A 72,089-nucleotide genomic window follows, 5' to 3' on the forward strand; every position below is an offset into this window, starting at 1 on the left:
AAAAAATATATTTTTCTACCATACAATATTAAGATCACAGTTTAAATTTCAATACAAAACATCTCAGAACTAAGACTAATATATACTATGGGTAATAAGAATCAACAAAGTACCTGAAATACTATTAAGGGGCTTCTTTTCTCCTCTCTGCTATAGCTCTAAACAGGTCAAGGTGGCAAGGCTTGATATGTGCTCAAATGCCCTTTCTCTGTGGCAGTTTAACCAGCCTCCATGGAGATCATTCATCACTTTGTAGCCTGTCCTGTAAGATTTGCACCAGCAGGATAAAAGAGTGAACAATGTGTCAAATCTGGCAAGTTCTCCTTGCATGAATAGCTTTGTTAGCAGTATCTAGTCTGTTTTGAACTGAATACAAAACAGAGAGCCCCTTTAGTAAGTTATGATTAGCCAATATATAAACTCCCATGAAATGTAGAAGACAACACTACTATTGACCAAAGTCCCACTTACCTAGAAGTCTGTATTTATGATCTGTTTCAAAAGAGCTCCTTTCACCCTTTTTTCCCCTATTCTCTTTCTAATAACTTCTGTTCGTCTCATGGTTTGCACAGTGAGGGACAAAATTATATGCCTGCCTGGTGATAACTTGAAAATGGAAATCACAATTAGTTCACAAGGTAACATTTACTTGTGATGTAAGTCATTCTCCTGTCTGCCAACACTCAATGAAAACTTAGGGAACAAAAGGATTATGTTGGTCCTTCAGACACTTATGAACTAAACATCTTCAGACACTTAAATTAAGAAAATAAACATTTCCTGTATTTTAAGATCATTCTAAATCACTGAAGTGAGATACTGTAAAGCCCAGGTTAAAGTATAACAACTACTTTTGGGGAGAAAAATGTTCACACAGTGTGACTGTTCAACTATTTTAATTTGGACATACACAGCTGTTCTACACTGACTAGCTTGAAATATTCATGCGATCAAATTTTATTGGTATCAACACTTACGGAAGGCGAATCGCGGAGTTGCATGCAGGAGCATTCATGAAAGCAGCATTTTAAAGCCACATGTTGGAGTTTACACAGTCTATCACAGTTCTCAGATAGAATCCATTAGGTTTAGATTCTTCCATTAACTTTGAGACAGCACGCTGCAGTCTGTTTACTATTACAAGATTACATTTTCCAGATGTAGTTCAACTATAAATCAAGACGGTTTGCCATTTGATTACTCAGAGCTGAACACATTGTGCTCCTGTCTCATCGATCCACTGAGTCTTTGCACTGTAAACAATTCAGGAATTATGGATTTGCAAGACTTTTTTTTTTTTACTTTACAATTCACTAAACAAGAAACAGTTGTTGACATATACACAATTTTATTTCAAGGATACAGCAATCACAATAACAAAAACAGAACCATTATTTTAATACTGTGAACTTCTCTGGAAACTGACTTGCACATAGATCTGAAAGCATTTTAAACAATATCTTGGGGGGGGACACAGCAAACCTTAAATATATTAAATTCAAACTTGATGTGCTTTTTTTCCCTCATTTTATAGCTGGCAGTAGTTAAAGCTCTTCAAAGTCGTGGCCACTTGTATTCATTGCTTCAGGGTGCATCACCCTCCCCATGAATAACACAGTACCTGTGACAAAAGAGAGGAAGGGGAGATATCAGCACAAAAAGCTGAAGTTAAATGATGATGAATACTGAGTTCTTGACCATGTGGTCAAGAATTTTTATAGGAATTTGTGTTAGATTTTGGTACCCATGAAACTGTACGGATCAATAACACTAGAGAATAAGGACTTCTTTGTATTCAGAAGTGATACAGTACACAGACAAGAACAGCAGACACTGTCTGCATTTCAGTACCCTTCAGTTTATTCTAAAGCCTTGATTCAAAACCCACCACAAATCAAAACAGATTCACTTTAAATTCCAACAGCTCTGATGAAGGTTCATGGAAATATTTCCACCAATGTAGTCAGAGCTGCCTAGACTGGAGGGGGTTCTAAGCATGCAGCTAGCCTAGCTACAAGCAGACATTAAATGAACTAGACTTTCCCAACCACTTCAGTCCCTCTCCAGCCTGAAATGGTGAATAACATTCCTCACAGAATTAAAAGTGAGCAAAAGCCACCACACTAAGACTTTTACTAGACATGGTTCAATATTTATTCCACATTGTGCAACCCACAATAAGAATCTCTATACAAATACTTCTCAGCTATTTAATCACCATTTATAGCTTTCATGCTTATACATCTCTAAACCAGTTTAGAAGTAGTTACCAAGCACAAGCACTTCAGATATTCTAGTGAATAAGGGTAACCATTACAGTTTTCTTGCACTGTAGAACAGTTAAGATGCTCAAGCACAGACACATCTGACAGTTTGTGGCTGAACGTTTTGCATCCCCGCCACATCCACATCATTAAGATAAATACCAAACTAAGGAATTACTTAATCATTGCCCATTTTACAAGTGCTGTTCTCATCTCTTGCCTGCCACAGAACACTTCGAGAGTACAACAGAATTGTAACTAATATCTGTCCATTATGCAAATCACTTGGTACTGGGAACACAGCTTATTGGTCTCAAACAAGTGCCAAGTGCTCATGGAGTACAATAATTGCAGTCATTCAGGGAGAACACTACATTTTGATGAAAAAGGTTAGGTTTTCCTTCATAGTCTTTAATCATAGAATGAGTACTATTCAGGATTACATCAGATTTCGTTGTCTTCCTTGAAGAAACACTAGGGGGACACAGAAGGAGCCAGCCTTTCAATTTTTATTTCAAGACAAATCAAGGAAAGTTTATAAGCATGAGCATTTGTTAGAAATAGGCAATTTTCTTTCATACCCAACAAGGCACTGTGCAAAGTGTGGAGGAGTGAAAGTCTCACCTGTTCTTCTGTTTCTGACCAGGAAGAAAAAAGGATGATCAACTATAACTTGGGGATACAGTACTGCCATTCTGCTAATGGCAATCATACCTGAAGGATAAAGAACAAGAAATTTAAGAATTATTACACATTCTCTTCTGCTCTTAATGAAACATCATTGCAGCTCATGAACAGTGAAGTTCTGCACTCCGGCACTTAACATAACCAAGAAATAGCACAAATAATTTAACCAAAAATAAAGGAGACCTTTAGAGTAATGGCATGTTTATTTATCCTTTAAGAAAAATTAAAAATAGAACTGAATTAGAAATGGAGTGATACAATTTCCCAGGCTGAGGAAGCAACTTCTAAAATGAAGACACTTAAAAGGAATGATGAACTGTGCCTCCCTGTAAGAATAAGACGTACTGTGTTGGACAGTGCTACTGGCCTCTTTTAACAGCTTCAAGCTGATAATTGATAGAAAAGGTAACTTAACAGATACAGAAAATGCAGCAATTAAATAGGCTGATGTAGCAGCTTTCAGCTTCGCTTCAATCTTCAAAAAAGCGGAGGGAAAGGGTAAAATTAAATAGGAGTCAGGGGAGATTTGGCTTTTCATTATTTTTATTTGGCAAGACATGGATTTCTCCAGGGCATTATTTCCCAGAGTTTCATTTAGCTTTACAGTTTCACTGCGCTGACAATAAAAACTCACGCACGCAACAATCCCTGTCCATGTTAATGTTACAACCCAAGCTAGTTACTGGTATTTATGATCAAGGAAGTCATCTATCTTTTCCCCCAGTACAAGCAGAAATCAGCTGATGATAGAAAACAATTTCAGGAAAAGCATGTGATAATCAGGTAAATAAACTACCCAGCCTCCTAACATCAGTACTCTTAACTTAGGTTTTTCCATTTATCACTTCCGATCTTGTTTCTTTAAATGAGTTTATTAAAATGCAACTGCAGCAACTCTGTCTTAACTGTTCTGGATCAAATGCTTTTGACCATTTTTAATTAGTATATCAAAATGAGGAGTGCTTAAGTTGTATGAAGAGCAAACAGTTCATACCTGCCTGACATTCAGAAGCAAAATAAGGATGACTTTCCACAGGGGGAAACCTCACCCTCTCAACTGTGAAACACACCATATATAAGCGTTACAAAAGTTTCCCCTAATTCTGTTCTGAAAACCAGTGTAGTCGTGTTGCCTTGACACTACATACTGGTTAGCTTCCTGGTATTTCAGCAAAACAGTTAAAATACTAATTAACATAGAACAACATTTGATTTCATTCTGCTTTTCAGTCAGGTACCTGAGGCAGCAGCAGCTTCTGATCCTTCCTCGTTAACTTCTAGGAAAGCCTTATGAAATGCCTTTGCAAGGTAGAGTTCTTTATTATCTGGAGAGGAAAGAAAAAAATACCTATTTCAAGCAGTTCTACAGTAAGAGTGGAAAAATTTAAGAAAACAGCCGAGCACCTTAGCACTACTATCCACCTTCTATATCAAGCCAGAAAAATGAAGAGCTTTGTGCATAAGACTGGCACGAAGCATGTTCAGCCAATGCCTCTAACAGCAGTTACCACTTCAAGATTGTGCTGCTCTTCTGTATATACACACACACTATATGCATTAGAATGCCATGGCACTATCTAGAGCATCAGTACAGTAGCCATTATCTACCTTCAGTTTCTTTTAAGTGCATTTACTTCAATAAAAAGCACCACGGAACCGAGTTATTTTCAGTCTTGTTTTCCATTTTTCTTCCCCCGTTTTCTAATTTAGCTGCAATCCTACGCTTATTTAAGTGAGCAAATGCTCCACTATTTTTCTTCATCATCTAAACGATCAGACCTTGATCAGACCTACTGGAGTAGTCAGCACCTTGCAGGAAGCAATACATAACAACATTTAATCAGTTGGACTAAGTTTCATCAGTAAGACGTAATGAGGATTAGACATACATTTATTGTACCTGCATAAAATCCACAGTAATGGCAGAGCACAACAGTTAGAGAGGAAGAAAAGCTCTCAACAGGAACTTACCCATGAAAATCTCATCTAACCACCCCACTGAGACAGCTATGCTTTTTTGCATTTCTGAACCTTAACAAACTGTTCAAAGCCAAATCTCCAGCTGAAGGCTGAGTAAGGAAGGAAAGCTTAGGATTTTTTTTAAATTGTTATCCACAAGTGCAGCCAGCATTCTAACACTAACAAACCAAATCCACAAGAGACAGTAGTTTAAGATGCCTCTCCCCAGACCTCATTACTGCTACATGCACTCAGAACCAAACTAGATCTGCTAGTTCAAACTAGTTCCTCTGTTGACCTTAAATCTCACCAGAAGCCCTAAATGATTACCTTTGGAACCAACCATAACAGACTGGTAAATACTAGAAATCCTAGGCATCAGAACCAAGCTTTCAGCAACGCTACTTTGAGAGCTAAGACAAAATTTCCACTGCTGCCTTTGAATGTGGGACATGCAGAATCTATCCTGAAAACTAAGCACAATTCCCCCCTCAGCTTTTGCATCCCTTGCAAAAATTAACAAAATGCCACCAGAAAACACAACAACATTAACAGCACTTTTAAACCTTGAGTGTTGTCTATTAAAAATAGCTGGATAAACAATAATAAGTGTTAAATGGTCATCCTGCAAAGCTCTCATTCTTACAAACACATTAAGGCTCATGTTTCCAAAAAGTGTTTTGCTACAAACCTAGGACATACCAGATCATTTACAGAAGTGATAGTGTACAGAAGATAACAGCGGCCAGAAAAGCCAATCCCAATTGCATGCCTAGCATCACATGTGCTGACTTTGTAAACATGTCAGGTTACCAGGGTTCCTGGTAAGTTTATTGGTCAATTCAGCACATTTCTTTTTTCTAGGGTAGCTGTGCTTTGCTATTTTTGCTTGAGAACATTTCAAAGCTCTACTGAGCACTTAAGTTAAATATGACATAACAGAAAACAAAACAAGAACTCTGCAACCTTCACAGAGAAATGCTGTTTCAGAGCTTCTTTTCTTAAACACAATTAAATATTTAATAATAAAACTTTCCACTTACCCTAATCAGGCCCTTGAATCATGATTTTTTATCACAGTACTTCACCCTGTTCCTGTGACCTGTAATACTCACAGCAATGTTCCCTATTTTAATCCTGTATGTTCAATTCTGCATAGTGTGGCATTATGTTACTCCAAAGTATATTTCTAACCAGAACACTCAGCACCTTAACAGATCAGTCTCCATCTAATGAGCTTACTGACTATTATGAAATTGAGCCCTAACTCAGCCGACACAAATATTACTAACATTTACCATCAGCTATAAAAATGAGATAGGTTGTAAATGTACTCTGGTTCCAAGTATAGAAAATACATTGTTGACAAGAATGCAAGTAGTGCATGGCTAGTGAACAGATGAAAAACCTCCAGTTACATTAATAGCATTTATTCAGTACAAAATAAGTCTCACAGATGAAAACTACAGTGTAACTTACTCCTAAGAGTAAAACATCCTCTCATTCAGCACATACCTTATGTCCTAAAACAAGTGTCTGATCCACAGAAGGTATAAGTAGTCTTCAGTCAATGTAGCGTGGACAGTTAATTGTGCTGAAGCCATTTATTTTTTTTTAATCCCAATCTCATAACCTCAAACCATATCCAAATATCTGTGGTTAAGTTTTCCATAAGAGTACCTTTATTTGGTTCCAATTCCTTGCCTTTCACTCTGATGGATATATTTGTCCTTGGATGGTGAAAATAGCAATTTCATATACCAGTTTCCTTCTTTCAGACTATTTGTCTTACACTGCTGCTATTACAGCCCTCCTTGAGTTCATTTCCATATGGGAGCAGGGACAACACTAGGTGAAAACCTCTTTGCTGTGTTTTGCCATTGTCAAGTGGCTGAATAAGTTCAGTATCATACACAACACGTCTTTCCCTTCAAAAGAGGAAGAGATGAAATTTACCTGAGCATTTCCTGTCACGTTTTTTTTTTTTTTATTAGCTTCTCTGAAACAAGACTTCCTAGAGTGTGCTCTGTTAACTATTACTCACACAATCCCCATGAAGATTTGGCATCGCAAAGTTTAGGCTTTCTGCAAGCCCCTTGCCTAGATAGCCATTAATACATAGGTACGATCTGGGGCTTATTTCTAATGTACATGACTCTGTTAGCATCACATTTCATTTGTCACTACACTCCATATGCTTGTGAACTCCTACTCAAAGCTGCCAAATGGTTGCTCCACAAGTCTCATTTTAAAGAACAGCATGCAGGTTTATTGGCTTTCCCAGCTCAGGATGCCCCAGAAAAATTACATCTACCTCAGTCACGACTGTGAAGATGAGAGCACCACTGAGATGGTGCTGCTCCTATTATTTAATACTGTGAAATCAGTCATTAAGAACACTTCACGGGTCACTGAAACATAGGTCATCTTGAGCTTACAAGCAGTTGCCAGTTAAGGCATTCTACAACAGCAAAAAATATTACAATCATTTGAAAGAGAAGTTGACCTTTAGCACAGCAGTCTGAAACTTGCTGAAATTCTTAGTGTCAAGATACTCAAACTGCAAGTCTGGGTAAGTTATAACATTCCAAACATTGGAAGTTCTTTCAAAGTTTGTTTCTTACTATGTTTCAACTCTGAATATTATGACCACAAGATAGAATCAGAGATGGAAATAACATCTGTTCAAGTTTGTTTTTTTCTGAAAGTGAGTCAAATACTCACAACCAGGTAGTCAAACAGGAACATCCTCCTACTCACCTGCACAAATTGACAAGCTCTGCAAGAAAGCTACATCTAAAGCAAGGACCTAGATGAATACTTAATCTGTGGTTGCTCACAATCCAGATATCCTGAGAGGTAAACCTGACTCATCCAGATCCATTTTTCCATTTGAGTGTAAAAATTAAAAAACTAAACATGGAAAATTCTGCAATCCTCCAGTTTCATTTGTATCCACTGAACTCACAGAATTTCACTGAAGTTAACAGTCTGTGCCTTGATCTGATTACAGGATTAGGGCTGTTGAAATCACAGATGCCTTGACAACAATCCAAAGGCAACAGCAACAGAAGAAGGGGAAAAGTTATTTTAAACAACAGAATTTCTCTTAAGTCTCCTTATTTTCTCCTTAAAATTAGTGGAGTTCTCATTCAAATACCTGCATTTAGGCTTTCCAAAGCACTAACACTGACCTGCACGTAAACTAACAGCCTCAGCTTCCTTGTTACCTGACACACCATTCAGCTATTTGCAAAAGCAAGTTCTTAATATCCCTTTATGGTTTTTTGTTCCTTCTTCTCCCCTCATTTTTAGAAGGAGAAAAAGACTGTGTTTTAATTACCTGAAACATCATCTCCATAGCATCAATAGTGTTTTTCAGTGAAGACAGTACTTCAATAATATTTTCTTACTCTTAATTTATGACATACCTGCTTCCTGGCAACACATGCTCTCTTAAAAGTAAACAGAATGCTACAGTAAGACTATTGAGTTTTCTATATACACCACTTCATTTTAAAAACAATCTCTTCTTTAAATGGCAGAGTTAATTCACTCATGCAAAACATGACATTTTGATTTTATACAGTGCAATTGTCAACAATATGAAACTTCAGTCACATGGATTAAAACAAGTTCCAATCTTCCTGTTAATCTCAACTACAGAATTACTCACCAATGTTTAGGCATACTTCAGATACAACGAAATAAGAACCAAACGCTGCCTTGGAGTTCAACCTGCTCTGTGCATTTTCCATTCTCCCTGGTATTTCTCCTCAAGCAAATATTTTACTGTACATAGAGAAGCTATTGTAAAGCTCATTTTTCTTTGGAGCAGTAGAGAAATCGGAAATATTTTTCTTCAGAAAATTTACTTAGGAAGCACTATTCATTTATGCAAATTCTTTTCACATTAGCTAATTCCAGCTTTCCTTACAATTTCACAGGAAAAAGGAAAAGCAGCAAAATAGCAGAATAGGCTACATGTAACCTATGAATGATGTTTCTAACTTGCAAAAATGAAAAGCATGTAATTCCAAATGCTTCAACTGCACATTTCATACTTCATTACTACCTTGAACAAGATACACCAGCATGATTGCTTCCACAAACAGACAGTTAGGAATTACTTCCCATCAGCTATGCAAATCTCTGGCTGCTTAGACAGTAACCCACAGAGCAGAAATGTACAGAGCATATATAAGCAAGCATAAGTTACATGAACATCAGTCATCCCACACTGGTAATGTGTTTTTAGATAGAGAACATCCTGGTCTGTCACACCACAGGTGTAGACAGACCATGCCTAAATATACTGCTCATAAGGAGGCTTTTCTTACACACAAGAACTTGAGCAACAGCAACACAGCTACCTTTTGTGACACTCCTATATATTTCAGTAAGTATTAAAAACTTGAATATCTGCTTTCCACCTGAAGTATTAGATATTTCAATGAAACTGTTCATAGTGCACTGAAATAGACAAGCAGCATGCATACTTCCATCTCAGAACTCTTCCCTGTTACACTTTGTCATGGTTCTATGTTTTTATGGTTTCAGTATTCCACATCAAAACATCATTACTGGGGGAGCCAGGAGTCAGTGCAGCCTGGGCAGTGGCTTCTCCAGATGCTGATGTTCCCCATCCAGAGCCGCTGGAGCTCAGTGCTGACCTCTGGCGCCCAACGTGGGGCAGTGACACTTTAATACCCCGTACACTACATGATGTTTTGATGTGGAATACTGAAACCATAAAAACATAGAACCATGACACACTTACAGAAGGTACTCGTGGGGATAACTAATCAGACAAGTATTTAAAGCCCTTGATTCCACGAAGAAATAGCCTCTGGAGAAAGATGACAACTACCATGGTGCATAGAACTCACTGCTATGAAGGCACTGAAGCCACACATTGCTCTAACGTGGATCTGCATCTTGCACATTTTTAAGATTCAGTTTGATATCTCAGAATGACTTCTCCCAGATCAAAAACACTCCCTCCCACTCCAATGCTCACCACTTCAGACGCTCCTATAGAGAACAACCCTGCATCACACAAAACATCCCAGAAGATCTGAAGTTTGCTAGCAGGTTTTTTGTTTTTTTTTTTTTAAATGAAAACACACTGGAGATCTTACTGGTTATCCTGAAATGGATGATTTCAGCACTCACATCTCCTCTTACCAGACATCGCAGTGAGGTCGGCATTACGGCTGAACACTTCTGTAATTCCAAGACCTTTCAATACATCTTTCAGATCAATTTCTTGCTCTACTGTGAACCTGAAAAATGAAAGAAAAATGCAAAAAACTAATAAGAACTGCTTACATTGGTTAGAGTATTAAAATTTCTAGGCAATGACAACTGAAATACTGAGACAACATGAAATAAGAGCTTCAGTAATAGTCGTATAGCATAGCAACGCTTCCTGTAAAAATGCTTACACTAATTAGTTTACTTTCACAGCTGCAATGTTTTCTTCACAGAATAAATTAAAGGCTGCTAGTATGATGTACAATCCCTGACCATAACTCTGCACGTACAAACCTCAGCAGCTTGAAAAAGGGTAATCTGAACATCAAAAGACAACTGGATTGTCTTATACAAACCACATTCCTGATGACATATCTATTCCATCACAAATCATTTCCCAGAGAAGAATTTTATGTAAGTTAAAATAAGATCTGGAGAGAGCTGGAGACGGACAAATCACTGGCAGCATCAGAATCGGTCACATACCCTGTCTAGATGGATTCTGGCCTATGCCTGGAGTAAAGCAGGAGAACTGATTCTTGCCATTTTACTGTTTAGGCAGTTCTCAAAAGTATCTGAAGAGGTTGAAGAGTCACACACTCGAGGAAGTTTCTCACATTCTGGTATGAAATGCATCAGCATTCTTAGAAACATAGGCTTTAGAAAATCCTAGCTTTCTCACAGTTGGAAGAAACATTTCAAGGCCATCTCACCCAACTCCCCTGCAATGAACAGAGGCATCCACAGCTAGACCAGGTTGCTCAGAGCCCCATCCAATCTGGCCTTGAAAGCCTCCAGCAACTGAGCATCCATGTTTCTGGGCAACCAGTTACAGTTGCTCACCATCTTTACTGTGTAAGACCTTTCCCTTGCATTCAACCTAAATCTATCCTGTTATCCTTTACCTTAATGAATGATTGTTCACAATTACAACAGTCCAGAACTTTAGGTTTTGTGTAAAGCTTCAAGTGTATTAAGTCATCTTCTAGCTAGACTTTTAAGACAAGAAAAATAAAGATGGCTTCATCTTGCATGAGGCCATGCAACTCTTCTGAAATGCTGAGTTTTCAGTAGAGTCCCTAGGTGCTCAGGATCTACAAAAGAGGATTTGAGCACACTTTCCAGCTATATAGTAGAAGTATAACTACAGCCTAGTGTGACTCATCCCAAAGGCTATAATTTCAAGGCTTGCTAGCAGTCCTGAGAAAAAGCAAAAAATGCCTGATTCCCAGTTTGGTTCTAATATATTACATTCTGCAGAACAAGAAGCAAAGCAATGGCTCCATCTGACAAACCAACAATTTCTTGCTTAGAAGACAGGCCTTAAGGATCTGAATTGCAATTTCAGCCCAACAAGCAACTTTGTATTATAATACCAAGCTGCCAGCTGACATCAATTCCAACTTTTCAGATGGAATTTCAACAAGGTTGTCCCGAGGTGCTAGAACTAGCTTGCATAATTCAATAGCCTGAAAATAAAACAAGAAAACGCCACAGTACTGTTGTTCTGACCAGGCAGATCAAGGCAGGTTATGGTTCTCTCTGGCAAGGTCCTTCTGTGAGGGCTAAATATAGGCTGCAGATGTTGGCTACATGTACTGCAACAGCACACAGCTTTGTTTCTCTTCTGTGACCATCTCAAGAACCATGAGATCTGACCTCATCAGAACAGGTCTCAAAAGAATGTAAAAAAAAAAAAAAAAAAAAAAAAGGTTTGTTTTCTTGAGAGAAAGAAAACTTTCAGATAAACAAAGACCTTTCAAAGTGGGAAGGCCAGTGAAGAAAGCCAAGCATACTGGGACAGACTTCAAGGGGTGATCTGGTGCAATGTCATTAGGTAGTAGCTCTTCCTGTGTTCATCAAATACATTACTAGAGAGTTCTGTATATTAGATTCATGGTCTGTTTCAATTCCATGAATAAATAGGATTAGACTGTTGATCGTTTTTGTCTGAGTTAAACTGCAAACAGATCTGAAAATGAAAAAGTAGTATAACTTAACACTTCTGTTCAAATTCCTCCTTCGCTATTAAGAAAAGTAATTTGCACACAGATAATGCAAACAGAAATTACAATGTTGTGATTAACTGTGCTTTCAGCTAGTGTTCAGGCCCTAGGACAGCTTCAAAATTTTCACTGTATAATTTGATAGCATCTTCCAGGATATAAAAAATTAATTTTATTCCACTGCTGTTTTCAGTTTCTCAGTGGACAGAGCCTGCAGGCCACATTTCATAACATGCCTTCCTGAGTCAGAGCATAAAATATTTATGAAGTTTTTATTCTGAGCATTGATAAAATCCTGCAGATCCCCTCTGAATCTCTAATGGAAATCCAACACCTTGGGAGTGTGCAATTAATCTAATTTTTATAGGAAATTGCACTGTTACTGTGTGGTATTTCAACTTCATGAGTTCTCTCATAACTGGAAAACGCTGAAGGTAATCAGAACCCAGTTGTATCTGTTTTGCCTTTGCTTAACCTTAATTCAAAAAGCATTTAACAATTTTCTGGAGGCTCTTAGATGAGAGTGACGGGCATGAAGACTAGCCTGAGGTAAGAATTGTTGGGTACAGAATAAACAGTTTATATGACCACACAAAAACACAGCCTCAACTCAGGCACAAACTCGTGTCTGAAGTTCTGGCTACAAAGAACCCTGAACTCCCTGCTTTAGGTTAAGAATAAGCAAAAACTAGAACTGCCAACAAAAAAGTTAAGGCCAGAATCATTAACACAATTTAAACAGTACTTATGTATTTGAGATACTTCAACTTCCTAAATTCAGAAGCTTAGTTTTGATAGACCTCTGGATTCTGTGCATCTCATACATGGGAGAAACAGAGATAAAGCATCAGCACCTGATACAGAGGCAGCAAAATACTTCAGTTATAAAAAAGAAGCTTAAGGGATGGAAGACTCCCCATTTAATTTGTTGGTAACGTACCATTTCATTGGGAAAGGATAAACAGCTTAACAAAAGTAGTTTCCCCACCCTGTAAAGGATTTTGCCCTGTTCCTTGCATGTGCAGTATAACCCCAATTTCCAAGTCACATGAAAACAAGAATCATTTCTGTGACTACAAGGCTTCACTATGGTTTATTTTTTTTCTGCTGCCTCGAGCTGTAGCAGCAAAGCTCAGTAAGTACAAAAGCATGTACCATATTGTTATATAGACAGTTTAATATAATTAATGAAATCATTATGAATCCTTTGAAGACCGTTATGATGGAACCACACGTTGACTTTCAGTAACAAACAAGTATGAGGTACACAGACATTTAGAGGCAGATGAAAATTCTTGGAAAGGTAGCAGTGCATTTGAGTAAATACACCTCTGAGCATATACAGGTTATGTCTACAAACAAACCAAGTTCACTGGTCCTCTAATGAAAATGGGTTCAACCCCTCTAACATCTAAGGAAGACATTGATTGAAATTACCTCTCAATACTCAACTATTTGTATCTACATATACCATTAAAACTTCTTGAATTAGCAGCAAATAGTAATCTAATTAGCACCAAATGAAACATTTGTTAATTCAAGCTTAAAATATTTGTATGGTTCCCATCTTAAATGGAACTTAACCATAATGAGTTCTGCAATAAAAAGAGAGCCATCACTCTGAGTAGATACACTTAATGAAATTCTCCTTCCTGGAGCTTATACCTGGAAGGGACACAAATGCAGCATCGGGCTGTTGCTCAAACAACTACTGCTAAGCACTGCACACCCCCAGATCTTCTTGTCACAGCCACCTTTGTGTGGGTGCTCCATAACTACAGTCTTGGTCAAGAGCCCCGTTTTTACCTACGCTGCTATTCCAACCCAACTGAACACAGCAGCCTCCCCCCTTTTACTGACACAGCAGCATATTCTCACCTTGGTAAATATACTTCAACTTTTTGCTTTTTTACTGAGTTAGCCCACTCATTAATCAATGAGGCTTTGACAAGTGGCTCCAATGTGACCAGTGGAACTTCTTGTCTGGTAAGAACAATCATCATACTAATTTCATCTCCTTCATATGGTATTTCTAGAACTTGGTAGATACCACCTGCTTCATTAGAGCCATCACTGAACTCTCCTACAAGAGAAACAGGGAAATTCCATTAGAAGTACATTCTTTCATTTTTAGTGGAGATATGAGAAAGATAAGAGGTAGGTAATGCTGACTAGGTACAGGAGTTAATTGACCCTCTACTCTGTAAAAAAAAGTTGTAGTTCTTTCATCGTATGATTTAAGTCTTATACCTCCTTTCCTAAGGAAGGTAATCTTACACAATCAGTCTGTAGGTAACCATACTTCCAAACATGTCACCTAATTTCCACCTAACTTCCATTCAGTGAGCAAAGTCTAGAAGTTGTTAAAGCTAAGATCTTCATGGAAGCAGGCAGAGTTTTTCTTTCAGAAAGACAGCTTATTAATGAAGAGACAGTAAAATATTGCCAACAGTAGACACCATAGAATCCATTTGGAGTTCAAGCTCAAAGGAAAAACCACTATTAGCTCTGTTTGAAGAATTCATTTCATCCAGGACTACTAGGGCAGTAATGGATAAGTGTCCTTATATTAAGCATTATTTAGAATAGTTAGAAGAGATCTAGAAAAAAAAAATCACAGCAAAACTACCCAGGTTACCAATTGGAAATTATCATTGAGGACATTATGCAAATACCTCTTGAACACTGAGGGGCATGGGAGCAACCATTTCTCTAGCAAGTCTGCTCCAGTGTTTAGCCACCCTCCCAGTAAGGAAATCCTCCCTAATATCCAGCCTATTAATTTCAGTACTTAACACAGTACAAGACTAATATTTCACCAAAAAGCAGATATAGCTCTATAATTGTAAAAAAAAATTTAGAAAATAGTGAACAAACATTCTGAAATTCATCTTATGGCACTAAAACATACCTAAACAGGAATCATGAAGTCATTAAATATATTGCTGCTGGTACAATACACAAGCACATACTATAAAAACACATCAAATAAGCATCCCTCCACTAGATTTAAACTGTTGCATTTCCAACTCACCATAATAAAACTCTCCCTGCTGGTACATCATTGGAATCTGCACTTCAGTTTCATCATCCTTAGTGAAAGAAAAAGTTCTTGTATTTTCAGGTCTGAACTGTGATTTCCAATTGCCTTTAAAGTAGATTGCGTTGATGAGAACCAAGTGAGTTAGAGCACCAAAGTCTCTTGATGACACAAAATCTTTGATCATATCTAAGAAAAAAAACAACTGTCAGTCTTCATGTCAAATGGAGCATTACATCAAATCTCAAGGCAGCTCAAAAAAATGCAACAAAATAAAAAGCTACACTAACATGTAATTTCCAATTCAAATGTTTCATTAAATCTCAGATTAAACTCCAGTGGTTTGTAAACCGAGAGTCACAGTGTAGGTGCACAAATCTTCCTATCACACGTTAGCTGTTACTGTATTGCTACTTACATATACCCCATAATTAAATCAAGGGAGAAACAAAGTCAAACCATTTACACTGGTGCTGTAATACATTTCAGCATTTTTCTCTTCATGTCAGATCTACACATTCTGGTTCTGATCCAAAGAAGAATTAAAAGTGGATGTTTGAAACATATATGCATATCCATTGAAACTTCACCTGGGCTAGTGTTTAAGTGCTCAGTTTCTAATCAAGTAGTGTCTCACTGATTAGTAAAGGCTAATCTATATAGATTCTCAGCATTTGTTCTGCTCACATTAGCACTTGAAAAGCACAAGCGAAAGACACAGTGTCTGCTCTACACAAGGGAGGTATGTCAGCTAAGCATGGCAGCTGCTTCACTCCTCTTCCTAAGTCATTCACCTGAGAATACAGTCTAACCTGCTTTAGCTCATCTTAAACAGCTGCCTTTCCAACAAAACAATTTTGAGATCACTAAATGTGACAGGCTGACCACATTAGTGGGTGTTCTTGACAAATTTCAGCCTACTTCAGATGGCTTTCTTGTTCATTTATTTTAACTGACACCACATACAAAGTGTTAAACACATTCCTCAATCTGGTTATGACTCCCTTAATGCCTTGTTTATAATACAAATTATGCTCTCTGGAGTATATGACACCTACCAACTGGTGCAAAATTTGTGTATTATACAGTAAAATTTGTTATGGGTCACTGTTGATTCCTCATCCCAACTAGAACATCTCCAGAAATGAGATGTGACCCATACTTACTCTATAATAGGAAAAAAGAAAAACTAAGGAATATGCTTGTCTTTTATTACTTAGTACATCATTTTCTCTTGAGCTTTTCAGTCACATCTGAATATACTGATATACATTAAGAATCACCTCTGGCCAGAGAAACCTTGACAGTTGTTTTCTACTCTGAGCTTCCCATCATTTTCAACATGCTGGAACTGGAAAGCTGACTGTCTTGTACTCCTTAACTAATGGGAAAATGAGCCCTCTGTCAGAACTGGCAGGCAGGAGGGAATGAGATCGAGTGCTTGGAGATTAGGCTGAGGGACTGTTACTATCACAACCTGATGCTAAGAGACCAACAGCTGCCTTTGTTAGCTCAGTTATTTTCAAGGTGATGGGTACAAACTTGGTCAGCAGATGTGGCAGGCATTAAGCATGAGATCTGGGTGCCCCTTTAAAAAAGAAACAATTTGGCTTTTCCCTCAGAGATAATGTGTTCCTAGAACACTGTGCTAGCTGCTGCATTACTTCCATTGCCTCTATTTTTGCAACTTGAGATAAAGGGCAGAATTCACCACAGTAGGTTCCATTTTCCCCACAGAAAAAGCTAGATGCTTTTTAAAAATGAACTAAACACATTACGCAAGATGTCTTTCAGGTTTAGTGCTGCAAGCTTCCTGTAAAGCACTATGATTCTTAAATGCACGTACAACACAGCAATCTACTAATTCCTTAAAAGAATCCTAAAGTCTGCATCAACCAGATCTAAACAGGCATATTTATACCAGTCATTCTGTGCTTACTCCTTTCCTTCCACTGCATTTTTTGTTATAGAAATACTGTCAGAGTTCTACAACCAAATACTCTCTAAACATGTTATCTCATAACCACACATTGTAAAGATTAGATCACGGGGTCTCATTTTGTGCTTGAAGTAACCTCCAGTATTTATTAGCATTCCATTTCTCCATAACTTGTACCTATCAGTTCCTCAGTCCTCCACACAGACAAAGCACAGGCCAATAATCCCTCTGTAGATAAGAGTTTAGCATTTAACAATAGCACTTATCTACACTTGTTTGTAACTTAATATAGAAATCAGTATTAAAAATTTAAAGAGACTTTAAATGAAAACTTGCTCCTTCAGTAGATGTTACAAGTATTTCACTGGAAAACATTCAGACAGATCCCACCATATGATTTAGTGGTTAATGCTACTTAGAACATTACTTCTCTTCAGACAGCTACATATTTTTTCTGTGGCAGGATTCACGCTACAATTCTCTTTATGAGTGGAGAAACAAAAGAGATGAAAAGGTAAAAACTCAATGTCCTAACTCCAGAAATAAAGACGCTTACTGCAGGAAATAGAAACCACGTAAACTTACTGTTGGTATGATTCTCTACCCACTTATTGATGTGGGTAGCTACAGCTGCACTCTGGCTGAAATCTATATTCTCTACTTGAGCTTTAAAGTATTTTTTCACCAACTGCAAAAATTTTTCACTAACATGGAATCCATTTTGAACATAGAGAGAGTTGGCCATATTCAAAACGTAATGACTTTCTTCCGTAGCTGCCATATCAGACAGGTCCTTCAGAAAGGCAAACTCTTCACCTGAGGGAAGAAATACAAGTTCAGTGAGATCACTTCAGAAAAGAATCCATCGTTTTGCAAGAGAAATACAGTCATTTTATGAAGTCCAATTTGTGTTCTTACATCCAGCAGTTAAACACATGCAGTCTGACTGAAACCTGAACACCTTCAGATCTGAGAAGACAATCTGCAAAGCAGAACACATTTAGAGCTCATTCTTTCAACTCCTTACAATTATCATTAACAAGCCATTTGAACCCCACCAGACACTGTGATAATCAGTGACAATCCTCTCTACATCAAGGAACTAAAAATTCTTATGAGTCATACTTCCATGCTTTGCCACCACAAGCCAACAGATTTCCCTTATGTTCTAAAAAACAGTTATTCAGGAGCTTGGCAAAGAGAAATCAGTGCTCAGTTCTGATTGTTAGGGCCCACACGGAGTTTCCCTCACTAAGACAGGCCTAGAATTTCCCAGGATATAGCATGGATCATTTGCTTGGGTAATGAGGAGTTCTGGCAGTGACAGCATCAGGTTTCTGTGGCTTTTAATCTAACTGCCCTCACAGCCAAAAGGATTCCAAAAAGCCTGCCTGAAGACAGAAAGCTCACACTGCTGCATTGACTACCTGAAGCTGAACATTCTGATCTCTTCACGATGTAACTTAAAAATTGAACACAAATATTTCAAGCTCAAGTTGTCAGAATGCTTCCAACTCGCACTGTGTCAAGAACAGTGAATGGCCCAGCTCAAATGTGCTGCATTAACTTCTTAAGTTACAGATAAGGGGTTAATTTATCAACCATCAGAAACCTGAGTTAAATGTGCACCATAATCTCTACAGAAAGCTATTGACTGCATACAGGTACAGCACACAAAGCTTGACAAACTTTTTTCTGAACTGTATTCAGAACTCCTTCCTCAACACCCATTCACAGAAGACTTAGCATCCAATGAGTTCTATGAACAAGGAATTCCATTCAAGTTTTCATTATTCCAACATCAAAATTAGTAAAAATTCACTTCAAAATATTTTCCCCCATTCATTGATCTTCTCCATTTGGAGACAAATCAGAATGGTTGGCACTGAATGAATATGCATTCTGTGGCACTACATCCAGATGTGACTTTTTTGCTTATCCCACACTATAGCAGTACCATTGCTCTGTTAAATAATGCCTCTTGTTTCTCAGCAAGAATGACAGGAACACATGAATCACAAAAACACTTGGAAGGGACCTTGAAGATCACCTAGTTCCAACCCTTGGAGTGCATGAAGTATCATGCAGAAACAACCAAGACATTGCTATTTCCTAAACTAGCTCGCACACTATATTGTGTAGTGCAAACAGAACACTGCAGACATGTTAGGCTAAAACCTGCATGTCCTATCTACAAGAACAAGTTCCATCAAAGTAAGAGATGATGCTTCTGGTCTTACTACTGAGTTCTCCTACTTCTAAGCAATATTGCCTAAAACAATCCTTTCCTTTTCAGGTTTCATTATAAGTCATCTTGCAACTCCAGAGGCAAGAGCATCCTTAACTTTACAGAGAGAAACCAAGATCAACAGTATGCTGCAATCATTCAGCTGCCCAAGCCAGGATTGTCCATTAGCATTGCTGCTCACACAGAATCCACTCAAGCATGCTCCAGCACGCTCAGGCCATCACACAGAATGTCAAGAAGTCCCCTGATTAATAACCTCTGGACATCATCAGGCCATTTCCATGGTTGCTGAAGCATTGCCAGCTGTTTCTTTAAGTCTAAAAATCTGTTGTAAAGCACGATTATAAAAGTCCTTACCATTTTTTAAGCTGTCAAAACCCAACGTATGTCGAATTTCTTTCAAGGTGGTTCCATGGGCTCCAAGCTCTATCATTCCCATTGCTATTGCAATGCTCAGGGGACAGAAAAGAATATTCTCATCTTCTCTTGCAGCTCGTAGCTGATTGTAAACATTCACAGAAAGCTCAGCAATAGTTTCATCAGGAAAATTTGTCTTGAAGGCTTTACTTGGCAGAACAAGCAAAGATAATAATCCAAGGAAATACATGTCGTGAGATATTAAGACCTGCAAGACAATTTTAGAGGAAATAAGTTAACTCCACATAACAACAGATTAAACTCAAACACAGTGGTAAGCTCAGCAAATTTCAAATTTTAGTGGGAAAAAATCTAGGCAAGGAGTTAAGGGCATACTTGAGATTCCTGGAGGAGGCACATACACCCTTCAAAACGAAGCAATGAACCATTTCCTCCCTGAAAATTAGATATTGAATGACTTTATGCTTCTGTAAACTTTCAATGGAATAATAAAATTCAACTCCTACAAAAAAAAACATCAAACACAGCCATACCTTTCCTACTTCTCCTTGTCAAGTTTGGTATCGTTAAGCAATGCTGGTGTAGAAATGATATATATTTCTGCACTTTTTTCCCCACCAAGGAGACTTACAAACATGTTTCTTTCATTTGATCTTCCAAGTAAGAAATAACTTATTCATCTAAGTCACACTACTCCAGGAACTGGTAAGACTACTTCAGGAACAGAAAAAGCTTGCAGACACCAGTGACAAAGGAAATGTACCACGATGCTGCTTGGTTGCAAAACTCACAGCAAGCAGCCAAGATGTCTGTTAGTAAACAGCAATAAGTTGACTAGCTTTGACTAGTTACATTTGCTAACAGACAATAACTTTCCTACGCAGGCCCCTGGAGCAGGTCAAATTACTTTATGTAACAGCAGGAAAGATTCAGCAGTGGAAACAGGAAACTAGTAAGAAATCAAGAGGATTAATAACCTAACTTACCCCCAGGCTTTGCTAAAAGGCGTCAAACAACAGTTCTCACTCTACCCCAGTTTGGCTTGTCACACAACTACTAGCTTAATTAAAACTGCACATTCTGGGGCTGCATACACATCTCCATTTCATTTCTCCCTTTCACTTCACACTACATTGGCACTTGACCAATTGGTCAGTCACGGGAGCCAACACAGCTTGTGCTTAGCTTCTTCTCCTGGATGCTTACAGCTTCAAATACCATGAAGCAAACAGATTTAGTCCAGAAGAAGCATTTGTATGTTTCTGTGCCAGGTTGCAGGGCTTGTCAGCATGGGATAAATTCATGTGAATGCGCTACCCTGCTGTTCAACTGAAGTCAATTTACATGCTGCTAAAGTGCCTCTGCCTTATGCTTCCCAGCTGTGTGCCTGCAGTTACTGTGGGCCTCTTTATACCTGACAGAGACCCTCGATAAGCTTTGTACGCCATTTGTATCACACATTTCATCTTCAAAGGACTACGTATCTGTGATACAATTATCTTGCAAAACACTGAATGATGCATAATATAAACATCACTTACATTTCACAGATGAGAAAAAAATATGAAAAGCAACAAGGTACATGCTTTGGCAGCAAGCAATGTGGTCACTGTTTAAGATTCTGTTTCCTGGCCACAGCTCAGCCTTCTGTTTATTTTTCATTGAGGAAATGGAACAGATTAATTAACACAGCAAACATACATGTTTCAGGGAAAAATGGCAGGTTCTTAGAGAGAGATGAACCACAGCCCAGCTTCTCCCTCTCTCTACCTCCCTTCTATGGTCTGCTTACATGTATGAAATATGCTCTGTTTATCCATGTCTAATGATCCCTCCCCATGTCAACAGTTCATCTTCCTGGATGAACTCATGCATTTTTCTGATTCTCTGCAAGATATCAGAAATCCCCCCCATAGTTTCCTATTCTACTTAACAGCACACACACACACAAAATCACATGAGCCCACATCAGCAGCTTCATATTGTGCAAACACTCAACACTGCACTGCCTTTCCAATGGAAACCATTTCAGTCCGAGGCATAACCATCATTTCATGAACACAAATTTCATGGACCAAAAAGGTATCAATACAGCACAAATTTCTCCAACCCTCTTATTAATAGCACTGTTTTTAAACCTGTTTATTAGTTACTTAAAGATATTACAATTCCTACTGTAGTGAAACAAATGAATTTTGGGGGGGCAGAGGGGAGAGGGTGGGATGTACTGATCTCAACTTGAAAGCCATACAAGGTAAGAAATGCTAATAAACTTGCCATGGAGGACATCCATAGCAGTAGCAAAAAGCACACCAAGACCAGCTCAGCTAAGCACAAGGCAGTATTGGGGCTTTTTAATAGGCCTGTAAGCAAGTTTGCAGAGTTCAACAGGATTTTAATTATGCAGACAACTTGATACAACTGTCGTATCAAGACCACGGTATTGAATTGCTCAAACACTGAGACAAATGAATTCTCAGTTTAAAAAAAGGAAAATGCCCCAGCTTTCTCATTGCAGAGGGAGCTATTCAGCACTCCATCACTGATCTCTGCCATACGCCTGACCGTGAGAAACTCTTCAATAATTGCAGGAGGTGGGTATGGGTAGAAGATGCAGCACAGCCCTGCAGTGGCAGTGCTCTCAGGCTGTTTGTGAGGACTGGGCTCTCTCAACATACAAGTATAAAACAAGGGATGATGTTTTAATGCAAGCAAGGTCTGTGGGAGAAGCCTGCAGAACAGAACAGACACTTGGTCAAGCTGCTTGTCTCTGTGAAAATCATTTCCTAGTTATGTTTTCCTCTCAGTCTAATCCAAGGAATTGGGGATAAATTCCCCAGATCCCTTTTCCTTGTACTGACAGCACATGTATGCACTTCTAACAATGGGAATCTAGCTCAATTATCATTCTAGTCAGAACAGTTACTGCCTCCAATTCCACCTTGCTTTAGGCAGTATTACACTTGATTTCTTACTTTCACATGCCTCTTCAAGCAGCAGGTCTTGGTCCAACAAACAGCTGAGCACTTAAAGTACAGCACATTCTCAGCATCTTTCTTCAGTAAGCTAAGGGCAATCGTTTCCACAACAACACAGAATCAGAGAGCATTTTTAAAATACCTGTACTCTACTTTAAGTGAAGGGAGCAATGCTGAACATTGTGCAATTTCTGCTTGGGAAGTTGAACAGGCCCTGAATACCATCAGAATTTTGACAGTCTTTTCAGACTCAGTCATGAACAACACTGTCGTAGCCTTTCTTATCAGTGAAAGCTAGTTAAATACTGCACCAGCTAAATAGCAATTCTTTTAACTACTGTTCTATGTGGACTTAGACATTAATTTCAAAAGTTACAGGACACATTTTGCACTGGTTGACACATAAACAAAAAACCTGTTGAAGCTGCTTTCAGCCCTTACGTAAACAAATATTAAGGGCTGAGACATGAATTTCATTTGAGCTCCAATCAGTGACAGAAACTAAAGCAGCAAGACAGAATAACTGAAACACAAATCACATTCCAGGTAAAGCAGCAGCAGCCCCAACTCCTCCAGCAGTAGCATCTTCTTGAAAAAGAAGATTGTGCATCACAAATGATCTACAGACACAGAGGTCTGTAAGCATGTTTTACCCTTGCTTGCATCAGTCCCATTAAAAAAAAGCAGCAGCAAACTAAAGAACGCAGCACTACTCCAAAACAAACACTTGTAACTGCACAGAATATATTATAACAGCTAAAGGGGTTATTTAGCAACTTCAACCTCCTGGCATTTGTTTTCAGTAGAGAAATGCCCATCTCACACCCCAGGCCTTCTTTAGGTTTTGGACACTGCTCTGTAGAGGGTTTAAGAGTTTATGGAAATGGTCTTAATGAACAATATTACTCATTTTTGTCACTTCTCACAAACAAAAACAGTGAAAAAGCTTTGGGATCTACATTATCCAGCAAGTCTAGTTCAATTCCTTGGAAGTTTTTTCTGTTCAAAATTGCTGAAACCTTTCATAAAGCTTTTACCACTCCCAGAATTCTGTTTGATGCTTTCCCACAGCAGGTCCCAAACAGCTCAGTGGGCAGCACTTCTTTCTGCTTTAGCCAGCATAGATGTACCCCTATACACGAGCAGAAAGAAAACCCATTTCATAATGTGTGAAGAAAAAAGAGCCATAGGCTAGAATACTGGGCTGATTAACTATAGCTCTTGCCTTCCTCCAAGCATAAGGCTGCAGTGACTAAGAGGAAGTAGAACAACATCACCCCCTCACACCCACAAACTGTGAACTATTCAGATCACTGCATATGCTTTCAGAAAAAAAAAATGGAAGGGGGCAAGCATCCTCTGTAAGCCAAGATATTTTAAGACGTACCAACAAACTCAAATGGTTCACAGAAATTAAGTACTTTGAATTTTGAAACAGCACGAATTGAACTCACAGTAGGAAGGTGCCAAAAAATTCAATTAAGGATTGAATTCTAGTGCCTTGTGCATGCCAGACAGGTTGGAAAGAAAAAAGGTTATCATTTGCTTGTCTCTTACACCTTCAGACTGCGGGTTTTTATAAAGAAACTCCTTTACAGCTTTAGAAGCCTAGCAACTTCACAAAATAGAACTGTGATATATTGCCTTAATTCCTCAGCAGAGACTGAACTAAGATTAGTTGCCTTGAAGATTACTCTTGGCTACATGCAAGCTAAACACTAAAAGTGTGGGAAGTATATATGAAAAAAGAAACTGCTGGTTCCTTCCAAGCAGCGTATGAAGAAAAGCTTGGGGAGAAAAGAACACCACCATTTCCACCAGCATACCTGCTTTGCTGTAGGGAGGAATATCCATGGGTGCAGATGAGTCCAGCAAAACAGTCCCACAGAGCAAGAGATGAGATTGCTACCAAGCCAGCTGCCTTAAGAGCATGCTTACCCACTCTATTAGGTCACGTTTGCACCTGGAACTGCAACAAGAGCCTTCCTGAAAGCCACAGAGGGTAACAAATGTATCAGTGCTCCCTAACTATGATCTGTTGTTCTGAGGTCCTACTGCCTAGAAGTCAGGATGATACAAGGAAACAGGAGAATAAGGAGATGTCTGCAAGATGCTTCAACAAACAGCCATGGTGGACAGCATAAGCAATACCTGACAAAGTATTTCTGTTATTAAAATTAGTTTGGTTGTTAGAATTAGTGATCATCTGCCTAGCATCTGGAGACATTGGGTAAATTGACATCTGTGCTACCTCCAGCAGGTGTTACCTGCAGCTAGAATATTAACTCCTTCATATGAGGACGCACATTGTCATGAAGAAGTCTGATTTTTATTCAGAAGACATTTATTTTAGACTTGTGTGAGCATACGACCTTGTCAAATGGAGATTCTACAGACAGATGTGGCATCATTAAGCTTGTTTGACTCTGTTTCAGAGATGTGCAATTACATTCATATTTCAATCTGCACAAACATTAGTAATAAAGTCGTGGGATTTTGTCACCATCTGTTAGTTACAGAGTCATTGCCTTCTGGAGAAAGAAACCTGGAAATCAGTTTCATTAGAAAGCAGCATAATAGTTCCGTATCAAAAACCTCTCCTACTCAAACCAGAATTATACAGGTGCTAGAAAAGAAATGTCTGGGCAGTACTAAGATTTCTTCTCCAAACCACAGCTAGGCAAGCCCTGCTGGAGCTATTTTGTAAAGCCCCATAACATCAACAGCTTCTGGAAAACCTCTGAGAACATACACTGAACGCTTTCATGTTGAAAATTTCTACCATTAAATCCCAAATGTTTTTAAGCTTCCATGGAGCTTGGCACCAAGTCATTAACCTGCTGGGACAATTATGCAAGCCAAAGTTGTCTTAATTGAGCTTCCTCAAGCAAAATCCCTCAGCTCCAATTAAAAAATAGTGGAAGATTGAGAAACTGCCCAAAATACTTTTGAATAGCCTAAATCAAATATATACATCCACATCTAGACAATCGAGGTGATCTTTCTTCCCCAGTAACTGCAAGGCCTACAATTCTGAGGACCCATTTTCAACTTCTATACTTGTTTTGTCTAAGAGAAATACATTTGAGAAATTCTTGGGTAACAGTGTTTGTTTGTAATCTGCAACAGATACAACATCACCCACAAAGAATGACCTATAAATAAGAAAGAATTAAGAACTCTGATGTAGATAATTGTGCAGTACAGCATTTGGGCACTTTGAAGGTTCAGGACTGGAGGTCTGAGGAAGACAAAGACTAAGGGTGAAAGCTACAAAGCTACAGGCTCAACTCACCTTTACTTTCAACAGATCAAAACTGCCTACCATTCAAGCCCCATAGAAACACCTTAATGAGACACAGATTTTTAATAGATAATGCATCTCTCAGTGAGGGCTGTCAGTACCGAGCACCAGTCAGGATGAGACTGCTCCCAAGCACATTGGTCTCACAGCAAACATTTTGATCTCAACCCACTGACTGACGAGTAGAAAGAACCAGTAACTCATTTCTGAAGCATCAGTTATACCTTAGGCAATTTTCTGCATGCAACTTTCTTTGTATAGAATTTAAGTAATAGACGTGGGCACTACATGAATTCTAACACAACCATCTAGGAAAGATAACCCAGATTAGATCAACTTTTCCTTCCTCGGATTTCCTTCGTGTGGCTTGGGAAAGAAAGGAAGAAAGGTTCTGACCTAATTCCATAGGAACTTCCTATCAGAAACAGCAGACAGCGCAATAATGAGGTATTTTAGATACAGGAACAACTTCTTGTCTGCTCTTGCATGTACTGCAAATTCTTTTACAGTAAGTCACATCTCTGCTATTTCACAATGAAATCCAGTTGATCAGCAAGCTCCCAGAAGCAAGCTCCCAACCACAATTTAATTAAAAGGGCAGTAGCTGAGTCCCCCCATATGCAGCTGCCAGGTGCAATCTCTGCAGTTTAAGTCTACAGGCGACGTTGCTGCATGTACTGGAGCATAGTCTTATATGTGATGAAAGCTGTCACTTATGTCAAAGACATTCCTGTAATGCATTATGATATTAGGTTCAGCAGAATGAAAAATTATGCTTTGTGAAAGCATTTACAGCCTGCATGTCTGCAAACACAATGTTTCCAGTGCCAGACACTTGCTTGAAACTCTGTATTTTTACACAAAGCAATTAAGATATGTTACATTAAAGAACATACTGAGTCCAGCATGGTAGGAACTCTTGTAGCCACTACTGGACTCCTGAGAACAAAGGACTAAAGAACGCAGGAGTAAAAGACACAACAGTAAGACATTCACTGCCCACAGTGATGAATACCATGTTAATACTACATTAAAATTGTTTCTCCTTTAAAATGCATCAAAACATCTCCAAAACTTACCAAGGAAAAGCTCTTAGTCTCCAATAAAATGCAGTCAAGAACTAAAGATAGCCTTTAATTCACCTTAAAATCTCTAAATAGACAAGCCATGCACTAGCTGTGAGCTTGTTTTGAAAGTTCAGTGTACTGAAGGATCCATTTCTACTTTATTCAGCTTCTTTCAACGGGAATTCAGAAAAAGATTATCAGACTATGGATACAGTGATAATGAGAACAAAGTTAATTAAAACATCACAATTTCAGAAAAGGAGTCTCATTTCATTAACTGAATGAAAACATGACATACCAAACAGCTTTTTAATCTACAATACAGTATTGGCTTCAAACTCATAAATGGAACCCAGTGTAGATAGCATTTGTGTAACATCACTACTGCAAAGAGTGGTTATTCACACATTAACAGCACTTAGATCAGAATTAGTTTCTCATCACAAAGGAATAAGATACACAGATGGCCTCAGGAAAGAATGGCATTTAACACTAGCACTGGAAGTAGACATTATGCCCCAATTACAAAATGGAAATTATCATTAGAAATATTATTTGATGCACTCGCATTGTTTCTTCAGCACTTTGCCACTCCAGGGTCTGTTCCTACACCCAAGGCAAGCTCCCAGCCATGGGTGAGATTCCAGTCAGCTATAGTTGCTCCAGTGCAAAAATGCATACATCAGACCCATCAGGACAGCCAAGACCTGACAGGCAGCACAACTCGATTAACCATTGTACCACGATAACTCAAGCACAGCAGTGTGCCAGCCAGCCTCCCTGGGCCACCAGCAGCTCTGGCACCTCCTGTGCTGGCAGCTGCTCTGTACGCAGTCAGGGAGCTGGGCTGGCAGAGCTGGCCGAGCCATTGCCACCCACTAACAGAGCTGTGCTGGCAGAGCTGCTGCAGTCATACAGGACAAATGAAGGACTGTTTTTGAAACCAGTAGAGTTGTTCTGGCAAGCATGATGAGACTGACAGAGCCATCATCAGTACAGAATTCAAGTGAAAGCAGCTGTAAAGCTGATCCTGTGCAGAAACTTGAGAAAAAAAAACACAAGCAAACTATTAATGAAAGGTAGCTTAGTTTTGAACCAGCAAAACAGAAGTGATGAAGAGCACATTTAACAAAAGACAGCAATCATTAAGATTTAATACTGTTACTATGAAACATTCACAGCTTCATGTATTTCTTTAAGATACCATCACAAAATCCATTAAAAAATAGACTTTGTAAACAACTAAATAATCCAGATGCAAAACTCAGGTAGCAGGAGCATGCCTTACTACTTGGCATGAGGGGAAGCTCCAAGCAAGGCACCCCACGGTACTTCTGTTCTAAAAGTTAGAGATGCTGATGACTGATCATCCTAAAGCTATGAGAAACCTGAAAAGTGCACCTGTAAATCAAAGTTCAAGTCACCCTTCTGCCTAAGGTCAGTTCCAATTCTTAACTCTAAGGCTTCAGCATTATTGTTACTTGCAATGCTAGTGCTTATCTACATGCACATACTCACTTTTGAGTTATTTCCAGGATTTCTTTGACTGAAAGCTACCAAGCTGATATCCCCCCTACTTGAGACCAGTTTTGCAAGCATGTAGAAAGGGAGCAAACAGGACACCAGTACAGACAATTTTTCAATTTGTGGTACATGGTCAAGGAGAAAAAGCAGCTAGCTTGAGATAGTGGATGGAATTGCCACTGAAATGCTCACTTCTTTCTCCACAATAGTCAGTTCCTCCATCCCTCTCACTTCTCTGCAGCCATGCATTTACTACATTAAAACAAGACCAGATAATAACCTCACACTGTTCAAACTGGATAGTTGAGCAAGATATGAAGAAAATTCAACATCCCACATCTCTAGAATTGTTTGGGGAATACCTGAAACATCAAGGGATCAGTGAGGAAATGGAAAGGAAAAGGCAAAGGAAAACCCCTCCTTTGCAGGTATCCTATCCACAGGAGACAAGATGCCCTAACCAAAGAAAAAAGCTTCAGTTAAAAGCAAAAAAACAAAAAACCAACAAAAAAACAAAAACAAACAACAAAAAAACCACTCACTTAAGTACAAAGAAAATATTCACATTCTCATTCTAACAGTGCTGTTTATCCTGGCCTTTGAGACCTATAGCTGATGATAGATCACTCCTGGCTCACCATGGACCAAACAGCTCAGCTTAGAGTCCAGTATTCAAGCTGTCCCTAGAAGGTGGAATTTGGCTGTGAAGATCACTATTCAAGCCTCAGTGATTCGTGTTTATGAGAACTGATGCTGTTCCAAGTACCCTCCCTATGATGGGCCATTTAAACAAAACACAAAGAGCTGAATTGGATTTAATCTTGCTCCCTCAGAGCTTGCCACACAGAAGCCTGGCTCACATTAGATCCAAATACAAATGCTGAAGCCATTCACAAGACTAAAAGCAAACATGAAGCACCCAAGAATTCACTGGTTCACATCTGTATGATCTCCCCAGGGCAGTATGAACTTTGTTACAGAAAGATTTCTGTACTTTGACAAATCCAGTCCCTTACAAAGTTATCAACATGTTCCCAACACACATAGTGAAAAGTGAGGGTTGATATCTTACTCTCCACTCTGCTAGAAACAACTGCTCAATTTTCAGCAAGTCATAAGTATTCCGTTCCAGACATCCTATGGCAAGTAACATTCAGTTCTGGTCTGCTATGAAGTATAATAACAGTCTATAATAGAAAACATGGGGCTATGATTCATGCGTATCTACTTTTTTTTTTTTTTCCATTGGTGGGTAAAAGCACAAAACCCTCATGAAAAAAAATCAGGTTCATCATAATTAGCTTGGCTTTGAAAAATTAACAGGCTATCCAAAGTTCTTGTGCCTGGCGGTATCTCAGTTTTCAAGCTCTCCTCAGTTTAGGTCTAAATTAAGGTGTTAAATAGCTGAGGTGGGCAGCAGCACCTCCAAACAGGGGATTTTGACCCATTTGTGCCATCAGTTCCATTAACAGACACAGAAGATAGTAATCTTCAATCAATATATTTTCAGCAAACTCATTAGCCAACAATCAGCTAGAACACATTGCCTCATACAGACCCCCTGCAGTCAGTGCAGCTGTTGCAAAGCATTGCTGGAAACAGATTTTAGTTACTCACTGCAGAACAGCCATCTATGGGTTCCCAATACATCCCACAGTGTGAATGGTCTCATCCCTACCCACACGAAGTCTCTTAACCCTTCAAGAAACAAATCGTTGCACATAGAGCTGTAATAGTTCCATACTCGCTGTACCTACTAAATACAACATTAATGATACAGGTGTGAGCACACATTTGTCAAGGTAAGACTTGCATCCCCATCCAGAAATTAACAGCTTAAAAACTTGCCTTCCATGATTCACTGAGTTTTGGCAACTGTTACCATTATTATTGTGCACTAAGAAGGCCAAGAAAGGCCTAGTAAGGTAATGGATTAAGAAAAACACTTTTGTTTCTAGAAGACCTATCACTGAAACACAGCATAAAGACTTCATTTGATGGCTAAATTTCAGACCACTATTTTTAAATATTAAACGCCATTAAATGCTGCTTGCCTCTGAAATTTCTTCCATCAGCTTAAATGAACTCATTGTTTATGAAAAAAATCTTTACCAAGATTTACAAAAGTAAAAGGTATAAATACCATTAGGAGAACACATACACAAAACACCAAGTTCTTAAGATTACTCCTTTCATCACAAAAGCAGGCTATTTGAAGTGAAATTCAAGCATTTTCTACCAACAATAATGCAACAGTTCAAAGAAAGAGTCTAACCATCCTTGGTTGCTGAAGCAGGAGAAAACTAAGATCTGAAGTGGATATTTTCAAATATAAGAGACCAGCAAGTGAAAGAAATACTGAAACAAACTGCCTTATCTGTAATAATATAAAAAACCTGCTTGCAGCTTGATGCTTGTACCTCACCAACACAATGCCTTTATGTGCTACTGAGGTTGTTCTTCTGAACTGTTACTGAAACACCACTAAGTTACTTCTACTAAAATACTGACAGTCTCATCTTCCTTGTTCTGAACGTAAAAAATCATAAACTGGGACAAAGTTGTAGACTGGCAAATCATAGAGATGGTAAAATCCTAGCATTTCATTTATAGGAAGAAATTCCACAAAGAAATTCCATACCTCCCTTGACATAAGTATAATGGCTATACATTGGTTGCTCCAAAAGTAATGACTCCTATTGATTTTATGGGAACTTCGGATGCAGGTCTTCCAGTAAAATAAACACACAGCCTTTGACATGCTTTTATCAGTGCAGCAGTTAGTCACAGGTGAACCTGGTTCAGGAGCTACAGCACAGCACTGCTCAGGCCAGAAAACACACTGAACCAAATTAAAAATGTACCATGAAGAAAAATAAGTCATTTCCCTAAGTATTTTCATAGCTTGTATTAAGACATCAATTACCATAGCCTGTCTTTTAAATTAATGATTCACAGTGATGGATTATTCATGCAAGTCAGCTAGCTGAACATTATACTTTGACTCCAGGGAGAAGGTATAGCATGTCTTAATTAACTTTCTTTTGAGTAAGTTAGAAAACAGTCAAACTTTTTATTTCTGTAGTCAACCAACTAAAATGTAAGAATACAAAAGCAGCACAGCAGCTGAACATTCTCAGTAGTCTTAACAACTCACATATGAAGCAAACTATAGAGCTCAGAGGTAAGGTGCTTGTAAGGTAGTTATACAGGGCTGTCTAGTTGAAAGAACTGACTTCAGATCTACCCTGTTAAGCACAGAGATGATGGACATCTCATGTCAGTGTCTCCTGTCATAGGCACAGCCCTGCAAGACTTCAAGGCTGGAACAATTTATTCCAGAAGATTAAAGTGTTTCCACTATTGACTGGAATGGTTCTCAACATTGGATTTTTCCTAACAAATGATAATACCGTGTTCTCTTAAGCTGATAATCTAACTACCTCCTTGAACATAACCAATATATTATAGACTTGAACAATGCATCAATACCTAGCAAAACAACTCTACTTCAAGCAATCTCTTGGGCTTCCAATTTGTACATTTCAGACAGTGTTATTCAACCTCTGTACCAAAAGACTTGCAAATTAAAAATGGAAAACAGATGACGCCATTTGCCCTTAAAGTAACATGAATCACCTAACATCAAGATCTACAGCAAGATGCTCCAGAATGGTAAAAATAGTCATACTTGATGAATATCAAGGCCACTTAGTTGCTCACACAGCTTACAGATAACACAGTGTTGTCTGAAATATTAAATCCATTCAAATATACCTTTAAAAAATTAATACTTAATGCCTGACAGTAAGTACTTATTTTGTTAGGAAGTGCCTGTTTTCATTTTATACTGGAGAAATACACATTGTTAGACTGAATGACTTGTTTTCAAATCCCTTTGTTATGGGCAAGAAAAGTTTTTATTTCTTTAGAACCAGGTTATCTATTGATAAGTAATTGAGTAGTAACTCACGGGTGAGATAAACACAGGATTATTCCCATTAAAAAGAAACTCCTTTAGGAAACAAGGAGTAAATATCAGTCCATTTCTACCAATCCTGAAGCAAAAAAACCCAGCAATGGATACAACACAACTTCCTCTTCAGGGCTTTCACTACAGGTAGAGATGAATCCATATAAAATAGACACAGCTCCAAGTAACCACTGCTATATACAGGCTTGAATTTATGTTGGTTGATTCTCCTTGCAAATATGAATATTTTCTTGTTGAAAAATATCCATCTCAGAATGACCTCAGTTGGAAAGGACCTTGAAAATCCACTGGATCAGGTTCCGAGAAAAAGTCAAATTAAACTACCACCACATGGGCTGAGGAATCAAGGGGGGCATAGAGAGTACTCAGCATAACTATGAAGTGTTGGACATCTGCTTGCCAGTCTGATACACACCTATCACTTCAATAACTTATTTCCTATGACCAAGGGCTTGTCTTCTCAAAACAAAACGGTATTTCACACTCACTCTATGAAAATGCAAACTCAGAAGCACACCATGTATTGATATTACACATACATTTTGCTCCTTCACACATGAAAAAACAATGACATTGATTCCTGCATGTAAATGCCCCAAATATACTTACAGCCACCTTGTTCCTGACTCACTCCCATGGATAACTTTTCTACCTGCCCTAATTAGACACATGCTTGCTTGTTTTTCCTTAGCATCTCTTCATAAAACTAATATTCTGCTTTCTTCAGTATTTCAGTGCATGCACTACAGGGAGAGCAGACTGAAATTGCCAGCTACAGATGATGCTAAGTAGCTTCTGTGCAAGCAGAGACCCAAAAGGTTCCAAATCCACATGCTTATTTGTGCTATTATGACATTTTCTTTGCCTCAGAGATACTGGGGAGGACTAATGAAAGGCTCTCCTATGGCAAGGAGAGAACAAGCATAGTTGCAGCATGCAGTGAACTGAGGAGCTGCTTTCAGACATCAGTGACATGTGCCTGTCCCCAGGACAAACAGGAACACCCACAGCCCTGAAGCACCACAATGGCTCCATGCTGCTCACTCCTTCAGACATGCTTTTATTAGCAATGTTTCCTCACGCCCTGCTGAATTTCAAGCAGCCATTTAAGGATGCTCTTCACATACCTGTCCCATACCCTGGGAGCTGCGGAGCAGAGGAAGTTAGATATCAGCCATTCTCATTCCTGAGATTTTAAACACTTTTTCAGGGGAAGCTCATCAGGCGGTATATTTCAGAAACTATTTTCTGTTTATGCCATTAGCAACAAAATCCTTCCTATTAACTCTGAAAGTCAATTTCATTACATTAGTATGGCAACAGAAGATCAAAACTGTTCATTTAAGATCTCAGCTCTGACTCTCCTACAATTACATTACAATTGATAGATGTATGCTCTTTTAACACTGCCTTATCCAATTCTCATACACTATGATTTCTGTATTCTCAAATCCTTAATTATGTGGCCTTCAGGAATAACTTCTCTCAGGGCAGATGGAAATGGTAGAACATGGAATACGTGTTCATGACTTCTGACTGGGAAAATCACTGCTGGCATCACAGGACAAGAAGCTAAAGAGGTATAGAAGCACGTATGGTGTTCAAACAAGGTCCTCTTCCACATTAAGCTGCAAGCATGAGAGGTTTATAAAGTGTTAAACTAAAAGGCTATTCTGCGATCTTCAATTCAAATGTCACTTTTGTCAAATATTATCTGAGGCTATTTTAGAGGCACTGAGTCAGCTTTGTTTCATTATAAAACCAGTTGCTGCCTGTAAAGTTATTGTGAACAAACAATGCTACTTAATAAAGAGGTTCTCAGTTACCATATGCATGTACGCATGCTTTACAAAACAATTACTACACTACAGCGTCTTAGAATTTAGTTAGAGAAGTTTATTTCTCTTGAGTTCTTGTAAGAATCATTAGACACCTTTTGGTTCCCACTAATAACTTGCGCTTTTGCAGACATCAGCATTTCCTCCTCCTGCTTTTTGAGTAAACTGAAATTAACAAGTCAACAAGCTGACATATCTACAGCAAAAGCGACTCGGCTTTCCTGTCTCCTCCCCACTTCTCTTTCCCCTTGGCTGATACAGATATCACTCACCTGTGGGCTTCACCACTACTCACAACTCTTTCCTCTTTCCTTCACACCCAAAGGATCTCCAGTTGAAAACCTAGTATTACAACAAGCTCACTGTCTGGGCATAGGCTTTGATTAATATTTTTAAATAGTTTAGAAACCAGATTAAATGCTTTTTGGAAAGAAGTGAGAAAGAAAACATGAGTTGGTTCAGTAAGTTCAAATTGTGATGTGAAACACCCGATCATTAAATGCTCAAAGAGCTGCTTTAGATTTAGAAGTAGAAAGAAAAGTATTCCAAAAAGGCAGTTTTAGTTTGCCAATTAAAAAAAGAAAAAAAAGAAATCTTCAATCTTTAAACCTATTTTCTTTGTAGCTGTAACTTATATAACCAAGATGCACACAGGGAAAACTGGGGCAGCGAGCATTACCTCAGACAGGAATGGTTGTTACTGAAAAAACAGCATTTTGCTCTATTATCAAGGCAGGAGGCAGTCTCCAGTGCCTCAGTGATCATGAGGTATTCAGACAGGCTGACTTCAGTAAAGTACCCATGCTTCCAACATTACTCTGACATGCCAAGATCAGTTAAAAGATAACATTATGAAGTGGATGTCCAAGCTCTCTAGCTTACTCTAAAGTTCCTTAGCAAGCCAAGGGCTGCAGTGGTATCTCTGCTCAAGAAGCTCACTAGGTAAAGTTCACATCTGGTACAAGCATTTGAGCACATTTTATTGTGAAGCTAATTAGGGCTTTTAAAATCTGAGCAAAATTCAGTCAATTCCAGAATTAAAACAAAATCTTAAATACGTTGTCACAAGAAGTTGGAAAGCAGGTGATGAGAAGGCACCCTTCTCATGCAAGGGAAACCCCAAGCCCACTCCACAGACAAATGCTCAGATAACAAAATACATGAAAACAAATGAGCTCAGGAACTGAAGGACTCGGGAGATCACTCTTAGCTAAGAAACATTTCTGTTTGTATAAGCAGGAAACCTCACTGAGCACATTTTCTATTTGGATAGAAGTGATTTTTCTAGAAGCCTGCAGCCCACCAGTCTCAAGGCATCACGAGGTCAAACTTTTCCTCAGACACGCACAGCAGATTAGATATCCTTCACATTATTAAGCAATTATTAGTTTAGCAGTAACAGTAATGATGAAAAACTGCAAGGCTGGAGAACAACCAAATCAACAGGAAGGTATCTCTGATTAATAGGCAGCTATTTGGTTAAAACTGAGCACAACCATACTGCTCAAATTCCTTCCAGCAGGAATACACATGTAACTATCAGTCGTCCCTCCCAAAAAAACAACAGTCTCAAGATCTGAGAAAATATTCTTGAAGAATTACCATATTTAAACACTCGACAAAACCAAAAATTCTTCACAGTACAGAAGGTCAAATCTTATTAACCAAAAGCAAGGTGCATATTTAACTAATTAGCTTATATCAACAAAACATTCTCTTTTCCCATCTCATAGCTAGAGCTGCTTTGCAATGACTCTAGAAGACCAAGAAGAACGTGGGTAACTCACACAGCTTTTATCACATTAGCCACACTCTGCTGTTCTCATAATCATTAGCTTTGAAATGTATTAAACAAAGCAAAATGTGACCTTAGAGTTGATATTTTTATCACACCACATAAGAGCAATTTCTTGTCAGACATTTCAGGTCACCAGAGGAGATGCAGCTCAGAATTACCCACAACACAAACAGACAAAAGAACACCACTGCTGCCCTGCCAAGCAATGCCAGGCAGTGAGCACCCTACCAGGGAGGGCTGGCTGCTATTAAAGGCTGTGCTACAGACACCCAACATTGGCTTGGCTGAAGGAGCAACAAGAAGCGGATTGTGTGTGTGAGATGAACAGGAAAAATGGAGGCTCATTAACAGGATGCACAGGTTATCTTACCTACACTTACATTTAGTTCTACCCAATCGCTAACAAAATCCACAAGCCTTCTCACATGCACATGACTAAAAACACTCAAAAGAAATTGAACCCAACTATTTTGAAGATGCTTCCAAATTTAAATCAACTACTCTGGTCTTTAAAGGTACAAAGTTACCACTAAACAGCTTACTTCATAGATGTCCTACCCCTAATATCTGCCCATCACTTTAAGTATTAAGGGTTATCTCCTATGTCAAAGAGAAGCAACTGTATAAAACAAAGAAAACTAGGCAATTTTAAACCCATGTTCCTATGCCAGTTTTAAAAATACTTTTAACCACAGAGAATCACAGAGTCCTGAAGTCCTGAACATAGGACTTAAGACTGTTAATTCATGTTCAAACAGTGACTTTACAAAGACAGAATAAAGTACTGTCTGCACAAACATGTCAAGTTACTTTAAAAGATACTCAAGCACATCAGAGATGCGTCTTCATAGACCAAGAGCAGCACAAACTCCAGTTGGAGAAACCAGTAAGACAGTGCAACAATCAGAAAGGTCAACACAGTGGAACAGCAATATAGGAACACAGTAGCAAAGAGACTAATGCAAATGAACGGCGTTACAAAGGAAGAGTGCTCACCCCTCTCTAAAGGCTTAGGTTCACAGGGAAAACTCCACAAGGGAGGAATCTCCAAACTGAGATCCTCCCCCAGTGGCACGCAGCCCTTCAATGAAGTCTAAAAGAGGGGCAGTCAGACTCGACCCCCTCTGGTCACACAGCTGAATTGCCTTCACCTGTGCACCAAGGGCTGACCAGGTCCTTTCTCTAGGTGCTCAGTGCTTCAGGCCATGACTCAACAGATACCATGCAGATACATTGGTTGGACAACATTCTGAAGACCTTGAAATAGCAAGAGCTTGATGCAAAGAATCCTACCAGCACCAGCTCCTCTTCACTGCTACATTTAGTCATACAACAGAAGCTGAATTAAGAGACAGGTAAACATATGACATTTACACCTACAGAATAAGTGGGGGGAGATTACAATGACAGAATGCTCAGACACTCCTGGAGCTCTGCTGAACGGTCTGAACATGTTCTTTTATGACTGGAAGAGAAGGTAACAGAAGACCTACATCTTAAGAAGCACACCAAAGCCATAGGTTCCAACAGAATCAAAGACACTTAACAGGTGCATTAATTGCAGGCCATTTTCAGAATCAACTTAAGTCAGCAGCACAGTAACTCAGGATTTCAATAGACCAACGCATACACAAGATAACTCATAGTTTCAGAAAAATGTGAGTAGACAAATAGCAGCTTCATAAATGCTTTTGTATACACATGATGAAACTACTTACTAAAAATAATGAGTGAGGTGAGCGAGTCAAAACAAATTTTAAAACCTAAACCAGATTAACCTCACCACATGACATCATGTTTTGTTACCTCATAGCTGCTCCATGCAATTCCATAGACAAAACACATCTCAAAGTAAAAGCCTTTCCTCCCTACTCTCACCTCCTGAACAGCCATTCCTCACCACACTCAACCAAGCTACCACTCTGAAAAATAAAAAAGCTGAAAAAATAATGAAGTGGGAAATAGCTTATTGCTAAAATAAAATCTAGAAAAGCATTATAAAGTATTATTAACTCTATGATTTCAAATAAAATATTAGCACCAGTAGGACTGCAGCTTTGTAACTTGGCTTCAAAGCCACCAAGAAGTGAAAATATCATAGGCATACCTATACCTCAACCCACACTATGACATTTTGGTGTCTCTCACCTAAACAAACCAGCAAGGCTTGCTGTTGGACTGAAGCACTGATCGCATCGGAAACAGAAAGAAAATAACTGAGGAATCCAAACAAACACTCCATGCACGTAATAAAGCACTGCAAATCCAGCACTCGTTTTTCAGCATCCTTCCCTACCTTCGTGCAGATGGTGGGCACTGGTACCATGCATGGGCAGCGCACACAAGGCTCCGCTCCCACACACAGATGTCAGTGCCTTCCCACTTCAACACCTCGGTGCTGCAAGGAGATGCAGCCGGCATTCGGGAGCACCGCGATTTACCCATTTATCACCTGCTCGCACTAAAACCCATACGCCTCGTTAAAGTCAAACGGAATATGGAAAAGTTGCACACCGATACATCAGGAATAGAGAAGCAATCCCAGAACCGAGCTGCGTTTTGACCAGAATTCATTTTCAGAGCTTCCCAATAGCGCAGTTAACAGAAAGCACAGAAAGTAAGGCGACCGCTCTCAAACAGCCCACATCGGGGACGCGCGCAGAGCAGCACCGAGCCAAGCACCTCAGCACAGGGCTGGGGCAGCAGCCGCGTTCCATTACGCTCACCCCACAGCCGGGACAGAGCGTCAGGATACCGCAGCGTGGCGGATGGCACACGCAGGTGGACAGGCAGCAGGTGCTGGGACAGCGGGAGGCTGCGTTACCGCTCCTCTCTCCCACCTCCGTTCGCTCCCCACACAGCCCCGCACCGCCCGCCGCCTCCCCTCAGGCGCTAACGGTCAGCGCGGCGCGAGCGTTCCTGTCCTCCCCTCACAACCCAGAGACCCTAGGCGCCTCACACAGCTTCACGCTACGCAAACAACGAACCGCAACCCACCCCCCCCACAGCACCAACCGCAACGCCGGTACCGACAACAACAGGCTAACAGCGCTTACCCTGCTCAGCAAAGAAGCTCAGCACCACCCCCCTCAACGCTCCACCGTGAGAAGTACTGCCACCGCCGCTGCCTGCGCCGGGATATGCCCGCCGCGCCCCGCCCCGCCCCGCCGAGGCCCCGCCCACTCATTCAGATCTGAGCTCTGATTGGATGCCCTCTGCTCCTCCTCTTTCCTTCTCCACCCGCCCATTTTGCTGCCGTGTTGCATTGTGGGCTTTGTAGTTGAGTGGAGCGGACTACGAATCCCAGGGGCCTGCGGGGCTGCCGGTTAGTTCCGGACAACGCCTGGTGTGTGGTAACACGGCGGACGCTTCCTTCTCGTAGGGCTTCCGGTACAGTGGAGAAGCCCCTCGGAGCTCTGTGGGCTTTGCGGGGCGGAGGGGAGCTGAGGTAAGGGGGTGAGGTGAGCTCTTCGTCTTCTCTTTTGGACTGGGTGTTGCGAGGATAAGGGCACGTAGAGGAAGGGAGAGGACGGGGGTCACTGGGCGTGTTTGCGTAGGGCCCGGCTTTTCCTTTGGGGCTGTGCTACGTTAGGAGCGTAAAACTCTTTCGGGCATGGGGGCCGGGTAGAGGCGTAAGAAGCGCCTGCCGCAGGTGAGCGTGGTGTGGGCCTCGGCCTTTTCCTCTCTATTGCGGGAGCGGCCCATCAGCGGCGTGACCCAGACCGAGGGCTCGTCCTTGTCCCCGTCCTTCCTGCTCGGGGCCCTCCTGGAAGGGCAGGGCGGCAATCTCCGCCTGCAGCCCCTCGGCCGTTCCTGGTAGCGCTAGGCCCGCCGTGTATTTGTAGCCCGGCCTCGTATTGCTGAACGGCGCTGATAGGGCCGGGCCCGGCTCGCTCTAGGTTGGGCCTTCTGCCTACCCAGAAGGCAGAGGGAGAAGAGAAAGTGCCTGTGAGCACCGAGCTTTGGGCAGGTGTTGGTGCTATTATGTGATTAATGAGCGATGAGTGTCCGGCCTTCCTGAGGCTTGCCCATGTAGGGGGCACGAGTATGCTGCTGAAGCCTTGGGGCAGGTGGATGTGTGCTTGTTATCAGGCTGACTGATTGCTGAGCGCTGGTTGTTTACCCATGCCGATGTGTTATTGTGTTTGGAACTGTTTGTGGCTTATCTGTCAGTGGTTGATAGGGCAATAGCAACTGAATGGTTTTACTTTCAACTTCCCAAGGAGAAGAAAAAGAGCTTGAAAGAGAAGCAAGGATGCGTTGTCTTATTCTGTGTTGTATTGGAGAAGAGAAGGCTTAGGGAAATCTCTTTGTAGCCTCCTAGTACTTAAGGAGAGCATATTAATAGGAGAGAAACCACCTTTGTATGTGGGTCAGTAGTGATAGGACTAGGGGGAAGGGCTTTTAAAACATAAAAGAGAGATTCTGGTTAGGACTTTGGGGGAAATTCTTGGCTCAGAGTGGTGGGGCCCTGGCACTGCTGTCTGCAGTTGTGAGTGCCCCATCCCTGGAGGTGCCCAAGGCCGTGGATGGGCCCTGGGCAGCCTGAGCTAGTGGCCCACATCGGGGCTTAGGACTGAGTGGGCTTTAAGGTCCCTTCCAACCTAAGCCGTTCTATGGAAGCCAAATATTATTCGTTGGGCTAACAAATGAAATTAGAGCCTGGTCGGGGCAGCTGTCGTTTCTCATGCAATAGGCAGACTCAAAAACAAAGTATTTATATTAGAGCATATTAAACAACTTCCATTCTGAATTTCAGACTGTGAATGTACTGTAAGCCTGATTTCAGAATGGGTTTGGATTTTTTTTAAAGTAACTGTCTAAAAATAGGCATCTTGGGTTTGAGTTTGTGCAACTTGAATTAGTCACACAAATTGGCCTCACAATAATAAAATGCACAAGCAGTTATGCTTTGTCAGAGTGCATTCACCTGGAAGTGGCTGCAATAAATGTGCATGCAGGTATTTGAGAAGTGAATGTTTGCTCTTGGCAAATTGAAGATGCTTATTAAACTGCAGTGCTATTTTCTGATAATACTCATTTTGCATCTCTTTAGTGAAGCTGCTGAATATGAGAGTCAGCAGAACACAGAACCTGTACAGTAGGCAGCCTGTTTTAAGTTTCTTGTTGTCTTCACTGGTTTTAGAATGCGCAGGTTGTTATCATCACGGCTGCTCTAGATACCAATTTCAGTGAATTCAACCACCCTGTCCACAAGTCTCCCAGGCTCTAAAAAAGATAAGTAGCTCATTATCTGAGGCACAAAGGCTTCAAGCTTTGTACTGAACAGTCAAAGTTGTACAGGGGGAGTGATTATGATCTATAATTGGAAATACTGTGCAGGTAACTTCTCTCCTGACAGGGAAAACTTGTGTGTTGATTTTTTTTTTTAGTTACTTTTAAATAACTGTTAATAAGAGAAACTTGAAGGTACCAAGCTATGCACCAGGTACATACATTGTTAAAACAGCATATTGGCCATGCACAGTGCTTTTACAAGTGGAGGCGAAGATCTTTGCCTCTGAATTTGGGACAGACCTCAAGTTAAGTGTTTGTTTTTACCTCCATATTTCTTACTGAGCTTAAGTAAGTTTTTCTGATAACTCAAATCTTGGAGGATTTTTTTCTTAACACAACCTTCTTGAATCCTCATTACGAGAAGTGGAGCAGAACTTCTTGGTAATGGGGATAATCTCTTTCTATAGGAGCAGAGCAGTGACTTCTGGTTCTGTCCTAAAAGCCAGCCATTGAATTAATCATGCAGGTACATCAGTGCCTCAGGCCTTCTTCCTCTTAGTAGTTGGCTTAAAAACAAATAGCATGAATACTTTAAGATTTTCTACATCTGAGATAAATGGAGCCTTGAGAATGGAATAGAGACAGCACCAGTGGTGTGGGTAGGTGACATAGCTGAGGAGTGAATTCAATTTCTCTTCAATTCTGCTACTTGATTTTCAGTGCCTGTCAGAAAACAGCACAGATGAGAGAAGCAAGCTTATATCTTGGGCACTGATAACAGTAGCTGTACATTTTTGGAAAATGTGGAGTTTCTTGCTTTTTGTCCTTTTTGCTTTACAGGAAGTTTGTGTGAGTGTGGGGTGTTGTGTGGCTTTTTTCCTCCACGGTTCAATTGAATGATTGAAAACCTCATTGAGTGGAAATGGAGGGATAAGTCTGTAACAGAATTCATTGAAATTTATCTAAAAATGTGCTGGTTTTGCGACTGCTGAATAGTTGGGATAGTCTTTTGGTGCTGAAACATTAAAGGTTATAACATAAGTTTTGTATTGACAGTGAAATTAGATTCTGTATTAGTTATTCTCTGGGAATAGGGCTCGATGCGTTTGGCTTAATGCTGAACAGACAGGATTGGATTAGCTTGCATCTTAGTGTTGTTTTCAAATTTAAATTCGCTTGACACTCACTATATCCATCTTGTTCTTTCTCTCTGATGATTGATTTCATCTGATAGGGGTGAGGCATGGCTTGTAATTACACATGCTGGTGAACAGGCTACATTTGAATCTGTGGGATTGCTGCGTAAAGAAAAAAATCTCCTATGCAGATGATATTTAGCAGTCTGTCTTTTCCCATAGCTCTTACAGTGTATCCTGATTTCTCCTTGTCTTTTCCCTCAGACCAATTAACAGATTGGCCAGTTGAGTAACACCTTTTTTGCATCTAACAGCAATTTGCCAGGGCTCTCCATACCATGTGACAGCGTGGTATTAGAATGGGTCACCTATTAATAGGATCTTATTCCAGCTTTTTTGAATGTCAGAAAAGCCCCACACAGCAACAGCATTTGAGGGCTGCTGATCTATCTAATAATTCAGCTGAATAATGGGGTTAATTACTGTTTTGATGGTCTAAATTGTATTTGAGACTTATTTCTGATGCTGCCAACAAAAGTCTTTGATTCTCTTGCCTGTTTTTTGTGTGCACATGTATTTAAAAGCACCTCTTGTCCTCAGTCTCAAAAAACACCTCTTGTCTTCAATCCCTTGAGTCCTCTGTGATAAAGTGAATCCAGGGTTGATTTACCTTGTTTGAGGAATGTCTTTGCCTGCTAAAGAGGTAATGGATGGTGTATAATTGTTTTTATATGGGGTGTTTAATGGTACCATAGATTAGTAACAGTAGCTTATAGCTCTTCAGAAAATGAGTCTTTCATGGTAGTCCACAGTGCAATAGGTTTTCATTGTCATAAAAATCTATCATTTCAGTTAGTCTTTTATTTTCTACCTGGATACTGCTAACCCATAAAAACACTGTAACTATGTCTAATGCTTGCTTTGTCCTTTTTTGCCCTTCTGCTTCTGATCAAAAATCTTTGGGTAATGTTCAGTGATGTTCAGTTACCTGCTTGAAAAGCTTGCTCTGACAGCACAATACTTTAGATAAACACTTGCAGGCAATTTCTGAATGCTGTCTTCTGTGATGCTCCTTTGTGTGCTGTCTTGCTTGAGTGTTTATCTTACTGAGCTTCCAGAGACACAGAATTAAAGAGGAAAGCAAACAGCTCTCTCTCCACCCTGCCCATGACATGGCAGAGTTGCTGGTGCCAGCAGTACGCATGTGTAAGAAATGGGACAGCTTGTACTTGCACTGGTGGAGGAAACTTGTTCAGACCAGTCCCCCCCCCTCCTTATGGGTGTAGACTTGGCATCAATTTGTGTAACTTGGAAACACATGGTTTAAAGATGTTCCCATTTGGGGGAAATGATGAATATTCACTTGTGTTCTTCCATGTTGTTGATAAATGTATGTAAAATAGCTGCTGGTAGGTAGTAAACAGAAAAATAAGTGAGTCTTGATCTGGAATACCATTCATGCCAACATAGCTGTACATTCCTTTATAAGGACCCAGTGAGTCTGCTTATGTGTCGCACTGAAGGTTTGAATCAAGAAGAGGAAAGATAGGAGTTTTTGCAGTAGATAATCCATGTCACAGTTTGTATGAAGAACTGTCACTTGTTTCTATATTTACATTTGATTTCTTCTTCTTAATGTTCCTGCCCAGCTGCTGGCTATTCCTGTGATGTGACCTGCTCCTGAGTGCGATGGCACTGGGCTGTATCCAACCCAGTCACATGCACACGTGAGGCATGCGTGGCATTTGTAGCCATCCGAGTTCCTCATGTGCTTACTTGGATCAATAACTAATTTCACTTCTATGTACTTGCCCTGGGCAAAAAGATTAAATGTTTTGTTATTTAAATAGTTGTGAAGGGGAAATTTCTAGCCAGTGCAGAGCAGAATGGGGAATACAGCTTGAAGTGTCTTAGCATGTTTTGTCCCGTTCAAAATATTGCCAAGTGATATTGATTGTTGCTGTAGTTTTTACTGTTGCTTATAAATGTCACTCTATTCGCTTGCTAAAATATCAGTAAAATCTGGTACTTGGGCATACAGATGCTCGATGTCTGAAGGTTCCTGGGAGAGAAAAACCTCCCATAGCACATTAAATACAGAGAAAATCAAAGAAATAAAAACATTTGCATCTTTATTCCTAAATTGGACATTAGGTTCTTCAACTCAGTTATGGTGTGTGAAATATTCTCAAAGTCTTAACTTGTTGAACACCAAATCTAGCTGTCTGCCATAAGGATTTCTTATGAACCATGGGGCAGCCATCTTCCTTTTTTGCCCCTCTTAATTTCTGTGTCTGAGCAATGATTGCACTATCTTGGGCACGATGAGCTGGACTGGGTGGAGAACTTCCAAAACCAAGGTTCAGTGACTGGAACAATAATTTTCCATTCAGTTAACATAACTGTTGACACACCCTGAGTGGAAAGATGACTTAAGACTTGTGCTTATATAAGAACAAAGATACAGCATTCACAATTTTTGTATTGTGTATTGAGTGAAATCACTTGTAGGGAAATGAACTACATAGGAACTTGCAGTGAAGATTTTGTGGCAGCATGTTCCTATAAAATACCTGCTTGTTTGATAAATCAGAATTGGGAGTTTAAAATGGCATGAGGCAGCCATTCTATACTTGCTTAAACTCATAATTCCCACACTCTGGGCAGGAACTGATGTTGTTCTGTGTTTGTTTTTTTTCTATTTGAGCACTAATCAGTCATTAGCATTTATAATTACTTGTTGGTTTTTTTTCCCTCTCAACACAAGGACAACTTTTCTCAAGTTCTTCAAATATTCCTGCACGACGAGGAGAAAGAAGAAACATTTCAGTGAATGAGGAGTCTTTTGCTTCTATAGCATTTTTCTTGAGAAGTGGGACTTTGAATGAGGATGACAATGGAAGAGATGAAGAATGAAGCAGAGACCACTTCTATGGTTTCCATGCCACTCTATGCTGTTATGTACCCTGTCTTTAATGAGGTAAGCTGTGTGCTTTTGCTTTAGAATCCCTTCGTGTTAGGACATCTGATGGCAGTAACAGGTTGCTTACCTTGACAGAGAGAACTTCTTAGCACCACTTCATTTCTGTGCATTGTTTCACCCTTCTTTCAAATAAATGCAGTTTCAAGCTTCTCAAAAGTTACTATGTATGTTGGCCCTGATATTATTTTAATTAGGTTTTGCTGAGGATATTAGCAAAAATGCAGGTAAGAAAGACTTTACTTGACCATGCGGTTCCTTATGAAAGGGTCGTTTTGGTGTTCTTTTTTCCCTTCATCCCTGTAAATGCACACCCAGATTTTTGGGAGGCTGCTTTCAGAGCTGTTTCAGCTCTAATGTTCCCAGATCTGACGTAGCTTTATGTGACAAGAAGTGAGGCACGGTGTAGCACGTAGCTGTGAACAGCCTGATACATTTATATTTCTACTGCTAATGGCTGTAATTGACTGGAATATTTCCATCTCGGCAAGTATCAGAGATGGACGAGATGTTCTCAAAAGTCTTCTGTCAGATTTCTGCTGCTAGCTGAATAAAAACAAAGCATATCCAGTGCTGTTTGTTTGGATCATACTTGATATTGTTTATCCCTCAGATGAGATCAGTCTTTTTTTCCTCTGTCAGTACCTTTCTTTCACTGGGACTCATAAGGCAAGGCTTACGTATTTTGCTTGATCTGTTCTGGTAACATTGAAATTGCTAATAATTCTAAACTTCTATTGCAGCTAGAAAGAGTAAATCTATCTGCAGCTCAGACACTGAGAGCAGCTTTTATTAAGGTGAGAAGTAATTTGTATTGAAGAATGGGCATTTAAAAGTTAAACAACATATGTTGAAACTTTAAAGAACTTCCTTGTATTACCGTGTTTGAGGGATGCATCCTTTATGATCAGTAATATTCAATAGCAATGAGTGTACAATTGCATGGACTGCAAGTCTGGAACATGTGCACATGTTAGTGATCAGAATGATTTAAGTATGCTGAGCAATTTTAAACTATCTTGCTTTGTCTACATTGCATGAAAGCTTTAAGGTGGCATAAATCATTGAGGATGGAACAATAGTGGTAACAAATCCAGTGATAATAGGACAAGATAATGTATGATAAGTGCTCAGAAGAGCTAGGAATGTATCAGGCTTGGAAAACTTTATAAGATCAATAGGGGATTTTTTTTTGTGGATGAAAGATAAGTTTGGTATTTGGTATTTCCATTTACTTAGATCTAGCAGGAAATTGAAGAAATGCTTCTTTTAATTTAATATATTCTTAAAGAATGAAGATTTAAGTATGATTCCATAATACATTTAGTAGTTATCTTTTGGGCTTTTAGCAAAAGCAACAATAAGCATACATGCAAGATACACTGAGCTTTACAACCAAGCTGTGCTTTTCTGTTTCTCTACTGAGTGTGCCTGAGCAGTCTCAGTTCTCAATTAGAGCTCTTCCAAATTAAATGTTCTTTGTAGATAGTGCTGAGGAGCTAAGCTGAATACAAATAACAGAGAAATTGAGATTGGTGGAAGTGGTAGTTCTACCTCAAAACACACACACTCTCGTTCTTGTTCAGCATAGCGTACTTCTGTGATAGCAAAACAGGTACTGTGAATACTGCTATGTTACAGTACAGGAGTACAACAGCATAAAGTAGTTTCTGTCAACTTGAGTAAGAAGAGTTTTGTAATGAGAAGAAGGGTTTGTTGATAAAGTCATTAATATCAAACCACTGATGTAACCTAAGAAAAATATAGAAAATTTTCTAGCAAACTGTCTGGTGTATGAAGCGAGTTGCATTAAAATCTGCTTTTGTGCTTGCAATTATGGTTGCATTTCCAGAGCATTTTTAAGAGTGTTTTCTTACAATGCAGGCTGAAAAAGAAAATCCAGGCCTCACACAGGACATTATTATGAAAATTCTGGAGAAAAAAAGTGTGGATGTGAACTTTACAGAGTCTCTCCTACGTATGGCAGCAGATGATGTAGAAGGTAATACCTTGTCTCATGTTGCATAAGGGGTTTCTTCATTGTACTCCAAACAAGAACATGCATTGCCTGCCTCTTTTCAGGACAGGTTTACTTTGTCTTAGTAGATTCTTTTTCAGCCATGCTGAAGAGTAGGAACAGTCCCACCACCTCAACTCCCCAGACATGTTCTTGACTAAGAGGAAAAAAAAAAATGCATGCTTTGAACTGTTTGTGTGGGAAGTTCACCTTTTGCAGCTCCATTCAAATTGAAAGCATCAGTTATGCTGACAGGAGAGCAACATACAATAGGCTTAAAGTTCTTTTAATACTGTTTGGTTATCAGCAGTTGTAAGAACGTTGTCAGCATTATTTGGAAATAAAAATGGGGCTCTATTCTTTCTCCAGTTTTCAGTAAGAAAAGTTATTGTTCAGCTGCTTCTGTTGATACCTTGAAATCCATCATAGCAATGCCAGTGCATATTGTGAAGTGATGTTTTACTTAAGATGTCAGTGGGAACTTTGGGATGAAGAACTAATGGCATTTTTCATATATCTACCTTATTAGAGTATATGATTGAAAGACCAGAACCAGAATTCCAAGATCTGAATGAAAAGGCACGAGCACTTAAACAGATTCTTAGTAAGATTCCAGATGAGATCAATGACAGAGTGAGGTTTCTTCAGACAATCAAGTAAGTACAATATTTTACATCTTTATGGAGTTTGAGGCCTGACTTTGCATTGAGAACTGAATGCTCAAATCCTGTGGGAGATGCTGGCAAAATTGTTCCCAGTGGAAGAGTTTCTCATAAGTAGAAGTGAGAACAGAACTGAACATTCTTTAAGAGATCCTCATGTCAGTAGATGGTAGTTCAAATTACTAATTAGCAAGTTAAGTTCATGTCACTTTTTTTAGTGTTTGATTTCTCTAAATCCTATCTGAAATTCCTTCTGTGCCACTGTTAAGAGGATTAAATTTCTCCGAGTTGAATAGCTTGTGGATATTACAGTGCTTTTCATTGTCAAACAGGGACATCGCCAGTGCAATAAAGGAACTTCTTGACACAGTAAACAATGTCTTCAAGAAATACCAATACCAGAACCGGAGGGTATGTGGAATAACTTTTTGATACAATATTTCTGATAAGAGAAGAGGAAGTATGTTGTTTTGATCAGAGGCTGAATAGGAGAGCATAACTGGTCAGTGACAGTGGTAATTCTCTACAGTTTTGAAGGAAGGCTAGTTGAGAAAAGAAAACGCACAGAAAAAGAACAACCCATCACCACAGTAAACCTGTTCCTTTCTCTACATAATACTCACATACTTCTCTCTTCAATAGAATGTACTCAGCAGCATCTCAGCTTAGACTTGTTGGTGTTTTTCTTTTCTTAGGCACTTGAGCACCAAAAGAAAGAGTTTGTAAAATACTCCAAAAGTTTCAGCGATACTCTGAAAACCTATTTTAAAGATGGAAAGTAAGTGTCTTTTTGTACTAAGCTTATACACAGTGAGAAGGTCTTGTTTGCCTAACTGGTGTGCCTGGGGGGAAAGTAGGACAAAATGGGGCAAGAATTGTGTTATGCATTTACCCCATACATGCTGAGAAAGACCAGCTTTGTTCAGCCTGATGTGGAGCAAACGCTGTGCTGCCTGTGTTGTAGATATAAGCTTTACAGTGCCTCAGGTCTTATCAGTATTGCAGAAAATCTCAGGTAATGTCTGTGTTCCTTGTGGAATAAAAAGTAATTTACATCTGTTTGAACAATGTGTGGGCTAAGATTAAGATACCCTGTTCGTGTGAGGAAGGAAGAGCACTGCATAAAATAGCCACTCTTACAGGTGTCATCGAGTTGGAATGCTCAGTGACCCCATGTGTTTGAAATAAGTTGCTTCCATGTGCCTGCATGCTCAGTACTCGAGTAAAACGTTTCTAATTCTGAAATTATCATGTTCACCTATGAAAAGAACAGATGTAATGATGTCTGCTCTGCACTTCCTTTGTTACTTAAAACCCTAGAACTATGTAATCAAGGACTGAGGTTTTTTCAAGTTCCTGCCAATGGACTTCTTAGAAATAGCTATGCACATAAGTGCTTGCCAGTTGTAAGCTGCAAGTACGTCATAGTATGCTAATACATCAAGATGCTTGCACTTTCCCTAGATGCTAATATGTTTAGTTATCCAGATTTAACTCTGTATTTATTATGGCATTCTTTGAGAAGTGACTAAAACACGATCTTTGTTTTTCTAACAGGGCAATAAATGTGTTCATTAGTGCCAACCGACTAATTCATCAAACCAACTTGATACTCCAGACCTTCAAAACTGTGGCCTGAAAACTGTATATGTTGAGAGTTGTACTTTTCAATGGTGGATAGGGTACCTTTTATGTAAATTTTAAAGTTTTGACTGTATAAATTATCAGCCTCTCTTGAGGGGCCTAATGCAGGATTTTGAATGGGATTATTGCCATCTTACACCATATTTTTGTAAAACATTGTAGCTTAATCATAATCTCACGATGAAGATTTTGCATCACTTTTTGCTATTATCATTCTTTTCAGAATTATAAGCCAAAAGAATTTACGCCTTAATGTGTCATTATGTAACATTCCTTATAAGAATTGTAAATATTTGGTGTTCTGTTTCTGACATTTTAACTTGAAAGCGGAAAACTGCGAGATGATGTATTTAACAATATTGGTGGCAAATATTCAATAAATAGTTTACATCTATTAGACTGTCTTTTTGTACGTGAACAGAAAAGCGTAACTCATCTTAGAACTGCAGTGTTCATTAAGCTGAAAAATTGAAGCCAGTTGGCAGTCCAAATCAGTACAAAATGAGGGGTTTTCCTTGCAAGGGAGGTTTTTGGCTGGGTTCGGACGCTAGATCAGAATACCAGAATAACTCTATTAAAATGTCTTTGACAAAGTAATAAAGAACCTCAGAAGTGAGGTGTGTTTTGTTTTTTCATAGAAACAAAATCCAACTTCTTAATCTTTTTGTTGATGGTAAGTTAATACTATTCATTACTATTCTGTGGTTTCGAGGAGATTACTCTTAACTTCACCCATCACTGCATATATTTACATTTAAGTATTGACAGGTTTTTTTTTTTATATTGGGTACCCTTTTGGGAAGGAGCAGGAGAAAAAAGTCTTCCAAAAGTGATGTTATTCTTATGCCATAAGGCAGCTTTTGCCAGGGGCTTAAGTCATGTGGGGCCTGAATTGAAACATGTTGCTGTATTGATGATAAAGAACTACTGATTGACAGAGTGAAATCTTGTCTGTGTGATTTCATGGGTGTGTTTGGCAATTTCTAACAGTATTGTGCATTTCCCTTTGAAGTGCATCTTCATTTTGTTTTGAAATACGTGAAGTCTTTATGGAGTGAATTCCTAGATGAATTCCCAATTTGTAAAGCTGCAGAAGCCTGTTGCAAGAGGATCGCTTGGCACTGAAGCAGCACAATTACTGCAGGATTAATTTTTCATCTATGAAGAAATGTGGTCAGGCTTTCTTCCACTGTAATTTGGTGCATTTTAGCTCATCTGGGGTTACTGCTTTAAGCAGAGTACATCAGGTGGGTCTTGGAAACTGTTTGCTTGTTTAAATGATCTAGAAAAGGAGAACATTAGATACCTGCTGTCCTTTAAAATAGCCCTGCGTACTGGAAGTGTTCTTTGATTGAAGTACTGATTATAATGAAATAATACAAAAGCATGAGGGAGAGTATTAAGTAAAAATGAATTCTATGGAATGTATGTTAATTTCATGATTGCATAAAGCTGTAAGCAGGACAAGGTCCTTAATCCTGCTGTGCAGGATGGTTTTGTTTGAGACACTGTGTGCTTACTCGCAAGCTGAGCACAGTAACATGATAAAACTGTTCTTTACAACTCATTTAACAAGTAACAAGAGTTTCTAACTATAGTGTGCTAAACTGGATGGCAGAAGAGAGCAGTGAGGAAGGAGGCAGGCTGCCTCACTGGATGTAGTGATTTGATTTGCATCTTGGAATTAAAATGAATGCTGTAAGCTTAAGTCCTTGTTCCAAAGGGCATAATGAGAAATAATTAGATAAAAGGCAGGAAAAAGTCACAGCTTTTAGTGCTTGGTTTGAAAGTAGCGTTTGGTACTGGGGAGAACTGTACAGTGGCTGTAAGGAGAGACATATTAAGCTTGGTTTACTTTCTGTGAACTGGAACTAGTTAATAAAACTGAGGGTTTTTATTGTTTTGGAGTGATGAACAGCTGGCAGTCTTATCAGCTGAATGATGGCACTGTTTATGTACTTGTTCTGCAGGTACAGGTAAAAATATATGCATTTAGTATGACTTGGATCCCAAACGTGTCCTGCTAACTGACACCTTGACATTAAAATCAAAGAAGCTGTGAAATGAGCATTTGTCTTCATCAGTTTGTCCTGAAACCTTTATTGGGTAAAGATACCTGGTGTAGTGCTGCACTTCAGGCATTGCAGTCAAAGCTCTGTTTTATTTGTAAACTCTGTGTTGGTTTGGTTTTTATTTTAACCTTTAAAGTAGTGTGGAGTTATTCATTGTCACCCATGCCTGGTAGTGGGAAAACCTGGAAACCTAGATCAGGTCACTCTTCTATCATGTGCAATGAATACATATCTGGTAGTTGTAAGAACTCAGCTTTATCTTTCACCAGTTAGGGCACATCTGTCAGAATTGCATTGTGGTTTTGCACTTTATCTTCAAGTTTCCTGAGCAGCTCAGATAAGTTGCTTTCCTTAGGATTTCCAATACAGCAGCTGGTGTTGCAGATTCCTGTCAGAAAATTTATACTGTGAACGTGGGTTATAATTGATACGATACTGTTAACGTGCAGAATAAAATGTTGTATATTAACGATGTAAAGAAGCATGTCTTAAGTGCTTGTTTAATCTATGCAGAAATGTTGAAAGGCCTGGGTTGATTTATGTCTGCTTTAGAAGTCTGTAAGGCATGTCAGGTGCCTGGCTTCCGTATGAGCTTCACCTTGAGCTGGAGTACAGATGTGGGTGTGATATTCATGGAAGAACTGGTTGAGGCCTCACGTCAGAACATTGTCTGATGTAAGTAAGATGGTGGGATAGAATCAGCTTTGATTAACCACTATCTTTTCATACAACCTTAGCTAGGTTATCACCAAAGTGTTTTGTTTTCGTGTTCTTTTCAAAGCTTTCACTGTATGACAAAGGAAAACATGTCTTGTTTGTTCCGCGGGTGTTATCTGATCTTTGTGTTTTGCAGAGACTGCATATGATTCTCTGAGTTGGGTGGGGAGTGAAAAGGGTGTCTAGACAAGCTCCCACAAATTTCTTTTCAGATGATTCCATTATTAAAAGAATGAGAGGGAGATAAATGTAAGTGAACGTGTGAGATAGCAACCCTCACATTTGGCACAGCAGTGATTATCACTTAGCTGGAGATGAGGCACTGGCTGTTCCATTTGAGAATACTGCTGTGCCATGCTCAGTCTGGCTGTCTGCAGGACTAAGCAGTGCCTTCTGAAAACAGGTGCTGCAGGCAAATTCTGCTTGTGAGCTGTGGGAACTTTGCTAGCTTCATGTAATGATTCAGTGCATTTGTTCACTCTTGTCTTTTTTTCACTCCAGGGTTTTGGTTTTCTCTCTTCTGGGCAGATTTTGCTTTCAAAAGAAACCAGTAGGAAGCACATTTTGGGAAACGAAACAGAAATGAGCTGTAACCTTGGTGCTACAGCTGAAAAGATGCTCCTGGGTCATGGCCTTGACATCTCGTTACAGAAATTCAGAAGCAGCTACCGTATGACGTTGGTCATAAATCTATCAAGTTCTGTTCTAAAGCCATTTTCCTTGTCCTTATTCCTCTCGTTAGATAGCATTTTGAAACAGTATGAAAGGGGTAGAGAGCCTTCAAAGATTGAAATTAAATACCTACTACAAATTTAATTTATGATGCAGAATTCACTAATCTTGCTCACAACCAATTGTTCTCGTTCCCTTTGCTCGGCCTTTCAGTGTGTGATGAGGTACCAGTTTTATGTCACCCTAGGCTTCACTGCTTAAAAATAGCCAGTCACAAGGTTTTGGCCTTATCTAGGGAGAGCAGAGGTGCAGGGAATGCTAAACTGATCCCTTTGAGGCTGAGATGAAGCAACTTTTCTTCATGCTGTAGCACAGACTTGAAGTTTACACCAGAGGAGCTGTTGCCTCCAAGGTGGAGAAGGAAGGCTTGGCTTATTTGAAGGGTTTCCATCAAAGTGCTGTCCCTCCTCAGTGTCTCTGTCTTGCTCTTCTTCCCTACAGCTTTCATGTGACTTTATACACGTAGTACTTAATTTCTGAGCCAGTGCAAAATGGTCCTCATGAGCTGTAATGCTTGCCCAGCTATGGCTGAGGCACAGCATGTGTGCTGTGGGACCTGCGGGTGGCCCCAGGTCCCAGCAAGGGTTTGGGCAGCGTGGAGGGGGAGTCTGCTTCACAACTACTGCCACCAGCTTTGGTTCCTGAATGCTTGTATGCGACTGGCTTGTCTCAGCACATATTGCAGATCTCCACAATAGTTTGCAAAATCTGTGCAAGCATATGGTTCTGCTTAATGCCTGTTTGCAAGGATGAGGAGCACAGTTTGCCAGCTTTCAAAGTGTGAGCCTGCATTGCACTCATAAAAAGCTCAGGCTGTGATAACGATACCTGGACACTATCAGAGTACACGATTACAGGATAAGGGGCATCATCTCTTCCCTTCTGCCACCTTGCAGTGCTTCTTACTGCAGCTCAGGTGGTGTTAAGATGAGTAAGATCTGACCTGGCAGCACGCGTAGTGAGAATCTGCGATGTTAGGAATCTGCTGTTCCCAAAAATGTGTGTTGTGTGGTGATGGTTAGGTTGGTCTAAAAACTCCAGTTTAAAATTTGTATTTGTTTAGACATCACCATTGGTATTCTTGTAGAATTTCTCAATGAAAGGTGGATTTTTCACCCAATAACTGAAGGTGGACGTGAAGGGAGGTTGGGGTGTTGGTGTGGGGACCACGAGGAGCTGTGACACTTGTCCATCAGCCTCAATGCTCACAAACTGACTGCTCTCTGGAGATATTCAAGTCTCGCCTGGACGCCTACCTGTGCAACCTGGTTTAGGAAACCTGCTTTGGCAGGGGGGTTGGTCTCGATGATCTCTAGAGGTCCCTTCCAACCCCTACAGTTCTGTGATTCTCAAATGTTATGCTTTCTTTTTTTTACCCTAGAGACAGAAGTTTTCCTGCTTGTGAAGTGTATTCAAAAAAGGGAATGGAACTGGAGTGCTAAGCAATGCATTATTGGTGACACAGTGAGCAAAATAGGTTATCAATTTCTAATGCACTCTCAGCAGGGCTATAAGAAAGCTGTGCAAATTTGCTTTCTGTGCCGGCCAAAAGCATCATTGTTTTGTGTGGGTGCAATGATGGGAGAGAATAGTTTGCAGTTCGCTAAACGAAGTTTAAACCACTATATCTAAATTAGGCGTTTTCCTTTGACATCTTATTATTTCATAATTGTAACTAGGAGGCTTTTCAGAGTGGGTAATTGCCTTTTTTTTTTCCCCCTCCCAAAGCTGCATTAGTCTTCAAGGGCAAGTGATGGTAAAATAGAAGCCTGAATGCCTGAAGTTGTAAAATAAAGAGAATCAAGCACGAGCTAAGAGTATAACTCACATTGAAACTCCCCTTCAGCTGCTGGGTCCCTCGGAGCTGGTGGAAAATGCTGCAGAGGGATGGGATGGGTAGAACCCTGACAAAAATTCAGGACAGTTTCATGGTAAGTGAATTTTCTAATTAAAATGTTAATTGGAAAGATTTTGCATCGCTTATGGAGAAAATGCGGCAGCCATTTTTCACTGCTGTTTGCGTAACTGTGTGGTATTAATAATTCTGTGTGCTTTTCTGCATCTGCTTAATGAGAGTGACAAACTGCCCCTGCAGTGCTTTGTAATGGGAGATCAGAAATCCTAGTTAAGGATGTTATGCAGGGGAGATGCGTTATCTTCTCAAAGGTGGTGATGGGCTGAAGTTGGAGCCATGGATGCATGTGGAACTTCCCAAAGAGCTGTGTGGTTGTAGCACAACAATCCCATCTCTTCCCTTGTGGGATGTGGAGTTAAGGAAGCCATCCAAGTCAGAGCATCAGAAGCCAAAAAATAAGATATAAAAATGGGGTAGCACAATGCACCAGCTGGAGTTCCCACTCAGAGCTATTTAACATGCTCCTCTCATTCCAGCATAAGGAAAGCCCTTTCTATTGTAGGAACTACACACAGCAGCAACTGCTGATGATGCCAAAATGAGGGAGGTTCAATCTGTTGACCTCTTAAGGTCTGGAGCTGTTTCTCATGGGCAGGCAATAATGTTTCTGTAATTCTCTGCCGATATATAGAAGCAACTTGCTTTAGCAAAATAATGTATAAGGCTAATACAGCTGAGGTGCCAAAAAAGCCCAAAACACCTGTTGTAATCATGTCTTTGCTAAATGCAAATAAAACTGCAAGGCTCACATGCCAGAATAGTTAGAGAGAAAAACTGTCATTTGTCCAGTTTGCATTTACTGAGGTGTCGGGGTGACGTGGGACCTTCCTCTGTGCTTCAGCCACAAGGGCACCATGGGATGAGCTGTTCGTGCCCCCTCCTTATGGGGGAGGAAACCTGCAGCACCTGAGCTTGCGTGGATTTTGTTCACTCAACTCATGGGATGTTCAGAGGGAGCAGCCAGCACTTCTTCCTCTGCCAGCTTTATCTATACGTGTTATTAAATATAAGTGCAACATACATCTTGCAATTTCAAAATGCAGGAGGGACCAGGTGCAAACCCTACTGACTTTTCCAGTCACTTCTGCAACGATTTGAGCACGAACCTCATTCTTTATTTCTACAGATCTGCCTCTCAGCACAGCTCATGGGTTTAGGGCAGGCCTTGTAGCCTCTGGGTCTGCTGCAGAGGGGCATTCCCCTGCCCTCAGCCACGCTGTTACTCGTTATTTATTTCCAGGCTCTTCTGCCCCTGTGGTCCTGGAGCTGCTTAAAATGGATGGGAGCTGATTTGCTGGAGGTGTTCCTACACAGAGCCATTTGTTTTCATAGCAGCAATCATTCGGTTTCCCTTTGGGTGCTCAGCCTGCAAGCTCCAATTTCTGTTCTCCAGGCTATTAGCCACTGGTGTAGCTTTAAAACAACTGGAAATTTTCATCAAAAATGCCTAAAATAAATGGATTTCACCAGGGGAATGGTCCAGCTGCAAGCTGCTGTCATTTCTGCTCATCTTGAGACAGGCTGTCATTCTGATTCGAGTACACAGAATTACAGAGTTGGCAGCTTTGTGGGTTCTCCAATTTTTAAAAGCTGGATTTTAAACCTGTGTCACTTCCATGCCTCACAGGCAGAGCTTGTGGTCACTGCTCTACTTTCAGAAAATTGCACAGAGAGCAGAGTGGTAGGAGCAAGCTTTTGAGTCATTTCTGACATTTGTTTCCTTGGCCTCAGGAAGTTAACCAGTGCTTAACGTTAGCCTCTTCTGCCACGATGGAGTCACAGCTGGGATGGAGACAGGAAAAACAGGGATGTGGGGCCACATGTGTCAAGTCCATACTGCTCTCTTACATGTGCTCATCTCTGCTTCTCCCATTTTTGCTGTATTTCTATTTCCTTAGACCAATTGCCGTGACTTTATTATTTCTGCATCTTTGACATCTTGCAGAAGACCGGCAGGTAATGAGGATGGACACGATTCCAACTGTGGTCACACATCCAGTGAGATCACACTGTGTGACCTCAACCAACGTGCTTCATTTCTGCGTGCCTCAGTGCCCTGTTCATTATTTAAGGAGCACGCACAGTGGGGACCCTCATCTCTGCTGCCTTACTGTAATAATCATCAAGTTTCCCAAGCATAAAGGAAAGCTTTGCAAGCTGATGAATCTGTTGCAATTTAAAGTGCTGCGTAGTCTTTAGAATGAGAAGCATTTAAATGTGAGCAGAGGCAAATCACTTACGGTATGGGAGAATTCAAAAGCTAAATGGGACCTTCTAAATATTTTAGTATTGAGATTAAAAAAAAAATAGATGTCTTTCTGGTAAAGAGCTGAGATCATTTTCTGCATGGATTATGTTGCCAGAGCAAATACTGGAGGGGAATGGTCAGAGCTCGCAGAAAGTGGTGATGTGAAAGGTGAAAATCTTTGCTACCTCATTAAAATGCCTATGCATGGTTATCTGAGAGCTTCAACAGTGTCTTGAGCTGAAATTTTCTTAACATTTCCCTATTTCTTTTTTTATTCTAAGAGTGCAGTAGGAGCTTTCAATCTTTATGAAAAATTATTCCTAGGTGGTCTCTCTTCTAGACTGATTCTAAAAATACAGCATAATTGATTGTATTGTAATACTGAAAGTTGTCAGTTCAGAGTGAGGTCCTGCTACGCTTCGTTCTGTGCAGGGACACGAGACAAATGAGGGGTGAAAGAGCTTGGAGTTCAAAACAGGCTGACTCACAGAGTCAGAAACAAGAGAGTTTTGCCAAGGATCGCTGATACAATGTGTATAGAAACCATGGTTCCTTTGCCTTTTGTCCTAGCTATTGAATTAAGTCATTTCTTTATAGACCGACTTGCCTCTCTAAGGGGAAGAAGTCCTATTGTTTGACTTCAGAAAGAAAGGCTGCTGCCAAGATGGAATGTCACAGAAAATCATGCAGAAGTAGTATAATCTGTGATATATATATAAAAAAGAAATACCTCTACACGATGCTGGTGGCAGGGAATGGACACATGGCTGACTGCAGGCTGCAGCTGCAGCTCCATCATCCTTGATTGGCGTTGCCTGTTGATGACAGGGTGCAGATTGCAGAGTAGGACAAACTGGCTGTGTTAAAAAGATGTATCCAATCTTCTGCTTTGGAGCCTATTGGCAGGGGCTGGCAGTGGTTCTGCTGTGTGTATTCATTTTCAAATTGAACTTTGTAATTGAGCTGGTTGAGGGGAGAAAAGAAAAAAGGATGGGATCAAGAAAGGAGAAAGTAAGAGTGTCAGAAAGACCAGAAGGAAGTGATCTTAAGCATCCTTATAGGTTAGAACAGCCCCAAATATGAACACATTTAGCTCGTACAGTCTTTGTGGTAAATCATGTGCTAAGAAGACACCAAATTGTTTATGTGTGTTTTGACTTCTAAAGTCTCAGATAGTGAGTGTAATGGAAATAAAAAGTGAAACTCTGGTGGAATCTTGTGTATTCGTTGTCCTGACACCTCCTTCGTGCTGTTGTAACCAACAGCCACTATAATGCTCTTGCCTACAGAGCAAGGTTTCTAAGCAGCCTATTTGTATTCAAGATGATGACATTTTTAGGGTCTCATGCTGAAAGAGAAGCAGATTATTTTCACGTTTCAGTGAATCTAGGCCAAATTGCTCATGTGGAGTGAATGCAACCACCAGTGTGAGGAAGACCTGAGGAAGGGTCCTGTGGTGATCGCCTTGGAGCAGAACAGGTGAACCATCTCCTGCAGCTTCAGTCAGGGAGGCAGGCTCTAATCAAGATGAAAAATGAGAAAATGTGTGTATGGTTTTAGTGACCTGCGTTCAAGAAGATTGCCTTCGGTGGGGATGGAACCAGGGAGATGTGTTTTAGAAGTGTGAGGAAATTGGTTCAACTTCTGGAGAAGAGAGATTAAAGTTTGGTTTGTTCAAAGTGTTATCCACGTAAGAAGAAGGGTTAGCTTAAATATTTGTGATGAAGTAAAAACAAATTGCTGAAGCTAGAAGATGATGCAGTTTCATGACAAAATTATTGTGGCTACCATGATATTAGCAGTTGCATTAGACACTAAAATTGGGGATTCCCTGTTTATTTGAAGAATTTGTCTTCCTCCAAACACCTCGTAAGGAAAAAGGATCTAAATGGCTTTAAGGTGGAGTTTGGCCAATTCTTGGAAGACATGTAACTGAGCAGGAGAGTTTGTGGAGACAGGAAATCAGGTCTAAGCCTATAAAAATTGGAGGCTTATCTACAGAGGGTTAAAGGTTGTTGTGTGAGTGCTTTCCACAGAACGTGTGCCCTGCATTCATCATGTGCTTTTGCTGGTCACTGGCTGAGGCCAGGAATTCCTTTCTCCCCTTGCCTGAATGTTGTCACTGGCTTTTATTTTTGATGGGGTATTTGGGCTCTTTCTCGCTTCAGAATTGGGCTGGAGGCTGAGATTGTTTTGGTGCTCCTGCTGGCATACATGCGTAAGCATCTGGACAACGTGAACTCACTGTGTACGTGTAGATGGTGCCTCAGGGTAGTACACAGGCAACTGCCCTCAACTTTCTGTGCAGCACTCAGAATCTGTAAGTTTCCAGGAAGGATTTTGTGAGTCTGTGACAGTATATTGAATAGATGCACTGAAGCTCTATTCTCGCCTATGGTTAGGTGAGCTTGTTCAGACCACAGAACTCTTGAAGTAAGAAGTGCTACTTAAGATAACTTAAAACTACTACTAATGTGAATCAAATTTTGTGTTTTGAGAAAGTAAAAGTACAGGAGGGGGAGGAAAATGTTAGAAATTGTAGGTTTAGTGTAGTATGGTTTGGGTAGGAAAGGAGCCTTGAAGAGAAATAAGATAAAAATGAAGAACTCTTTAATACCTGTAAAGTCAAGTTTTGTCATTTAAAAGGGTGACATCTTATAAAAATAACTTTTAAGCTCCACTTCTTGAAACGTTTTTTTGACAAAACATTTTTAGTAGAAGAAAACCCATGATTCAGTTAGAAGAATGGTTTTATATGTCATGATGAGAAAAATGATTTGGTTTATTTTTGATTTTGGGTTTAAGCCACCAATCCACAACATCACTTCTCCCATCTCTGCTCTTAATGTCCCACTAGCAATGCATTTAGTGCAGGTTGTTCAGCACCTTAGACAAGCAGGGTATGCTTACATTTTGTGAAGCAGAGGTCTTTATTCTTAGGAGTGAATTCAAATGTATTGCTTATTGTCTACACAATCATGATGTCAATGTAAAATACAGCCTTGTAGAAACAGATTGTTTCTGTTATTGTTTTTTTATTGCCAAGTTTTAATTGTGACTTTTCTACGCAATTGAAATTCAGCTTCATAATACTTGTTTCTTGTTTTTATTTGATAGAAAAAGAAAAGACTGCTCACTAATGTAGATGGGAACGTGTCATCAAGACGTGAGATTATATTCTGAAGTCCATTCTCCACTGCTTTGGGTCAGTAAAAGGCAGTGGAGGAAGTTGAGGTAAAACGCACTCTGGATAGTTCCTCAGGAGGTGACTAATAAGCTACAGCAGCTTCCAGCCAAGTTCACCAGATCAGGGTGTGCCCAGGAACCACAAATCGTTACCAGCTGACAGCTATTCAATAGATCTTCTGAAATAAGCTTGTGGTCTCAGGTGTCCAAACTCAAAAACAAAAAAAAAAACCTCTTTAGAATTGGAATTACTTTACACCTTTTGCCATTTCAGCAGTGACCAGCCTGCAGAGAAGGCAATACCTCTGCATTTCCTCAGGAACTGAAAAGTGCAGCCTAAAGCTAAATAGAACGCATGACAATCACCCTTGCCCTCACAGTTGGAGATCTCAGCAAGCTGTTAGGTGTGTGCACTTCATCCTGGGGGTGGAACTCATCCATGGATGTCAGGAAAGCTGCCAGAAGAATCAGCTCTGTCTGAAGCTCTCACTGCAGCCATTCTGATCCGTTGGCTCAGCCTTCTGTTATTGATGGTGAGATGGGGGCTGGGCTGGGTCTCAATACCTTTGTGTCAGCTCGAGAGGGCTCTACTTTTTACAGGTAAGGCTGATAGGAGTTGTGTGTTTTATTTCCTTGCTGATAATTAAAATATCTGGATGAGTTACACTACAGGTGATAAAAATCAAGCTTTTGGGGGATATTTAAGAGTTGTTGGCATGGATGTGACTGAATAAAGCTGCTTTTGCTCTTTGGAAAATACAAGTTTAGATTAGTGAGCAACAGGAACTCACTGGAGGTGTTTTCTTGCCATTTTAGAAGTCTCTAGGGTGAAATGGGTCAATGGAAAGAGACAGCAGGGAAGAGACTGCAGAGCAAATGCCTTAAACAATCAGAGACACCACAGCCAGTTGGTAGCAACAGTAACCAGTTGAAACCATGGAAGTTTCAACATCCACATAATGCAGTAACTCTGTGTAACTTCCAATAATGTTTTGTTAGAGACAGCGGTGGCTCTTCGACAGCTGTTCCTTTTGCAGGCAAGAAGATTTGGTTCTGCAGCCTGATTGCTAGCAAGAAATGGTGTGGGTTGGCCTGGAGTGCTTGCACAGGATCACTGCTGTGTACAACCTTAGATAGAGAGCTTACAGTGGGTGTGAAGCCTTTGTAGCTTGTGGAGATGCTAACACTTGGACTCTCATTGACAATTTCATAGTGCCATGCATTTTGGCAGCAATTCTGGGATAGCTTTTAGTTTTCCACTTCAAAATGAAAAAAAAAAAAAAGGTTGGTTAATAGAAGGCTGCTTGGTCTTGTTTTTGTAGCCTTCTGCATATTTGTGGTTTTGGTTTGTTTTCCTTTGTAAGCCCAGAGCTCTTTGGTAAGTCTAAACTAGGGGAAGCTATGATTGTGTTCATATATATTTTAAGCTAATAAACAAAGTTTTAGAAAAATATTTGGGTGAAAGGACAGTGCTGGCACAAGAACATACATAAATTGGTCCTGAAAGATTTAAGTATGCAATTATCATTAGGGCAGCTAGTTTCAGGGCAGCTGTCCAATGGGAACTGTAAAAAGAAATTATAAACGATCAAGCAGCAAGAAAATATCCAAACTGCATTAAAGTTGGATTATTAAATTTCCAAGAAGACTTAATATGTCGCTCACAGCAGCAGAGGTTTGGACCTGCAGGCTGAGGAGGTTTGTTCTGTTGCTGTATATATGCATGACCAGAATGGGATGAGAAGGTAGGCACGAGGGTGTGTCACTGTGTCATAAGACGGTGGAAATTAGAGGAGAAAAGACCTCTCGTGTCACTCACTCCATTTCCTTGACAGCATGGAATATGAATTCGGCTCAGAGCGATTTCTAATACTCAGGATAAATTGCCCTCATCCTAGCTGCAAACCATTGCTCACATTTATAATCACTGTACCATGCTAAGCAGTTTTTTTTCTATTTATGTTGGCTGCCATCAATGACTCTCACACTGTCTCCCCCTGTATTTGTCACGCTCCTGGGCTGTATATGTTGATGTCTTTCAGTCTCCCCTTGTAAGCAAACCCCTTCTGTCTCATTAAGGAGAACAGCTGTAGCAGTGGTACTAAAATGTACAGACCTGCCAGCTGGGGATGGTTAATAGGGCTGGATCTCTGTGCTGCCAATAGGGAAACCACCTTCAGCTGATTGAGAATATCAAGGTTGACAGAACTTCCTCCCTCCCCCCCTGAATTTGATCTTTCTTTGGCAGGTACAAGTTAGTTCCTTCACTGCTGCTCCAGTCTCCCTGTTTGAAACACCAGCTCATTCTCCCGAAGGGGAAGGCTGCAGCATTTCCTTCTTGAGCCATCAACTGATCCTTGCACCCACAGTGTCACCTTATTGAAGTGAGCAGTTACGGGTGCCTGAGTACACACACACTGAATCAAAACCACCTGAAAAAGAGCAGTGCCAGGGCGAGGTGTCAGTGTGGGATCTGTGGTGTGGGTATGGCTGGTGCTGGGCCCTACCAGCACTCTGCTACTGCATCTTGTGAGATGGAGAGGGCAGCTGCTGGAGCTGCATCAAAAAAGCACTACTGATGCTGAGGAGAGCAATTGTCAAAGCAGGTTTATCTTGGTTGTCATTGATTTTTTAGCTTGGAACATTGCCCAACCCCTGAGATATAGTAGGAAAGATCCCCAAAAGTTGGTAGATCTTAAATATAAAACTCGTGTGCAGCCCACTGCCTACATCTGATTGTAGGCAAAGTTTGCATACAAATCCTGGCCCACTGGATGAGGGAGAATTTTATTCTAATTTTTGCTGCTTTGCATCCAATGCAGTCACTGTGCAATTTCGGCTGTAAAATTATCTTTGAGAACATAGTTTGAGTTCCATTTAATTCCATCCTTCAGATGGGTCTTCTCAGGGTATTTCCTTAAACTGAATACAAAGGAACACATAAATACGGTTATCAGTCAAAAGGAAATGATTGGAGGAAGGATTTATAGTTATTTAGTAGTCTATGGTGGGAAGCTATTGATGTGGAAAGGGCTGAAGGCCCTAATGCACATGGCATTAAGCATTTATGGTATAGATTAAGCAAAAAAGTAGAATGCAGAAACTTTCTAATGAGAAATGTTGTAATATCTGGAAATGTGAAAGGAAAAAAAAATTGAGGATAGCTGTTTTCTCTCAAAGAACGAGAAAATGATGTGGATTACAAGAAGCTTTATTTATTTCAATAGGTTAAGATGGAGTTGCTGAAAACTGGTAGACTCTTTACTTTCTAACAGGTCAAACTGAGCATAGGAGAGTGGTTTTTCTTCTTTCTTGCATTTAACTTTGGGGATGTTTTCCCATGCAGTGAAACGCACACCTCCCTGGAGCAATGAAGGTTTATACCTGCAAGGAGTCTGCTCCCAGGAGAAGGTGGTTCTGAGTATCCAGCATTTCTGAAAAATGATTTTGAAGGAGTCATTGCTGACCGGTTGAAAATCAGATGCTCTGCTTTTTAAAGCAGATGTGGCATTGTGGAGCTTATAGACAGGAGGCAGATCAATTCTGTACTTGGGCACGAGGGGGAATGGCTTTAAATGAGAAGAGAGGAGATAGAGGTTGGATGTTAAGGGGAAATTTTTCGCTCAGAGGGCAGGGAGACCCCAGCACTGCTGCCCAGAGCTCTGTGCCCCATCCCTGGAGGTGCTCGATGACATGGATGGGCCCTGGGCAGCCTGAGCTGGTGGAGGCTAACAGCCCATGGCAGGGGTTAGGGCTGGTGGCCCGCATCCCTTATCTCTGGCTGCTTGTATCCCTCCTGTTCCGTGCTCTGACTGCTTCCTGAGCTTTCAGGAATGCCACAGAGGACAGTCCCCACATGCCCTGCAGGCTTGGCAATTTCCTGTCATCAAGAGCACTTGCAGCCATATGCTTAATAAAAACCCTTCACAATGCACCAGGTAAACAGTGGCTCAGAAATCACCTACTCATTTATGTGCACGACAGACCCCGTTTCCATCTCAGCTGCTGGTCTTCTGCATCAGCCCCACAGGAGATATTTATCATATCGCTTCCTAAGCCTGCATTAGTGGCTCAGGTTTAACCTGCCCAGATCTTTGGAGACCCTTGCAATACAGAGGCCTGCCAGTGCAGTTTCGAGTCGTTTGAAGTTTCCTCTGATAGCTCTAATTGCTTTCTGCGTGCGAGCCATTTGTGGCCGTTCCGATTCTGCTTCCTCTCATTTGCCTGACTGTAAAAGCAATGTCTCAGTGCAGATGCATCAAGTGAGAAAGGCACAAACTGCAGAAAGAAAAGCATGATTCATTTGCTGAGGTGTTGCACTGTAGCAAGACCAGGAGCGGGGCTGACTGCAAGCCATGCCCTTTATCTGCTGCATCACCTTGGATGCATCACTTGTTTCCTGTTGATGCACACTTTAAACATGCTATGCATGAGCTGGTCTGACAAACACTGTCTGAAGAGCAGGGGACTGGGAGGACAGATTGGGGTCTTTGAGCTGATTCTCTTGCAGTTGTGTAAAGGAATGTGGAAACTGTGAAACGTAGTGTGCTGGAGTAGGAATGGGATATGGTTGGAATATATTGTGTATTCATACCATGAATAATAACACAACAGGGCCCTGGCTGTTGATATAAAACAAATAATAAGAGAAAATAGTCGTTGACAGCTCATTATAAAATGAACCCAAATGTATTTAGTGGTAAATGAGGAAAATAATAAGCAAGGCAGAACTTCTGCAGAATGAGCTATTCATCTCTGAATCCCCTTCTCAAGCGAAAACTGGAGATAATTGGTGATCTCTCTATTATTTTTGCAGGTGTTGGGGATCTGGGGGCATTCAGCATCAGCTGTGCATCCAGAAGATTGCTGGCTTCTTCCCAAAGAGCTGAAATCTCATTCTCCTCTCTGTTCTTTTAATGAAGCTCACAGATGCCCCTTTCTCTCATTTGATAAGCAGCTGAAGTTCCTGGAAAAGGAGCAGGAAAAGAGTGGAAGGGTCAAAGGCAGCAGAAAGGTGTGAGCTGGGCAACTCAGTGCTGAAATAGGTGAAGGAAAAGGGTGAACCAACCTTCCTGCATTTCCCTGACAAAAAGCTTGAAAGTGCATGCATAAAAGAGGCTTCTGAAAGTTCAGAGGGGTGAGGAGAAACACTGGAATGGAAATCCCATGGTGATGGAGCCTCACTGTGCTATTTTGATGCTTCCTGGAGGGAAATACAGGCATCTTGCTTCTCCAACCTTTGAGCTGAAGTGGTACACCAGCTGAAGTCCTTCACTTCCCTATCTGAAAGGGCTTCATTTCTGACAAAAGGTTCAGTGTTACAAAGAGATATACCAAATCTTCATGTGTCCCGTGCTTCAGCAAAGCACTGACAACAGCAATAAACCCCCTGAGGTGAGATGTTCTGGGGTTATCTCTGAGGAAGGCCGCTCTTCATGCGGCTGCCAATTGCAAATGAACTGAGTTACAAAATTTCTCTTTAATGCCACCTTTCCATATCCCTGAGGTTAATTCTGAAATATGCATGAAATGTAATTAGTGCAGATTCGTTTCTGCCAGCACGTTTTACACAAGTGGCTCCCGGTGGCAGATCTGGATGTATTCATAATAAAATGATTCAGTTAAATGTAATACCACTTGGTATGCAGCAAGAGTGTTGTTTGTCTTCACAGCACTTTAATGATGCACTGCAGTCTTTGGTATCGAGGCACTACCTGCATCCCAATGAAGAGCTGTGGTTGCTGTACAGGGGAATGCCTCTGATAACATTTCCTTGAGCTCAGCCCAAACTGCATCCTTTATCTACTGCTTGAGATGCAAGCTGTAGAGCATGTTGTGTCCTGGTAGGGGCTATCATGACTTCGGTCATCACTTTGATGCAAGGGGATGTTTATACAGGGCAACAGTGCAACAATCTGATTAAAGAGGAAAAATAGGAAGGAGAAAAAAATCAAGCTGTCCACTGATCTAATTCTCATGCTGGGTTATAGAAGCTAGTGTTTCTTAAACATCTCAGAGCTCTAAGAGTATTCTGAACCCTCTCTCTCTAAGAAGCTTATTGTCTGTTTCACAGAATTGCAGAACTGCAGGTCTGGATTGGAAGCGATCTGCTGAAGCAGGTTCCCTACAGAAGGTTGCACAGGTAGGCATCCAGATGGGTCTTGTATATCTCTATAGAAGGAGACTCCACAACCTCCATGAACAGCCTGTTCCAGTGCTCTGTCACCCTCACTACAAAGAAGGTCTTCTACGTGGCTATCTGGAACTTCCTACGTTCAAGTGTTAGGCCATTGCTCCCTGCCCTGTTGCTGTGCACCACCAAGAAGAGCCTGGCCTCATTCATTTGCCTCTCACCTTCCTGTAGGCGTTTGTTAACATGAATCAGATTCCCCCTCTGCCAATCTTTCCCCCAGGTTCCTCAGCCTTTCTTTGTAAGGAAGATGATCCAGGCCCTTTATCGCCTTTGTGATAATTGATAATTCATTAATGGAGACACCAACATGGTCTCTTCTTAGAAGCCTATGTGATTAACCGTCATCCCATTACAAACTTTCTCAGACATCACTTGGTGCTCTTTTTAGCATTGCCATCCTGCCTGGTTCATATCTGTGACTTGTTTTGCCTGTTTGAGTCCCCTTCTGTTTGTAACTGACCAAGACTTCTTCCCCTACCACCCTGCTATAAAACATTGGTATCCATTTGTTGGGATGTATCAGAATTTCCTTGGAAAATGAATCAATTCCTGTATGCTTTCTATTTAAGACTACAAAGGAAATTAGGATTTGGAACACTAAGTATGAATTTAATTTTATTAGTAGCAAAATATTACTTAGACTGACATTGTTTTCAGTGTATATATAACTTCAGATTAGCTGTTGAAATTGAACGCTCTGTGAGCTACAATCAGAACCAAACAAAAGATGACTAATTGCTGCAAGAGAGAAGCTTCGCTGGGTGCTTCTATTGCAGGGACAAAACCATCTAAGAACCTGTTTTTGGTAGTGGTATTCAGAAGTTAGATATATGTCTGAAGTTAGATAATTAATTTGTTCTGATGTAACAAGAAAAGATGAAGACCCAAAGTGCAGACAGTACTTTACAATATGGCCTGATGTTCAGAAGGTGATACCGACGTGGCAGTGCTGAGCAGCCCCTGGTTTGGAGACTTGTGTTGGGCTGAGTCTCTTCTTCGTTAGGCATGTTGGGTCTCTTACTCTTTTGTTAACCTTAAAGCAGTAGTAATGGAGCAGTTGGTGAAACAGGAGGAAGGGCACTTGTTCCTTCAGGATTATGAAATACTGCTGTACACAGAACTCATGAAAAAGCCGTGTTCCTGCAGTATGGAAACAGCCTTCAAGTAGTCTGGGCTTGCTCTGAAGGGCATCACCTTGCAAAATGAAGCCTAAACCGAAATTTTGAGGAAGTACCTATTTGAAGCTAAGAAAAATGGTTATCACTGTTATTTTTGCAAATCTTTTCTCTTGCTTCGTACCACTTATCCTCATCTCTTTTATGTCTGCAGACAGCGTTTGACATAAGTGCTAAAGAAACTCAAGAAACAAGATAAGATGTTGCTGCATGGTGATTTGGGAAAAGACACTTAAGTACCTGATCTGATTCCAGCTGCAAGGAGAATCATGAATTTGATCTGAAATGTTCCCTTTTTCAGTACCTTTTTCTGAAGTTAAACGCTTCCTTAGGGAAAGCTTGTAATAAAATATTACCCTTATGACAGAGAATTGTCTCAGAAAAGAGTGAAATACATGTCTAGTACTTGTTTAGATGAATGTAGCTCTTCTGTAGAGTTAATCTGCTTCACAGATGGGGGTGATCTAGATTTATTTCTTCAGCTATTTTCTTCAGCCTAGTTTCTTGACCAAAGGTTGTGTGTTATTGCTAAATTTAGTTTTGCTTTTTAGTATCTGGACTCATGGGGAATGGCCAAATACCTGTGTGGGCTCAGCCTGCGTGACCATGAGGTGACCCTTTGGGAAACTCCTCTTGCTTCTCCTCCACCTGAGCCAGTCTCCATCCTCACTCTCTTCTCTGCAGAGGAGATTGAAGAGCGCTGTCCTGCTGCTCGGAAGTGCTGGGCTGGCACATGTGGAGCACTTGGATGTGAAGATAAGAATGCATAGTGCAAACATCTGTGAAACCTGTGTTTTCTGAGTTTTAGGCCTCCATTTTCATTTTGGTGTGGGAGCTTTTGATGCACTCTATGCTGTTGTATTTTCCCCTTTTAACTTTTATTCAATTTTAGATGCTGATTTTCTCAAACGGAGCCATGACTGTCTTCCAGTAGTACATCTGAGTGTCACGACCAAGATTGCTCCTGCAAGGTACCCATCCACTTTGCATCAGTCATGCCTTGGAGTGCTGGTCATGTCCTGCACTGTTTGCGCTCTGAGTAGTGGAGAGCTGCAGTCTGTTGTGCCATGTCTGACAGCCTCGACACAGCCAGCCTCAGTGCTTATATATCTTAGTGTCTGCTCCTTGCTTTGCTCAGTAGTTATAACCTATTGTCCCTTGCTCCGTGTTTAAATCCTGGTTATGAGTCCATCTGAACACTGAGCCTGCTGGTCTGCACCCACAGAAGAGCAGAGTGTCCCAGGAGGTGACCTTGTGGCACTACAAGTTGTTCTTACACTAAAATCTTTTGCTAATGGAGGCTCCATTTGTTCCTCAAGCAATTTATGATGAGCTTACTTTCTTCTTAACGTTAAAAAGCTTTTTCTAAAGCATTAGTGTTCTCCTTACTGCAATTTGAGGTCCCTCCTGCTTGTCTTATCCCCCTGTGGTCATGGACAGCAGATTGTTACTTTCTTTTGGTGCAACAGCTTCTAGGGAACTGGAGAAGGTGGAATGAAAAAAGTTGTTTCTCACTTAATTTTAAGTGACTAAAAAAGGTCTTGTAAAGGGTAGCTTCACACTGCATCACTTTAATGAAATTTTCTTGTGTGCAAGAACGTTCCTGATAGTTTTGGCCAGACTTTACTTACTAGAATCAATTAATACTATGGACTTAAGCGTGAAGATCAAACAGTTGTTTATGCTGTAGTTTTTCTGCAGTTTAGTTATATGCTATGGCTGCAAGAACTGTTGTATTTTCCTACTTTAGAACAAGAATATACAATCTTATTATCTCATAAGGCTTCAGAGAAATAACGTGAAACTTTTGTGGGAGAAACTTGGAAAACGATACGATTTGCTTCTAGGAAAAATATACAAGTTGTTTTTGTATGTTGGATTTTTGTTAGGAGAGGAAATATTTCAAAAGCAGGAATTGCCAGATAGCTTTTGTTGTTATTGCAGGCTGTGCAGAAGCAGGAGTTTTGCTCTGTGAGGAACTGCTGAGTGAGCTGTTACAATGGATAAAATTCAAATGCCTGTCATAGTTCTCTTTTCTACACTTAAAATGGGGCTATATCCATGATACTTCCGTCCAAAGGAATGTGATGACTCTGAGCAAGTTTGCAATGAGTAGTCATTTTCATTGCATTCTTATAATGCTGTACCTACATGGCTGTGCACAGGGGAAGGGTTTTCACCTGGGCAGGTGTCCTTTTGACCCATGGCTGTGACAATTCACAGTGAAGATGCTTCAGGTTTCATGGGTGTTGAGTTCACCTGCCAGGAAGGCAGTGTCCCTGGAGTAGCCTGATTAACGCTCCCTTCAAGGCCTGCTGGCTCTGGGATGGATGTCCCAGGTAGAGGATATTCAGTCTTTATTCTTCTGATATCTAATGTAATGGTAGCTCAGTTTGTTTAGAATCGGGCTTTGACAGGATCAGACATTTTTAATGAATAAAAAAAGGAGGAAAAAAAATCAATGCCAACTGCTCTGCGATTTGCATTTCAGATGCTAATAATTCTCCAATTTCAGAGCACATATGCATAAGATGACTGTAATGAAGATACACAGAGCAAGACAATATTTCATCTCAGTTTCTGTTTTCCCCTACATAATTAGCTCAACACAGCATCCACTGCTGTCTCCTCAGTGACTGGCAGTGGGCAGAAAACCAAACATCGGTTGGTTGTCATGGCAATGCTGAGTTCCAGCGCTGTGGCCCTGGATGCAAGTAAGCCCAGGCTTTAACTGGGAGCACAAATGGAGCCATAAAGGTGTAGCAAAGTCCTTCTCCTGTAATCTTTCAAGGAATTGGCTTCTCATGCAGTTTTACCCACACTGATAAAAAAAAGATGTTAAAACAACAACAGATTTTTCCACCGCCTGGCAAAGGAAGATGCTGAATTCATAGAGTGGTTGGGGAAGTGCAGTTTGGTGTCACTGTTTTTCTAAGAGCTGGGATAAACAACAGAAAGCACAACGCACTCCTTGCTCTGAGAAATGTGCAACATGTGGTAGAAATCCTGATTTATTTATTATTTTTTTTTCAAACAGGAGCTAGATAACTGCTAGTTTCGACTCTGGGCTGTGCCAGTTGAAAAGGTAATAAGATTTAAACAGGTTTATATATCTGGCTTACTGTGGGGTTTGGAGGAAGTGGGGCTGAGTTAAAAGTCCACTGCAAACGCACTGAAAAACAGCAGCCTGAGTCAAAAGGACCCATTCAAAGTTCTTCTGGTATCTCGTGGGCAAAAACTTCTCTATATAATGACAAGCACTTGATGTTCTTGCTGCCTTGACCTCAGTGTTGTGACACCAAATCAAGCTCACGCCCTCAGCCTTTCCCTGCTTCCAAAGTGCTGACGCAGAGGTTAATGCGAAGGCAACTCTTGGCTTTGCTGAAGAAGAAATGCTCTCAGAGGAACATTACTTCAAAGATGTGGGAAGAAATAATAATATTCATTTCCTGGAAAAGAGGCTTCTCTAAAAGTTATATTAGGACTTATCTAACTACAGGTGTTCTGTCAGTTTACTGAGATTAATGTGAGCAAAACGATGTTCCCAGCTCCAGATACAGTACAGTTATGGCAACAGAATTAGCTCTACTTCCATGAATATGAGAATAATATTCTCTTCTATGTAATATTCCTGTCTTCCATATTGACTCATTAAAAATAGCCTTACAAAACCAGAGCTCTATTTTAACTAGATAACAACCTATTTAAAACAACAAAAGCACAGGCGCAAAGGTGATGTTCTTCAAAGGATCGCCCAAGGAAAGATATTAAGAACGTGCCAAAATTTAAGTTTTAGTCACTTGAAGATGACACCAAGTGTTTCCATCAGGGATGGTGTAGCAAGGGAATTCCTTGTTTCAGTTCTTCCATCTTGGAAATAAATTTGAAGATGAA

General features: G+C 40.3%; 2 protein-coding genes across 3 annotated transcripts; one reads left to right on the forward strand and one right to left on the reverse strand.

Annotated features, from left to right (window-relative positions):
• Positions 1–879: 879 nt before the first annotated feature.
• SERPINI1 (serpin family I member 1) lies at positions 880–39,443 on the reverse strand. Its single transcript, XM_052686305.1, has 9 exons — positions 39,337–39,443; positions 19,757–20,024; positions 17,737–17,967; positions 15,207–15,401; positions 14,051–14,255; positions 10,098–10,195; positions 4,190–4,276; positions 2,889–2,978; positions 880–1,621 (listed from the first exon to the last, which is right to left on the reverse strand). The coding sequence occupies exons 2-9, from the start codon at positions 20,004–20,006 to the stop codon at positions 1,545–1,547; spliced, it is 1,233 nt and encodes a 410-aa protein (XP_052542265.1). The 5' UTR covers positions 20,007–20,024; positions 39,337–39,443; the 3' UTR covers positions 880–1,544.
• Positions 39,444–39,564: 121 nt separating this feature from the next.
• Positions 39,565–50,351, forward strand: PDCD10 (programmed cell death 10). Of its 2 annotated transcripts, none has more exons than XM_052686031.1 (8): positions 39,565–39,741; positions 45,422–45,634; positions 46,378–46,431; positions 47,519–47,636; positions 48,181–48,307; positions 48,646–48,724; positions 49,009–49,091; positions 49,871–50,351. In XM_052686031.1, the coding sequence occupies exons 2-8, from the start codon at positions 45,539–45,541 to the stop codon at positions 49,950–49,952; spliced, it is 639 nt and encodes a 212-aa protein (XP_052541991.1). In that variant the 5' UTR covers positions 39,565–39,741; positions 45,422–45,538; the 3' UTR covers positions 49,953–50,351. The 2 variants fall into 2 exon arrangements, with proteins under 2 accessions (XP_052541991.1, XP_052541990.1); XM_052686030.1 differs by having other exon boundaries at positions 39,565–39,728.
• Positions 50,352–72,089: the final 21,738 nt, after the last annotated feature.

The sequence above is a fragment of the Tympanuchus pallidicinctus genome, unplaced genomic scaffold, assembly GCF_026119805.1.
Source record: "Tympanuchus pallidicinctus isolate F22 unplaced genomic scaffold, pur_lepc_1.0 scaffold22, whole genome shotgun sequence".
NCBI lineage: Eukaryota > Metazoa > Chordata > Aves > Galliformes > Phasianidae > Tympanuchus > Tympanuchus pallidicinctus.

Bases quoted from the DNA above. Each gene is read 5' to 3' on its own strand.
- SERPINI1 (XM_052686305.1), bottom strand. From the start codon at position 20,006: ATGTATTTCCTTGGATTATTATCTTTGCTTGTTCTGCCAAGTAAAGCC. The intron at 15,402-17,736 runs GTAAGTTTACGT...TTTTTTTCTTAG, and splicing joins GGTAGAGAATCATACCAACA to ATATGATCAAAGATTTTGTG. The intron at 4,277-10,097 runs GTAAGAGGAGAT...TTTCCTCTCCAG, and splicing joins CGACCTCACTGCGATGTCTG to ATAATAAAGAACTCTACCTT.
- PDCD10 (XM_052686031.1), top strand. From the start codon at position 45,539: ATGAGGATGACAATGGAAGAGATGAAGAATGAAGCAGAGACCACTTCT. The intron at 47,637-48,180 runs GTAATACCTTGT...CTACCTTATTAG, and splicing joins GGCAGCAGATGATGTAGAAG to AGTATATGATTGAAAGACCA. The intron at 48,725-49,008 runs GTATGTGGAATA...TTCTTTTCTTAG, and splicing joins ACCAATACCAGAACCGGAGG to GCACTTGAGCACCAAAAGAA.